Genomic DNA, 72,089 nt, shown 5'->3' on the forward strand with positions numbered 1-72,089 from the left:
GAGGTAAATAATGTTTTTTTTTTTAAATCTTAATTTTGATTTAAGTGTATTTTTCCTTTTTTTTTGTTTTTTAAACCCTATATGCATGTATTATATTTTCTCAGGAAGCTGAAGCTGAGGAGCTGGCAGGAGGAGACATGCAGGGTGGAGAGACGCAAGGGGGGGCGCGCAGAGTGTAAGTTTAGCACATACAGACATACATACATAATGTTACACCCAACACAAACATTCATCACAGCACACACAATAACTACGCATCCATCCAAACCCAAATTTTTTTTTTATTTTTTTTACAGTCTTCACAATCTGGTGCCCGCACTAGAGCGACTCCCAGGACATCCCAGCGTCGTCGAGGTCATGCCTCTGGTGGTCGGCAAACAGTAAGTAACCCTATTTGGATAATTGAGTAATGAACATCATGTGTTTGAATAGAATGTAGTTTCTTTTTTTTTTGTTATTTTTTTCTTCATAGGTTTCACAGCGTGCTCCCCGGAGACCAATCGAGGAGGGTCTCATAATAAACACTGACGACCTCATCCATGAAGTAGAAACACGGGAGCCGCTGTGGAACATGGGAAACCGTTTACACGCCGACCAACCAACCACCCAACGGCTCTGGGATGAGGTGTGTTCTGCAGTTATAGAGAACTGGGAGGAGCTCGATGCGAGGGCCAGGGATTTAGTGCGTAAGCATTCCAATTTCAGTAACTTATATTACAGCATGTGAAGTTTTGAATACTAAACACTTTGTTTTTTTCTTCACAGGTGACAGGGTTATCACACGGTGGCGGTCGCTCAGGGATCGCTTCAAGAGGGACTTCAACAAGGAGATGCAGGCCCCGAGAGGATCTGGAGGACGCCTGGGAAACCAGTACAAGAACTACAGAGCCCTGGGGTTCCTCCGATCGACTATGGTGTGCAGAAGGTAAATAGAAATGTTTACATGTTTAACCATTTTTTTTTCAGCAGTTAAATTAAATATCAATATCTATAATATTTTTTTTTCTTTTTTTTCAGCACCGTCTGCAGCACTCGGGAGCCTGCATCTGAGTTGTCTCCCTCTGGAGTGATCCCTTGTGAGACCGCCCCCAGTGACCACATCGAGGTATCCGACCCCTCTCTACCTTCCCTCTTGTCTCGTCCCTCTATCCCCTCCACCAGCACTGCAGCAGCAGGGCAGACTTCATCACATGAAGCTGCTGGTGACGACTTGTACCCTGTTCCCCACCCCTCAGACACTACCACAACATCTCGACCAACTTTTGGTTCTGGCCGGCAGCGTCTGAGGAGTCAGGAAAGGATGACCTTGTCTGACTGTTTGAGTCTGAACTCATCTGTCCAGCATGGTTTCCACACTTATGGACAACAGTTATCTTCTGGGTTGACCATGATCAATCAAAGTATCATGGAACTCAGAAGATACCATGGAAAAGATGAATTTAGAGTCAAACCAGACGCCGAGACATATTTTTTTTCAATCCGTTGTCCGGCAAATGGAAGGTTTAAGTACTCACCAGCAGATGCATGTGATGCAAGCCTGTCAAAATGCTCTAGTGGAAGTATTGTCAGAAGCATCCCAACCTCCCCCTGTCCATCCTCCCCCTGTCCATCCTCCCTCTGTCCATCCTCCCTCTGTCTATCCTTCCACCGTCCATCCTTCCCCCGTCCATCCTTCCACCACCATCCATCATACAACCATCCCTCCTCCTACCACTCCCTCTGTAGTTCCCCATTCCATTCTTCCCAGTACCTTCCTTCCCCATTGCATTATACCCCAATGCCCTCACCATACCCACCCCCACATACACCTTCAATGTACCCACAAACCTTGTCCGTCCATCCACTCCCGTCCCAACCTCATGTTTTCAACCCCCCTTCCACTTCTGATCCTCACCAACTCCCTTCCCAGTCCCCCCCCTCGATGTGGTCAACCCTGTTAACCCCTCCGATAATATCTCCACCCAACAGTATTTGCATTTGTAATGTTAATTTTGGTTTGTTAAAAAAAAAAAATTCTACCAAAATTTTTTTTTTAAAAAAAGGTGTAAAATATATACCAAAAAAAAAAAGTTTTACAAAATTTAACCAAAAAAAAGTTATATATATATATATATACCAAAAAAAAGGTTTAAAATAAATAACTTTGAAAAATTCCACTAATAGACAATGTTTTTTTTTCAATGAACTTTATTGTGTAGTTTCTTTTTTGTTCTTTATTTCTTGGTAAAGGTTCAAAGTACACCAGTGGTGTAAAAGGTAAACAAAACACAACACTTGGTAACACAACGCTTGGTAACATTTCACAGTGTAAAAGTAAAAAAAAAAAACAACACTTGGTAACATTTCAAAGTGTAAACGTTAAAAAAAAAACAACACTTGGTAACACAACACTTTAACACAACGCTTGGTAACCCAACAGTTGGTAACATTTCACCGTACACCAGTGGTGTAAAAGGTAAAAAAAAACCACAACACTTATTACCCACAATTGGTATATTAAAAAAAAATTATACCATGTCATCTTGCCAGTCAAGTTGTCCCTCTGGTGTCAGAAAATAATCTGCAAAAGTGTCCCTCATTCTTGCCACTGACCTAGTACTCCGAAAAGTTGGCTGCTGATAATCCCACAAGGTGGTTTCAGACAGATTTTCTTCTATGGAAACAGGTTCCTTTGAAAGTACAAAGTTGTGCAGGATGACACAGGCCTTCACCACCTCATCCAAAGTCTCAGTTTTCATTTTTCTGGCAATTAACAGCACTCTCCATTTGGCAGTTAAAATTCCAAACGCGCACTCCACCACTCTTCGCGCTCTGGTCAATCGATAGTTATATATTTTTTTGCTGTGTGTCAATCCACGACTACCATATGGCTTGAGTAGGTGTTTGGAAAGCTGAAAAGCGTTATCACCAACGCACACAAATGGCATTGGTGGGCCTGTTGTTCCAGGGAGTGGTCTTGGAGGTGGGAAGTCAAAATTGTCTCCATACAAACGACGGCCCATGGTGAACATCTTGAAGACCTGAGAGCAGGGCCGGACTGGGACTAAAATTCAGCCCTGGCATTTGAAGTTACACAGGCCCACTAGTCACATGGTGACTATATAATATCTTTGTACACTTGTAGGTTACAAGAAGTGAGAGGAGATTAACACGACTATATAACATGTAGTCACAGCTGTGTCCAGTATTTCAGCTCAGTCTAATTTATTGCTTTTAGGTACAGTACTCCTCCCAAATCTCTGTCCCCTTTTGTATGCATGATTACAGAATTCCTGGCAGAACTGCTCTCTATTGGGCAACCAGGCCCCCTGGTCATAGCCGCCCCTATCATACCTCCCAACTTTTGAAGAAGGGAAAGATGGACAAAGACTGCAAATTTTGGCCACGCCCAGCCACACCCATTTCACAACTAGTCACACCCATGTCCACACCTAATCGCACCCATTTAGCACTGCTGATCACACTGACTGGTACTGAGGGCACAGTGGCTGGCATTATGGGCACACTAACTTGCACTAAGGAAGAGAGAAAACAGAGAGAGAGAGAGAAAAAAGAAAACAGAGAGAGCGAGAAAGAAAGGGGAAAGAAAGAAAGAACAGTGAGAGACAGAGAAAGAACAGAGAGAGAAAGAAAGAGGGGAAAGAAAGAAAGAACAGAGAGAGACAGAGAAAGAACAGAGAGAGAAAGAAAGAAGAAAAGAAAGAACAGAGAGAAAGAGAGGAAAGAAAGAACAGAGAGAGAAAAAAGAAAGATTAGAGAGAGAAAGAAAGAACAGAGAAAGAAAATGAGGGAAAGACAGAACAGAGAATGAAAGAAAAAGAGAGAAAGAAATAAAGAAAGATTCTATAAAGATACTATAGCAGCCCGGCTCCCATTGTAGTGCCCACCTGAGCCTCCCGGTGCAGGACCTATCATGATCCGCTCACATGGCCGGCATCCCCGATTCCAAGGTGATCCTGCTGTCTGCGCTGTCGGAGGAGGACACGGTGATGGATCTGAAGCATTCCTGGTTCCGTCACAATCTCCTCAAGAAATTATCTCATTTCCGGTCAGCTTCCAGCACATCACTTCAGGTGGAACGTCATGTGTGTGTTTTAAAATGCTCCTCAGGCTCCGCCGTGTACTCCTGTGTCCGTGGGAAAAGCCCGCTTTGTATGCTTTGTACACACTTGGCTCCGCTCCGTACATCCCGTACACATATGGCTCCACTCTATACACACACGGCTCCGCTCCGTACACTTCGTACACACACGGCTCCGCTCCGTACACCTCGTACACACACGGCTCCGCTCCGTACACCTCGTACACACACGGCTCCGCTCCGTACACCTCATACACACACGGCTCCGCTCCGTACACCTCGTACACACACGGCTCCGCTCCGTACACCTCGTACACACACGGCTCCGCTCCGTACACCTCGTACACACACGGCTCCGCTCCGTACACCTCGTACACACACGGCTCCGCTCCGTACACTTCGTACACACACGGCTCCGCTCAGTACACCTCGTACACACACGGCACCCCTCCGTACACTTCGTACACACACGGCTCCTCTCCGTACACCTCGTACACACACGGCTCCGCTCCGTACACCTCGTACACACGGCTCCTCTCCGTACACCTCGTACACACACGGCTCCTCTCCGTACACCTCGTACACACACGGCTCCTCTCCGTACACCTCGTACACACACGGCTCCGCTCCGTACACCTCGTACACACACGGCTCCTCTCCGTACACCTCGTACACACACGGCTCCGCTCCGTACACCTCGTACACACACGGCTCCTCTCCGTACACCTCGTACACACGCGGCTCTGCTCCGTACACTTCGTACACACGCGGCTCCGCTCCGTACACCTCGTACACACACGGCTCCGCTCCGTACACCTCGTACACACACGGCTCCGCTCCGTACACCTCGTACAGACGGCTCCGCTCCGTACACCTCGTACACACACGGCTCCTCTCCGTACACTTCGTACACACACGGCTCCGCTCTGTACACCTCGTATACACATGGCTCTGCTACATCCACACTGTAAATCCTGACCCCACACATACTTACCTCAACCAGCACCATGACAACAGCACAGCAGTCTTGCAGACACCAAGAGGCAAGGCTGAGCGCACAGGACCTGTGATGAGGTCACAGGAGGGGCGGAGTCAGGGGTGACATGATCAGGGGTCTGGACAAAGGCTCCTGATCATGTGACCCCCTGACTCCTCCCCTCCTGTGACCTCATCACAGGTCCTGCGAACAGAGAGAGCAGGCAAGCGAGTACGATGCTGTGAGTGGCTGCGGGGAGGAGGGGGTCTCATGCTAAGGCGAGGATGGGGTGCGTGGGGGGGCGTGGCGGCTTATCTCCCTGCAGTGCGGGAGGAACTTGGAAACTATCACCGCCATGCCCGCAGAGGGCCGGCGGCAGGAGCAACAGTGGCCGCAGCAGCTGGCAAGCGGCCAGATGATCAGGCGCTGCGGCCCACGTGACAGCGGCCCAGCGGGAAAATGCCCGGTTGGTTATATTGCCAGTCCGGGCCTGCCTGAGAGTCCTTTGGACGACCGTATGCACCAATGTCCACGGAAATGAATTTGCAGTTTGCATCTGCAATGGCCATCAGCACAATGGAGAAGAATTTCTTATAGTTGTAAAACTGTGAACCAGATCCAATGGGTTTCACAATCCGTATATGCTTCCCATCCACGGCACCGATGCAATTTGGAAACTGGCAGATTTGTTGAAAGTTGTCGGCAATCTCCAGCCACCTCTCCTGTGTTGGCTGTGGGATGTATTCCTCATGTAGACAATCCCACAATGCCCGGAAGGTCTGTTGTACAATTCCAGAAATAGTTGAAATCCCGAGCCGGACCTGGTAATGGAGGGAGGTGAAGGATTCTCCAGTTGCCAGGAATCTGGTAAAAAAAGGGAAAAAAGTAAAATTAATACAAACTACAAGCCATAACATAACAATAAAAGTCTGCAGAATCTGAAACATTTTAAAAAGTAGATGACTTACCGAAGGGTCACCATCAAACGCTCCGCCGGTGATATAGAAAACTGCATTTGTGTGTCCCTTCTCCGGATTTGTTCTCCAACACGCTCCACCAATATCTCAAACAAGTCCTGCCTCATGCGCACGTAGTTGAAGAACTTGTCCGGATTAACCCTCAATTCCAGGTACAGTGTGGAAAAAACGCCACGGGTAGTGTTGAGCATTCCGATACCGCAAGTATCGGGTATCGGCCGATACTTGCTGTATCGGAATTCCGATACCGACTTCCGATATTTTTTCAATATCGGAAGTCGGCATCGGAATCGGAAGTTCAAAGTTGATTGACAGCCTGACGTCATCATGATGCGCGGTGTGTGCGCATCATGATGCGCCGTCATTTCGGGCCTTCCGGGGGTCTCTGCCGGCCTGCCGGGGGGCTGTGCCGGCCTGCCGGGGGGCTGTGTGGACTGCCCGGGGTCTGTACCGGCCTGCCGGTGGTCTGTGCACCCTGTGGGGGTCTGTACCGGCCTGCCGGGGGGCTGTGCCGGCCTGCCGGTGGTCTGTGCACCCTGTGGGGGTCTGTACCGGCCTGCCGGGGGGCTGTGCCGGCCTGCCGGTGGTCTGTGCACCCTGTGGGGGTCTGTGCCGGCCTGCCGGGGGGCTGTGCCGGCCTGCCGGGGGGCTGTGCTGATGTCCGGGGGTCTGTGCAAGCATCGTCCGATGGGACTACAAGTCCCATCTGGCGATGCCTGCTACCATGACAGTGATTGACACATTAGCCAATGATGGGACAGTAGTAGTCCCATCATCCGGCTAATGTGTTAAATGTTAAAAAAAAAAAAAAAAAATACTACATACATACTACATGCATGCTACATACATACTACATGCTACATACATACTACATACATACTACATACATACTACATACATACCACATACATACCACATACATACTACATACATACTACATACATAACACATATATACTACATACATACTACATACATACTACATATATACTACATGCATGCTACATACATACTACATGCTACATACATACTACATATATACTACATACATACTACATACATACTACATACATACTACATGCATGCTACATACATACTACATGCTACATACATACTACATATATACTACATGCATGCTACATACATACTACATGCTACATACATACTACATATATACTACATGCATGCTACATACATACTGCATGCTACATACATACTACATGCTACATACATACCACATATATACTACATACATACTACATGCATGCTACATGCTACATACATACCACATACATACTACATACATACTACATACATACTACATGCTACATACATACTACATATATACTACATGCATGCTACATACATACTACATGCTAGATACATACTACATATATACTACATGCATGCTACATACATACTGCATGCTACATGCATGCTACATACATGCTACATACATACCACATATATACTACATACATACTACATACAATACATTCATACAATACATACATAGACATACAGTACATATAACATAGAGTAACATACTTACCAATACTTGTCACATTGTTCCCCGAAGCCATTGTCTTTTACGGAATAAATATTAACATAACAAACCACAAAAATACTCACCCACGATCCGAAGCAGTCCACGAGTGTGTCCCACGACGATCTTGGGTAGAGAACTGCAGCATCAGCTGTTGCTGCCGTTCTCTACGGGCTGCAGGAATCCAATGACGGAAGGTAGGTATCCTTCCGCACTGTATTCCTCCGCCACTTAAAAAAAAAAAAAGTCCCTAGTCTCACTTTATGCCATTGCTGCGTGGGAATTTCCCACACAGCAATGGCATAAAGTGAGACTAGGGACTTTTTTTTTTTTAAGTGGCGGAGGAATACAGTGCGGAAGGATACCTACCTTCCGTCATTGGATTCCTGCAGCCCGTAGAGAACGGCAGCAACAGCTGATGCTGCAGTTCTCTACCCAAGATCGTCGTGGGACACACTCGTGGACTGCTTCGGATCGTGGGTGAGTATTTTTGTGGTTTGTTATGTTAATATTTATTCCGTAAAAGACAATGGCTTCGGGGAACAATGTGACAAGTATTGGTAAGTATGTTACTCTATGTTATATGTACTGTATGTCTATGTATGTATTGTATGAATGTATTGTATGTAGTATGTATGTAGTATATATGTGGTATGTATGTAGCATGTAGTATGTATGTAGTATGTATGTAGCATGCATGTAGCATGCAGTATGTATGTAGCATGCATGTAGTATATATGTAGTATGTATGTAGCATGTAGTATGTATGTAGCATGCATGTAGTATATATGTAGTATGTATGTAGTATGTAGTATGTATGTAGTATGTATGTGGTATGTATGTAGCATGTAGCATGCATGTAGTATGTATGTAGTATATATGTGGTATGTATGTAGCATGTAGTATGTATGTAGCATGCAGTATGTATGTAGCATGCATGTAGTATATATGTAGTATGTATGTAGCATATATGTAGTATGTATGTAGCATGTAGTATGTATGTAGCATGCAGTATGTATGTAGCATGCATGTAGTATATATGTAGTATGTATGTAGCATATATGTAGTATGTATGTAGTATGTATGTAGCATGCATGTAGTATATATGTAGTATGTATGTAGCATATATGTAGTATGTATGTAGCATGTAGTATATATGTAGTATGCATGTTGCATGCATGTAGTATATATGTAGTATGCATGTTGCATGCATGTAGTATATATGTAGTATGTATGTTGCATGTAGTATATATGTAGTATGTATGTTGCATGTAGTATATATGTAGTATGAATGTAGCATGTATGTAGTATGTAGTATGAATGTAGCATGTATGTAGTATGTAGTATGAATGTAGCATGTATGTAGTATGCATGTTGTATGTATGTAGCATGTAATTTTTTTTTTTTTTTTTACATTCAACACATTAGCCGGATGATGGGACTACTACTGTCCCATCATTGGCTAATGTGTCAATCACTGTCATGGTAGCAGGCATCGCCCGATGGGACTTGTAGTCCCATCGGACGATGCCTGCACAGACCCCCGAAGCCTGCACAGCCCCCCGGCAGGCCGGCACAGCCCCCCGGAGCCTGCACAGCCCCCCGGCAGGCCGGCACAGCCCCCCGGCAGGCCGGCACAGACCACCGGAGCCTGCACAGACCCCCTGGCAGGCCGGCACAGCCCCCCGAAAGGCCCGTACAGACCCCAGAGAGGCTGTACAAGGGAAAAACAGGATTTTTCTTATTCCGATACCGGAAGTCCCATAGACTTGAATGGGACTTCCGGTATCGGAATCGGCGATACCGATACTTTTTTTTAAGATCGGCCGATCCATTCCGATCCGATACTTTGAAGTATCGGACGGTATCGCTCAACTCTAGCCACGGGTAATTCTCTGTGCATTAATGGGATGAATCCACTGCCGTCGTCTCCTCATACGCAGGATTCGCAGTCTTCTTTTCTCCCTCTGGAGAGCAATAATTGCCAACCGATTGCAGTGAAGATCAAATTCCACACAGAAGCTGTCAATACTCGCAATAACTCCTTCCATCGCTGCCACTAGCTCTACAACCTTTCAAAGAAATTGAATTACTACACCCTAGATATATTTCTCCCTAGTTTCCAGTACCCAATCACATTTGGGAGCATTCTCCAAGAGCCAATCATATTTGAGAGCATCCCATTTTGGAGGTGTGGAAAAACGGATGCCAATGGATGGAACGGATCCGCATTTTGATGGATCCGTACAAAAATCCGTATAGCGGATCCGTAAAAAAACGGATCCGTACCATCAGCTGGCATCCGTTTTTACACATTTTTAGCGGATCCGCCATTTTCAAATTTTGGCGGATTTTGACTGATTGCAAAAAACTGAAGTGTGAAACAGGCCTTACTGTGCTGCTATCTCACCCACACGCACATACTGCGCTGCTATCTCACCCACACGCACATACTGCGCTGCTCCCTCCCCCGTTCTCACATAATGCATTGCTCTCTCTCTTCCATACTCACATACTGCGCTGCTCTCTCCCTCACTTTCCCATTCTGTGCTGCTCTCCACCGCTCACACATTCTGCGCTATCTCCTCCACTCTCACATACTGTGCTGCTATCTCCTCCGCTCTCACATACTGCCCTGCCCTATCATCCACTCTCACAAACTGCCCTGCTCTCTCCTCTACTCTCACATTCTGCGCTGCTCTCTCCCCCACTTTCCCATTCTGTGCTGCTCTCCCCCGCTCTCACATTCTGTGCTGCTCTCTCCCCCACTCTCACATACTGCGCTGTTATCTTCCCCGTTCTCACATAATGCGTTGCTCTCTCTCTTCCATACTCACATACTGCGCTGCTCTCTCCCCCACATGCACATACTGCGCTGCTCTCTCCCCCACTCTCACATACTGCGCTGCTCTCTCCCCCACTTTCCCATTCTGTGCTGCTCTCCCCCCGCTCTCACATACCGCGCTGTTCTCTCCTCCACTCTCACATTCTGTTCTGCTCTCTTCCCCGCTCACACATTCTGCGCTGTTATCTCCTCCACTCTCACATACTGTGCTGCTCTCTCCCCCGCTCTCACATACTGTGCTGCTCTCTCCCCCGCTCTCACATACTGCCCTGCTCTCCCCTCCACTCTCACATTCTGTGCTGCTCTCTCCCCCACTCTCACATACTGCCCTGCTCTCTCCTCCACTCTCACATTCATTGCTGCTCTCTCCCCCGCTCTCACATACTGCGCTGCTCTCTCCCCCACTCTCACATACTACCCTACTCTCCCCTCCACTCTCACATTCTGTGCTGCTCTCTCCCCCGCTCTCACATACTGCCCTGCCCTCTCATCCACTCTCACATTCTGCGCTGCTCTCTCCCCCACTCTCACATACTGCGCTGTTTTTTCCAGTGCTTATATAATATGGACCAGAGCAGTCATGACCAAGCTGATGTCCAGCTTTGCTCTAGCACTTTACAGTAAACAGTGTCCCATTCCCAGTCTTCTGTCAGGTGTATGGTGCATTACACTCTCTTGTAGGCCGCAGACCTCTGCTGTCTCTAGGCCTCCATCCTCACACAATTCAGGGGATATCAAGTTCATTGCAACAAGCAAAGCTTTACTAGTCAGTTCAAGTTCATCAAGTGGTAACATGTGAGATAAGGCACAGCACATCATATTCCTTACTTTCTTAGCACAACACATCTTAAGATGTGTATACATGTATACACGGCTCCGCTCCCACCTTTGTATGCATGGCTCCACTCCCACCCTTGCAGTATGCATGGCTGGGCTACCCTGTCCTCCCCCATTATACTTACCCTCGCTGAACTTCCCTGCATCTCTATCCTGGCGCATCAGCTTCTTTCTGTGTGGACCGGTCACATAGTACCGCTCATTAAGGTCATGAATATGGACGCTACACCTATAGGAGTGGAGTCGCGTCCATATTCATGACCTTAGTGAGCGGTACTATGTGACTGCTCAACACTGGATGAAGCTGCCGCACCCGACAGGGATGCAGGAACTGAGTGTGAATATCGAAGCAAGCTTGTTGCAGCTGTCACTACAGTGCTACAGCCGCCGGCTCCCCTTGTGTCAGTGGGTCGCCCTCCCAGGGCTGTGGGGTACTCGGTACTGGGCCGGTGTCAGGGGGAAAGGTGTCACAGCGACGGTGACCCGGTCCGTGGCCCTGGGCGCCCAAATCAATGGTGGTTTGTGATATATAGTTCATGTGATAGTTCGTGACGCCACCTGTGGTGTTTGGCAAGCAAGATGTTAAGCCAACGCTGCATGCAGATCCACTGGGACTGATGAAATGGTGCAGCAAAGATGGTGTAGCTCCCCACAGGTGAAGCTGTAACCCCAGGGCAGTGTAATGGCAATAGATGAGAATAGGCGCAGGCGGTGTGAGGAATGCTGGTACCCAGATGTAGCGGTGCTGATGGTGTTAGCGCACAAATGAATGGAAGACACCAGGGCTTGCAGTTCCAAAGCTTTACTCACAGTCCGTGGTACACACTGGTGCCTGCCTCCGTGCCGTGTCCTCCGGGGCAGAGACTGAATCAACCTCCCGGGCAAGTCAGGATTCTCCTCTCCAACTCTCCGCCAACATGTACCTTTCCTAAACGACTCCTCTATTGCGCCTTAAGGTGTAAAGAGCTCCAGTATCGTGGTACTCTGGAGTTCCTCCTGTCAGATGTTCCTAACAACTCTACTCGTATGGCAGACAGCTGTAGCCTCTCTCGGGGACTCCCTTCTCCGGAGTCCTGGCTCTCTATTCAGTTGCTGTTGTGCCCCAAGTCTTAGATGGGAGTAGTGCATTTACAGCCAACTACTCCACCGGTGTCTGCTGCAGAACAATAAGTGTCCATACAACCTCGGGGACCGGGCCCCAGCCTTGCGCTGAGAACCTATAGGCAGGGTTCCTCTTCCAACCCACAACTCCTCTCTGTTCTCCTCATTCGTTCCGCACTGCTCCTTCTCTCACTTATGGAAGCTTAGGTTGCAGTTCTACGTCTTTCTCCTTCTGTTCCTTTCCCGTGCCAGCTGGCTCAGATCACTGAGGCAGCTGCAGCACTCCTTCCTCCATCCCTTCTTCCAGGGATCCCCACTCCTCCCGAGTGTCTTCCTTCCTCACTGACCTTCTGTCAGACTGAACCTCTAATTCTAAACCTTCCCACTCTTTTATATGGATCTCAACTCCACCCACCTCCCAGCACATCCACTGTTCCATGCAGGGAACCACCAGAGGTGCTCTGCTACTCTCTAAGCACTGAGCCACAATGTGGTTGTGCAGAACTACCCTGTTGTGTGGGGTGCGAGTGTTGGATGTTATGAATGAGTCACCGTAGGAGGCAAAAACAGAAATACTAGCTAAGTCCAGAAAACCAGAGAAGTTGGCAGCTATCGGATTGCAGACCCCTGAACCTATCAACAACAACTAGCAGTAGCCGTGGGGGGTTCCTACGGTGCCCTAGACCCCTCGATCACAGCCGGAGAGCTAAATAGCTTAAAGACAGAAAGGGAAATCTAAACTGCCCCAGAGCAGACCCCAAAGCAATAGGCAGCCCCCAACAAAGATAGGCTGAGCAAATGATGGGGCCCAAGCTAACTAAGTAGGACAGGATAGAAAAGCTGCTGTCTGCAATCTGCACAAAAACCCTATCAAAACATGAGCCAACAGACTGACGGAAAAAAAAGCCCTGAAGACGCTAGGCTTCAAAAAGACTATATCAGTACTCAGGTATTTTCTGAAAACAGAGCAAAAGGCAAAAAGGAATTCAGCTCACCCCAGCAGGGAATGGCAGAAATCCAGAAAAACAAAGCAAAACAAAACCAAAACACAAATGCAAAAAGCAAAGCAGAAAAACTTAGCTTTTGAGGAGCAGGAATCAGACTGGTCTCCTAGAATCCCTCAGAGAAATCACCAGCCAGGCAGAAGGGCGTCGGCTGCCTTATATCCAGTCAGCAATTCCCATCACCCAGTCATCATGATCCAGCTCAGGTGCTTGGTAATCAGCCTCACTACCTTCCTTCACCAGAAGAGGGAGTTCATCAGACCTCAATGGTGAAGGGGAAAATGAACTCACAACAGTTGGAGTGTGGAAAGGAGTTCCCCCCTTACACGCATGGTGGGGCACTACACCTTAGGAGCAGGTGCAGTACCTCTATGGCGACTGAGCCTAAGGGGCGCCACATCAGCATTTTGAGCCGTGGCTCCGCGGACCAGCAACAGAACTGCAACGGCCCAAACCTGGGCCGCCGACCGGTGGTTTGCAGACCCCTGCTCTAGGCACAGTACATCTTCATTCCATATGATTTGATTTTCCTATTTACTTATACTGTGCATCATGGAGTGATTGTATACTGTTTCCCTACACCTACTATGGGTTTATATATATTTTGCACCTCGTTATGCCCAGTACTTGTTACAGTGCTATGTTCTGTAAATCTTATTTATTATACACTTTGGTATTATCAATTGCACCTTATTTCCCTGACAGACCCAATTGTGGATTCTTTGATATATTGTTATATTATTGTAAAAAGGGGCCAGGACGGTAGTCGTAGCCGAGGACACCGGGCTATGGCGTCCTGACCTCGTCCCACAGAAAGACCATCAGCTTCCACCGGCGTACCTGTTCGAGATGCTGGCCCACCATCAGGGATTCCACAGCAGTGTTGCACAGCTCCTGCACTTTTAGCTCCGGTGCTCTGGGTTGAAATAACAGACACAGATACCGGTTCTGATGCCAAACCAACGATTTTACTTTCTTCTTCAATGGTCCTGGACACATCAGTTACATTACAGTTCACAAAACCTTCCTCTTGCACTTTCGCCTCAGACTTGCAGGCTTCAGCCCTATTTAAGATCTGCCACATGGTGAATCCTCCGCGCCCTGCATGACTCATGGACCACTTTTTCCCTTCCGTTCCTGCTGCTGTCACAAACTGTAATTTCCCCGGGTGCTCCGATCTTATACAGCACCCATCTGACTATGCCCGTACTTTTCTGCTTCTCCACAACGTTACACAACTGCTATGGCATCCTGGGCCTAGAGCCCTTGTGGACTTGTTGGGCGTGCTCTCCCCTCTGAACTATTCCTATAACCTATGCTAACTTAACCCATAGCAGTTCCTCTTACAGTTAACCCTTATGTGAACTATCAATCAACTGTACCTAACAAGGCCCACTAGTATACCCCCATCTAGTGGCCCTTTGCAAAACTACACTTAACCAGTCTATGAATACTATATACTACAAGTGCCCTCCTCTAATGTTCCCAAAGGATGCACTAACTTACCCCAATCTATACAGAGAAAACAATACAGCATACAACACAATATAATACATCATGGTAACACATGATGCGGCAGTACCAATGAACAGGAGGTAATACACCGTAGTGCGTAGTGTAGCAGTACGAAACATCATAAGATCTGTACATTATTTACAATACGTATTAACATTAGAACTCCTTAAAGGGGAGGTGGCATTAAAGGGATATTCTTCTTCAATCCCTTACATTATCAATCCTTACACCTAACATTTTACTGCTTGGTCTATTGTGTTACCTACTTGTTTCATGCTAAAGCTAATCATTGTGTATGAGGTCACACCTGTGGTTGCAGGCACATTTTATATGTCGCTGGTGCCATTTTTTGCCCACTTTTTACTCTTTGTCTCAGTAAAAATTTATATTTTATATCTTTCATCTTTTGTCCTATCATTCTTTGCGATCTTTTAGTTTGTTTTTTTCTCTCTATGGATATATCACACAATGTACTGTAGAAGACGCACACCGCTATTCACATTACATAGAGAAACCGCATAACACTGCGCACACAACTCGATTGTTATCTTAGAAACGCGGCGGAACAGTCCATCACTATTACACTTACATATTGCGCTGTGATTGGTGTTTTAGTCATGTTGGGTTGGGGAGGCTGTTCCGAGGGTCCCGATTCATGTGGACCACCATATGTAGCAGGGCTTTATGATGATGGGAGCTTGGATTGCTACTATGTAAGTGAGCCCGGAATGACAGCGCCTCTTTCAGCCCGACAGGCACTGCTGCAGGTGCTACGATGAACCTAGAGAAGGGACTTACAGAGTTCCATGTGGAATATTTCTGTTGGGCTCGAATCCCACCTGGACCAGTCTGGGTATGTGTGAGACCTCCAGATTTCACTGCCATACAGGAGGATTAGGATGATGATGGCATTGAATAATTTTAGCGAGATCCTGGCAGCTTCAGATGGGAAGGTTTCTTTCGGATGGCCTATCTAGCTATACATCTCTCTAGGCCAACTAGAGGTCGTCCTACATTCTGAATCTCTAAGCTTTTTGCCTTGGGGGCCTACCTCCAGTCACGTTGATCTGGACCTGAACGTGGCCTCGATGCTCCATATGAGTTGTCTTCCACTACATAGAAAGTAGCCCGATCTTCATTGAGGTGTCACATCAGCACAACGAGAGCAATACTTTTCAGCATTTTCCTACTCTTCACTTTTTTTTTGTAAATCTTCCAATTTCCATTGGAAATAATGTAACAATAAAAAGAAACACTTTTCGTAAACTTCAATGCGTCTCTCCCCTCTGGAGCTTTTCCTCGGTTCCCATTGCAGGTATTTAACTTTCGGTAGCGGGGAATCGGCAGCTTCCCTTTCGGTAATTCAGCATGACGTCTTTTGTAGTGTCAAGGTTAACAATCCCTTAATGTAACAGCAAAGGAAAAGTGGATTTCCATCATAAGAGGCAGAGATCTGTGGAAAGGTCTCGTGGGTCGGGGGGTTATGAGCAGTGAGCGGGCTGGGTGCTCCGGCTCCTCTTTAAGAACAACTTAATCATAAGCGATCTGCGGCTTTGTGGGCATCTGTCAGGGGATACGATGAATCCTTCTGGATTTTCTTCAATGTAAAAGTTCAATATCTTCTTCCCTATGATATTAAGCTTTGCCCTAAAGGCTTGTAGCTAAATGAATACATCTGTAAAAGTTTTTATACTCACTGATATATCTTATTTCTCAAACCCGCTGCGAAAAGATGAACAAAATCAATTGTAAACTAATCAAACTCATGTAGAATTTTCCCAAAAATTATGGATTCGGGCAATTACAAAAATTAGGTAATTTTCAGGTAGGAGGTTAATATTCTGGATGTATCAATGATATTTAAAAGGTAAGAATTAAAGAGATTGATGATCTTTCTGTACGATAGGCCGTCAGATAGGTGAGGGTCCGAAACTCATCATCAAATGAATAAAGCCGTAGTGTACAGAGTCAGAACAGCACAGCTCCAGACACCATGTAGTGGCTGATATTGGGTACTGCGGCTCAGCTCCCACTGAAGTCAATGTGATCTGAACTGCAGTACCTGGGATCGGTCACTATATGGTGTATGGAGCTGTGAATTACTCCAACTGTGGCTCCAGATATCAGCTAGGAGGTGGGATGCCAGATGTCAGACCCCCACCAATTTGATCATCAATATCTCAATTCTAGACAATTGTTTGTATGGTATTTATACACGCAAGTGTCAGGACTTTTGTAAATTGTCTGAATCTTACCAACCCATAATTGTCACTGGATCTTTTAACCCTTTAATATCATGGCTCATTTGGACCCTGCATTCTGAATGTCAGAATTTTGGTAAAATTTTACATTTAGCACTTGAGTTGTATCAACTTTTAAGCAGGATTATTACGCCGTTTTAAAAAGTTTATCTAATAAAGACAGGGGGTTTTTTTGGGGGGAGGAGGTGTTTTCATTTTTATTAATATATTTTTTGCCAAATAAATAAACCATATTAATATTTTTCCCTCAAGTAAATGGCTGTGCAGATATCTCCAACTGGAGGTCACACAGGACCGCCATGGGGTCTTTGCGTAAACCATCAATCCTCAAAATTCCCAGGGTAGGTGATCAGCATCTCCTGCATAGCTGTGATGAGACAGCCTTGAGTTTTCTCAGATCCTTGACATTGTCACAGGAGGGTGGCCATTGATCACATCTCCTCTACAGGTAAAAAAGGTATGAAATACACCATGGAACCTGCAGCTTTTACGGCATGTCTTATCCCCATGTAGCTTTATGGAAACCATGAGGAAGGAGGACAGGGCCAATCTGGCTATAGGCATCCTATAAAGGAACCCCAATATCTTTGGCACGGCCCCTAGCTTTCCATACAGCTCCAGTTTTCTTCGGCTTGAAGAACTTTGAAGCCGTTTCCAGCTCACAAAATAGCTGGATTTCCACCCGACACTTTCTGATGAGAATAGCGGTAATTATCCAATGTTTATCTTCTGTGAAATCACGTCTGTTTGTTACGCAGCTGTTTGCCCGTCCTTACAAAGATAACTGATTTTTTCATCCTAGACGAACGCCTTTCAGATCCCCGCTATTTCAATGCTGGATTGGGCTCTGTTGCCATATTTATTATTATGTTAGTTTATGTCAGACACAAAAACTGCAGACGCGTCTTTTAAGTTTCACAATGGTTTTGTTGGTTTGTTTAATGCAATTTCATTTGTGCCTGCTAGCAAATTTGAGAACGCTTTTCACATTTGCTAATGCATAATTACAAAGCAAAATTAATACCTACCTAGTTATTCTTGATGGAACGCTTTATTTTGTGTACTGAGGAATATGAATAGAGACCCATGACCCACGCCGGCTGCAGACCGCATCGCTGCCTCATCTAATGCACCATTCAGAATAAAAAGCATGCTGCCTACGTGGGCAGAGAATGTGTTTATTACATATGGACAAATTATTGGTATTTTTTATGTGACTATACACGTAATAATATAATGAAATGTTTTCGTATAACATTTCCATTTTTCTGTAGCTTACTTTTAAGCATCAACTCATTATCACTAGAAAACGGAGAATGGATAGTAATCTTATTATTAGACAGTGGAGTCAGCAGAGTCATCTCATTATCATAAGAGGCCAGAGTACTCTCTTCATTATTAGAGGACAAGGTCAATAGAGGCATCTTATTACCATTGTTACCATTGGAGAGCGTGAAAAGAAAAGTCATGATGGGCTGTATGGTGGCTCAGTGGTTAGCACTGATACTTTGCAGTGCTGGGTCAGCAGAGTCATCTCATTATCATTATAGAGCAGGGTCAGCAGAGTCATCTCATTATTATTAGAGGGCAGGGCCAGCAGAGTCATCTCTTTATGATTAGGGGGCAGGGTCAGCAGCGTCATCTCATTATCATGAGAGGGCAGAGTCAGTAGTCACCTTATCATTAGAGGGCAGGATCAGTAGAGTCATCTCATCAATAGAGGGCATGAACTGTATAGTTATCTCATCATTAGAGGGCATGGTCAGTAGAGTCATCTCATTATCATTAGAGGGCAGGGTCAGCAGCATCATCTCATTATCATTAGAGGGCAGGGTCAGCAGCATCATCTCATTATCATTAGAGGGCAGGGTCAGTAGAGTCATCTCATTATCATTAGAGGGCAGGGTCAGCAGAGTCATCTCATTACCACTAGAGTCAGTAGAGTCATCTCATTATCATTAGAGGACAGGGTCAGCAGCATCATCTCATTATCATTAGAGAGCAGGGTCAGCAGCATCATCTCATTATCATTAGAGGGCATGGTCAGTAGAGTCATCTTGTCATTAGAGAGCAGGATCAGTAGAGTCCTCTCATCAATAGAGGGCATGATCTGTATGGTTATCTCATCATTTGAGGGCAGGGTCAGCAGAGTCATCTCATTACCACTAGAGTCAGTAGAGTCATCTCATTTTCATTAGAGGACAGGGTCAGCAGCATCATCTCATTATCATTAGAGGGCAGGGTCAGCAGCATCATCTCATTATCATTAGAGGGCAGGGTCAGTAGAGTCATCTTATCATTAGAGAGCAGGATCAGTAGAGTCCTCTCATCAATAGAGGGCATGATCTGTATTTTTATCTCATCATTAGAGGGCATGGTCAGTAGAGTCATCTCATTATCATTAGAGGGCAGCGTCAGCAGAGTCATCTTATTAGTAGGCAGTAGGATCAGTATCTGCTCTACTGGCATGCAGTTCATAGCTCATTATACAGTATATTCTTTATCATGAACATGTTGCTAATTAAAAGAGTGACACCTCAGTGAAACCTCATATAGCAGCACATAATAGTGTGCGCTGCTGGGTTGCACGTGCTCTTTTGCGATGCACCACCCACTTTGTGTGAGCAACAGAAGTAAGAAAAAAAAAGCAAATTATTGAACAAGTTTGCCATATATAGATGACTCCTAACCTTTTCTTGCTGTCAGTGAATGACAACACTCCGGTTTACAGTTAGCGGCAGTAAGGGTATGTGCACTTATTCAGCGTTTGGAAATACTGGAGTCAGGACTGAAAAAACGCTGCGTAACATACACGCTTTTCTTACCCTTTTGCGTGCGTTTTAATACAGTTTTTTCTCATTAATTTGAATGGGTGAAAAATTTGACACATTCAGATCTGCAAGGTTTCAGAAATCTCATTCCCTTTGCAGCAAAATGATACATTATTTCATGGAAGAACCGTGGCAATAATGCAGCACGGGAACATATCATAATCTTATGCAATAGTTTCAAGTGTAGATAATGCTCTGTGAGCTAAACAGCCCAGATTCCAGACTGATACTTTATAGAAAACTAGCGGAGAGATGATTCCAACATTCTAGACCGGCTACAATTGTGTTTTCATTCAACTACAACAAACTTAAACAATGTTAAAAAATGGTGAAAGGGTTGAAACACAAGGTATAATAAAAGGTTACGGAAGTTTTCATGTAGATACAGATTCAGCTCTCACATCCTCAGTAGATTCCACTCATTTGTATTTCCATGGAATTAAAAGCAAAATAGGAATAAATCCTTTTAATTTATTCATATCCTCCTTTGTTTTGACGGTTGAGGACATTTAATTTATTCTGCATCGTTCTAGAGGTTAATACCAGCAGCCTCCGGCTTATGATGCCTTTTATTGTGATTACCACGTGTACTGAACGATTGTCTGTGATGTGGATTATGGCGTCATTGTAGAGACATAGATCCATAAACAGGAGCAGACTGGGGTGGCGGCGAGCGATTACTTACAGACCTCCCCACTGCTTGGATTTAATTAAAGTAAAGTCTGTGTTTCACCTTACATGGCCCCTTCTCTGAAACCTCCTGCACCCATCGCCAAATATAGAAACTAGTCTTGAAAATCAGATACCATCACGGAAATCACAGCATGGTCCAAAATGTAGGAAGTCGGAATTTAGACTAAAGCCACATGGCATCATTTGTAAGTCACATGACTTCTACAGATTTTATATGGATTTCTGTATTTTTCTTTCAATATGTTGTATTTTATAAAAAGGTGATAGAACAACATCTGCTCCATCCAGACAACGTCTAAATCAGGGATGACCTTGTTCATTTCACTTTTCAGTAAACAATGGTAAACCGCATACTGCTCCATCACACAGCACAGCTCCGTAGAAGAAGAGTTCGTATGATGAATCGACCGTGTGCAGTCCGGACCTTTCACCAATAGAAAACATTTATTCTGAAAATGTAACAACCCCGAACTGAAGAGCAATGAAAATCCGACATCAGACAAGAACAGGACAGCGTTCCTCTCCCAAAACTCCAGCAAATGATCTCACTTCGTTGACATTTACAAAATGTTGTATAAATAAAAAAGGACACTACACAATGGTGGACATGGCCTGGAAACAATTGTGGACATAGACCGAGGCACAATGGTGGACACGGTCGGGGCACAATGGTGGGCACGGTCACGGTGTAATGGTGGACACAGCCCAGGCACAGTGGTGGACAGGTCCTGGGCACAATGGTGGACACGGTCCGGACATAATGGTGGACTTGGCCCAGGCACAATGGTGGACATGACTCGGGCACCATGGTGGACACAACCCAGGCACAACGGTGGACACGGCCCGGGCACAAAGGTGGACATGGCTCGGACACAGTGGTAATGAGATGTTTCGCTGCAATCAATTTCTAAATGAGTTATTTTTTTTTCAAATGAAATGGGGAAATGTCCAACATTCACCTTTTGATCTGTTCTGTATTCTGCTGTGAATGAAATATGGCGACAAGAGATTTCTAAATTGTTGTATTCTTGTTTTCTTTACATTTTACACAGTGACTTTTTTGGAATTGAGGTTGTGTATTTATAGATTGTTTTCTAGAAAAGTCACTTGTAGATTTTCACTTCATATTTTTTGACGTGGTAATGGAAGCTTACAGCGTCAGTTCCCTAGGAGTGTAGCTGAATTCAGAACTCCTTATGTGGAATGTGAACTAAGCACTCCCTAGTATTCTCCTGATATCACCCGTCTTTTGTTCTTGGCTTGAGCCCATTGAGACCTTGGGTGTCCTAGAGTTGATATCTTCATCGTGACCAATATAGAACCAGTAGGAAGTAGTATTAGAGCGCCGTCCGTCGTGACCGTGTTACAATCGCTTTTCACCCTAGATTTATCTGTCTATTTTATTCTTAATTTATTTAGCACTGAATCTGACGCTTTTCTTAGGATCATCTTTTGTGGCCTGTCATTGTTTATTGGAAGCTTAAGTACAATCTCCAGTTTTACATTTACACCCGGTGTCATCTCCTCGCCATTGCTGCACCTTTCCTCTGCTCGGCGGTTACCACCGAATCCCCCCTTCCTGCCCCCAGTCATCTCCTTGCCATTGTTGCACCTTTCCTCTGCTCGGCGGTTACCACCGAATCCCCCCTTCCTGCCCCCAGTCATCTCCTTGCCATTGTTGCACCTTTCCTCTGCTCGGCGGTTACCACCGAATCCCCCCTTCTTGCCCCCAGTTCAGCTTCTTGATTTAAACAATATGATTTTCGGCTTCCTCTGCCGATATTCTAACGGACAGAAGAAAATTGTTATAAATGAAATCTCTCCATATAAGGAAGAGTGAGTGACTTTTTTCCATTCAGATACATGCAGCTCGTACCGGAGAACGCCTGACAGATCTATTGTGTGCTGCGACTGCCTCTGACGTACTAAGACACGTTCCCTTCTCGTGTTCTCTCTCCACCGGCTCTCCCACTCTGTGGAAACGGCTGCTAATTGCAGGTGAGTCAGTGGTAACATGGACATGCCCCCTCAACTGCTCAAATGCCAATGAATTGACTCCGATGACTAAAAGCGAATGTCTGCCGGCGCTGCAGACTGACTCATTAATTATGATAATACTGAGTGATTGGACACTCCAACCATTTGCATCGGAAGCAAAACTTATCTCCAGGTGCCAGGGTCCTCCCAGGACAAGATGAGAAGGTAGAGGACACAGAGGGGGCATAGAGCGAGAGAAACGGAAGGGGCAGACGGCAAGGGACATGAAGGGGGCAGAAAGTGATAGAAACAGAGGGGACATAAAGTGAGAGAAACGGAAGGGGCAGACGGCAAGGGACAGGAAGGGGGCAGAAAGTGAGAGACACAGAGGGGGCATAGAGCGAGAGAAACGGAAGGGGCAGACGGCAAGGGACATGAAGGGGGCAGAAAGTGATAGAAACAGAGGGGACATAAAGCGAGAGAAACGGAAGGGGCAGACGGCAAGGGACAGGAAGGGGGCAGAAAGTGAGAGACACAGAGGGGGCATAAAGCGAGAGAAAAGGAAGGGGCAGACTGCAAGGGACATGAAGGGGGCCGAAAGTGAGAGACACAGAGGGGGCATAAAGCGAGAGAAATGGAGGGAGCAGACGGCAAGGGACATGAAGGGGGCAGAAAGTGAGAGACACAGAGGGGGCATAAAGCGAGAGAAATGGAAGGGGCAGACGGCAAGGGACATGAAGGGGGCAGAAAGTGAGAGACACAGAGGGGGCATAAAGCGAGAGAAATGGAGGGAGCAGACAGCAAGGGACATGAAGGGGCAGAAAGTGAGAGACACAGAGGGGGCATAAAGCGAGAGAAACGGAAGGGGCAGACAGCAAGGGACATGAAGGGGGCAGAAAGTGAGAGACACAGAGGGGGCATAAAGCGAGAGAAACAGAGGGAGCAGACTGCAAGGGACATGAAGGGGGCAGAAAGTGAGAGGCACAGAGGGGGCATAAAGCAAGAGAAACGGAGGGAGCAGACTGCAAGGGACATGAAGGGGGCAGAAAGTGAGAGACACAGAGGGGGCATAAAGTGAGAGAAATGGAAGGGGCAGACTGCAAGGGACCTGAAGGGGGCAGAAAGTGAGAGACACAGAGGGGGCATAAAGTGAGAGAAATGGAAAGGGCAGACTGCAAGGGACATGAAGGGGGCAGAAAGTGAGAGACACAGAGGGGGCATAAAGCGAGAGAAATGGAAGGGGTAGACTGCAAGGGACATGAAGGGGGCAGAAAGTGAGAGACACAGAGGGGGCATAAAGCGAGAGAAATGGAAGGGGCAGACTGCAAGGGACATAAAGGGGGCAGAAAGTGAGAGACACATAGGGGGCATAAAGCGAGGGAAATGGAAGGGACAGACGGCAAGGGACATGAAGGGGGCAGAAAGTGAGAGACACAGAGGGGGCATAAAGCGAGAGAAATGGAAGGGGCAGACTGCAAGGGACATGAAGGGGGCAGAAAGTGAGAGACGCAGAGGGGGCATAAAGCGAGAGAAATGGAGGGAGCAGACGGCAAGGGACATGAAGGGGGCAGAAAGTGAGAGGCACAGAGGGGGCATAAAGCGAGAGAAATGGAGGGAGCAGACGGCAAGGAACATGAAGGGGGCAGAAAGTGAGAGACACAGAGGGGGCATAAAGCGAGAGAAATGGAGGGAGCAGACTGCAAGGGACATGAAGGGGGCAGAAAGTGAGAGGCACAGAGGGGGCATAAAGCGAGAGAAATGGAGGGAGCAGACTGCAAGGGACATGAAGGGGGCAGAAAGTGAGAGAAACAGAGGGGGAATAAAGCGAGAGAAATGGAGGGAGCAGACGGCAAGGGACATGAAGGGGGCAGAAAGTGAGAGACACAGAGGGGGCATAAAGCGAGAGAAATGGAGGGAGCAGACTGCAAGGGACATGAAGGGGGCAGAAAGTGAGAGACACAGAGGGGGCATAAAGCGAGAGAAACGGAGGGAGCAGGCTGCAAGGGACATGAAGGGGGCAGAAAGTGAGAGACACAGAGGGGGCATAAAGCGAGAGAAATGGAGGGAGCAGACGGCAAGGGACATGAAGGGGGCAGAAAGTGAAAGGCACAGAGGGGGCATAAAGCGAGAGAAATGGAGGGAGCAGACGGCAAGGAACATGAAGGAGGCAGAAAGTGAGAGACACAGAGGGGGCATAAAGCGAGAGAAATGGAGGGAGCAGACTGCAAGGGACATGAAGGGGGCAGAAAGTGAGAGGCACAGAGGGGGCATAAAGCGAGAGAAACGGAAGGCGCAGACTGCAAGGGATATAAAGGGGGCATAAAGTGAGAGGCAGATGGGGCTTAAATCGAGAGAAATGGAGGGAGCAGACGGCAAGGAACATGAAGGGGGCAGAAAGTGAGAGACACAGAGGGGGCATAAAGCGAGAGAAATGGAGGGAGCAGACTGCAAGGGACATGAAGGGGGCAGAAAGTGAGAAGCACAGAGGGGGCATAAAGCGAGAGAAATGGAGGGAGCAGACTGCAAGGGACATGAAGGGGGCAGAAAGTGAGAGACACAGAGGGGGAATAAAGCGAGAGAAATGGAGGGAGCAGACGGCAAGGGACATGAAGGGGGCAGAAAGTGAGAGACACAGAGGGGGCATAAAGCGAGAGAAATGGAGGGAGCAGACTGCAAGGGACATGAAGGGGGCAGAAAGTGAGAGGCACAGAGGGGGCATAAAGCGAGAGAAATGGAGGGAGCAGACGGCAAGGGACATGAAGGGGGCAGAAAGTGAGAGACACAAAGGGGGCATAAAGCGAGAGAAATGGAGGGAGCAGACGGCAAGGGACATGAAGGGGGCAGAAAGTGAGAGGCACAGAGGGGGCATAAAGCGAGAGAAATGGAGGGAGCAGACTGCAAGGAACATGAAGGAGGCAGAAAGTGAGAGACACAGAGGGGGCATAAAGCGAGAGAAATGGAGGGAGCAGACGGCAAGGAACATGAAGGGGGCAGAAAGTGAGAGGCACAGAGGGGGCATAAAGCGAGAGAAACGGAAGGGGCAGACGGCAAGGGATATAAAGGGGGCATAAAGTGAGAGGCAGATGGGGCTTAAATCGAGAGAAATGGAGGGAGCAGACGGCAAGGGACATGAAGGAGGCAGAAAGTGAGAAACACAGAGGGGGCATAAAGCGAGAGAAATGGAGGGGGCAGACTGCAAGGGACATGAAGGAGGCAGAAAGTGAGAGACACAGAGGGGGCATAAAGCGAGAGAAATGGAGGGAGCAGACGGCAAGGGACATGAAGGGGGCAGAAAGTGAGAGGCACAGAGGGGGCATAAAGCGAGAGAAATGGAGGGAGCAGACGGCAAGGAACATGAAGGAGGCAGAAAGTGAGAGACACAGAGGGGGCATAAAGCGAGAGAAATGGAGGGAGCAGACTGCAAGGGACATGAAGGGGGCAGAAAGTGAGAGGCACAGAGGGGGCATAAAGCGAGAGAAACGGAAGGGGCAGACGGCAAGGGATATAAAGGGGGCATAAAGTGTGAGACAGATGGGGCTTAAAGCGAGAGAAACGGAGGGAGCAGACTGCAAGGGACATGAAGGAGGCAGAAAGTGAGAGACACAGAGGGGGCATAAAGCGAGAGAAATGGATGGGGCAGATTGCAAGGGACATAAATGAGGCAGAAAGTGAGAGACACAGAGAGGGCATAAAGCAAAGAAATGGAGGGAGCAGACTGCAAGGGACATGAAGGGGTCAGAAAGTGAGAGACACAGAGGAGATGGAAGGTGATGGATGCAGAGGGTGAAGAAGGCGAGGTACATAGAGGGGGAAAAAGCCAAAGGACACAGAAGGGGCAGAAGATGAGAGACATGGAGGGGGCAGAAGGTGAGAGACATGAAGGGGGCAGAAGCTGAAGGAAACAGAGGGGGCAGAAGATGAGACATGGAGGGGGCACAGAAAGGGCAAAATGCGAGAGACATAAAGGAGACAGAAGGTGAGAGACAAAAATGTGGAAGAAGATGAGGGACACATAGGGGGCACAAAGCAAGAGACATAAAGGGAGCAGAAGCTGAGGGATACAAAAGGGGCAGAGGGTGAGGGACACAGAGGAGGCTGAAGGTGAAGGACGCCGAGGGGGCAAAGGGTGAAGGATGCGGAGGGAGCAGAAAGCGAGGGAAGCGGAGGGGACAGAAAGCAAAAGACATAAAGGGGACAGAAGGCGAGTTGTGGAGGGGGCAAAAGGTGAGGGCCATTAAAAGGAGTAGAAGGAGAGGCACATGAGGAGGGCATAAAGCAAGAAACATAAAGGGTGTAGAAAGCAAGGGGCAGCTCCTGCTTATTTCTTATTACTGCTGCTCCACTGAACATACCATTTTTTGTTGTTAAAATCCTTCCAAACATATGGACCTTTTAGTTAGAGCTCATTTTTATGATTTTTACCAAGGAGTCGTGGCCCACATATTCTCAGGGACACGACTTTATGTTGCCCTGATTAAAGAGCATAAACATAAGCACTAAAAAAGGCCCATATTTCTGGAGCCATATTCAGGGGAGCAATCTTAATAGAAGCCTTCCTCCTCCTTCTCCTCTTCATCTGCCTCTTATTCCTCCTCTTCTTCCCCCTCTTGCTTCTTCTCTTCTTCTTCTTCCTCCTCTTTACCCTTCTCCTCTTCATCCTCCTCTTCTTTCTCCTCCTCTCTCCCCCTCTTCTTCCTCCTCCCATTTCTCCTCTTCTTCCTGCTCCTCTTCCTCCTCTTGCTCTTCCTCTTCCTTCTATTACTCCTCCTTTTCCTCCTCCTCTTTCTCATCCTCCTTCTCTTTCTCCTTCTTTTCTTCTTACTCCTCATCCTCCTCCTGTTCCCATTAATCTCAGACTACATTCACACATTCACATATATATTATTTCATTTGAGTAAAACAATGATGAGTTCTCATGATGAGTTCTCGAAGACTGGAGCAGGTAGAGTCTAAACATTTATTATCTATTGATTCTTAATAATGGATCAGCGAGGAATGGATGAACATAGATGGACACTAAAGTAAATGAGATTCTTCTGTTTTTAACCTTGTCACGTGGATTCTTCTAATAGAATTTAATGGCCGAACCTGACCCAGAAGATGGATGAGGATAGGACGCGCTGAGTCTTACAGAGAGGACTCACATAGACCGTGTTCATTAGTGCTGGATTCTACCTGCCCTTTATACTGTACTTGTAGATTAGTTGCCCCTGTGAGGCATCTCTGATAGAAAAGGGTTGGATCCCAGCAAAAGAAAGGTCACTTTGTCATGGCTGGTGGACCCACATGAATTGGCCATTTGTGTGCTAAGTGCCTTCATTTTATATTTATCTATATATTTTATTTAGATAGATTGAGGACATGATATTCTGTATGAGGAACAGACATAAACTCAGACCTCCCAGCACTCTGCCTTCCTGTAACACTCTGTTCTGGGACTCTTCTCACATAAAGTGAGCAGAATTTTTTTCCAACCATTTCCCCCAGTACAGATGCAAGAACTGTTCGCCCTAGCATGAATCTTTTCTCTATGTAAAGATGAGAAATCTTCAAGCAGAGACCTCTTGCCACGACTTTTATATCTTAGGTACAAAAGATTAGGCATATAGAAATTCAACATGGGCCATTTCTTTTTTTATCTTTTTTGCTTTACATCTGTCAAAAGAGCTACAGATTGGGTGTGACCAATGACCAATTGAAAGGGGCTACTCCAATTACCCAGAAAAGACATGTGCAACTCTGAGAGGTCTCCTAGGATTGCATCCAATTCATTTCAAGCTCTTTAACGCTAACACAGTCTTAGTAACATCCAAGTGACCTCAACATATCTGGCTATGGGTTAACGGACGGTTAATGTTCTTTACTGCTAGCCTGTCACACATTATCTGTATGGTATCTTCAGTATTTGTGTCTTTCTCTCCATATTTATGGCTATGTTGTGATCTGTGACGTCTTCTCACTATCCAGATTCACTCTAAAGTGGCTGCTGCATTCCCTGCCTCTGCTTTTATACAGACTCTGATAGTCACCCCTGATTGGCCATGCTATCGAATGTGATGTCATAGCTGCAAGGCATTATGGGGAAGCCCATGTGACTGTGTAGGAAGATGAACCGGGCCGGTGGTACCTCGCTTGCGCAGGTTCCCGAACTGTCAGTGCTGTCACTATTGTTGCCAGGGAGAAAGCTTTCTGACCCGGACAGACCTTTGCACTCAACAGTGGGGGGCATGTCAGGGATAAAAGGGACAGTGCGCAGGAAAGCGAAAGACTTGATGGGGAGACAGAGTGCACAGCAGAAGAAAGTTGGTTCACTCTTCTTGGAGCGACACAATATCTCAGGCCCGCTTGGAGTTCCCTGGCCTATGCGCACACTGACTGTGAGCAAGTAGCTGTGTGCCCGCTCACCCTTGCCACTGAGAAGCCATCTCGCACCGTTCCGCTGCGGCCTAAGACTGACCTGGTAATTTGTAGTTTCTCCCCCGCCTCCACAGCTGAACTGAGTCACACTCCGGTGGTTCCACAGACTGTGCCACATCACGTTGAATGCAGGACCTTGCCTAGGAGAACCAGAATACGCCGCTTTCATCAAGAGCCAGATCCTCAACTTTCTTTAGGACCACGCCAGAGACTTCACGCGTCACTTGTGTGGGCACCACCATGGGATTTCAAGCCTTCACAGCCGGGAAACCAGCCGACTGATAAGTTTACCCGTTTCATGAACAATTGTTCTTACCTTGATATATTATTCAATTTTACTCCCTAGTAACACATTCTCTCCCTGCATGGAGTATCCCCTGTAATAAACCCATTAACTCTTGCTCTGCCTCCTGCTCGTCACTGCATCCCACGTACAGGCTATCTCACAACTGCACCTGAGGTCTTGTGAGCCTCTTCGGGTTGATGCATTTTTTGAAATGTGTAAAATGTCAGCGGACATATTTTGGCACAAATTGTAATGAATTGATTTTATCATCTCCAACCTTCATCACACTGGATGCAATCAGTGTCCTTAGTAACACGTTAGGTGCAGTAGATCTGTGAATAGCGCTGCCTGTCAGTTACGCCGCATGGTGCTGTACACGGCAGGAGAAGCTTTTCATCCACTGTTGCATTAATGGGATTTCACTTTGTACTTTGCATTTTCCGTCATTATTTGGAAGGCCGGGGAATGATTCATGTAATTACAATTGTCTACGTGCCTCCATGAGCTCTTTGCAGACACTGCAAATTTTGGAAACAGAGGGCGGTGGATTAAACGGACCGGCATTTTCACCTTTTCTCATATACACTATCCAGGCTGGCGGGGTGGCATCAGTGTTACTGTGGAAACACGGCATTTATGGTGTCTTTCATCAAGCGTAGACATGGTGTTACACCTCTGAGGAATGAGATTTACAGAAGAATCACACAAAAGTCAGTTTCACTCTTTGGCTCTAATAAACAACTTCTAAGCCTTATTTATGGAGTTCTCATTAAAGAAAAGTCTTGATTGAAAGTACATTTTACTTCTTCACTTAAAGGCACAAACAACTGATGTTGGCAGTCAGAGTGTCATGTTAGGATTTATGGTTGCAGAACCCACTTGTAGGCACAGAACCTTAAAATGGACCTATCGCCTACTACAAAATATAAATGTTTCTCAAATATAAATATAATTAGAAAAATTTAATTATTTCCTCATTGACTCTATGATAAAACTGCTGGCCCTTTAAAGGTACGGTCACACTTAGCGATGTACCAGCGATCCCGACCAGTGATATGACGCGGTCAGTATCGCTGGCACATCGCTAAGTGGTCGCTAGTGAGCTGCCACGCAGGCAGATCTCACCAGCGACATCGCAGGGGTCGGGGGTCGCTACTTACGACGAGGCGATCCTGACGTCCTCCTGCCCGCGTCCACGTGTCGCTCGTCGTCACAGCAGGAAGCCCAGCAGGAAGCTGACGACGAGAAACGGCTCAGGACGTTCTCGCGCGATCAGCGATAACCAGCGGGGGAGGCGGTCGGTGGTAAGTATCAGACATAGCGATATCGCTGCTGCGTCACAAAAACCAGTGATGTTATAGTGATACTGCTAGCGATATCGCTTAGTGTGACAGGCCCTTAAGAGAAGGAGTCTGAAGTTGGTTCAAGTCTGGGGTCTCACTCCATGAGAGGGTCTCTGATTCTGAGCTGAGAGATTCTATCATGCGGGGGGGGAAAAATCAGACTAATCCCTGTATTTTATATAGCATATGGAGGAGGAGGGTAGAAGCAACAGTGAACGCAAATCCTACAGCCATCTCTGTGTGGTTTAATTGCTGTTGTTACTGTGCAGTGTGTAGTGGGATACTCAACTTCATAGAATCGTAGAGTTGGAAGGGACCTCCTGGGCCATCTGGTCCAACCCCCTGCTCAAAGCAGGATTGACTAAATCATCCCAGACAGATGTCTGTCCAGCCTCTGTTTGAAGACTTCCATTGAAGGAGAACTCACCACCTCTCATGGCAGCTTGTTCCACTGATCACCCTAACTGTGAAAAAGTTTTTTCTAATATCTAATCTGTGTCTCCTCCTATTAGTTTCATCCCATTGCTTCTAGTCTTTCCTTGTGCAAATGAGAATAAAGATGATCCTTCTACAATGTGACAGCATTTGAGATATTTGTAGACAGCTATTAAGTCTCCTCTCAGTCTTCTTTTTTGCAAGCTAAACATTCCCAAATCCTGCAACCTTTCCTCTTAAGACAGAGTTTGCAGACCGGTCATCATTCTGGTCGCTCTTCTCTGAACTTGCTCCAGTTTGTTGATGTCTTTTTTAAAATGTGGCGCCCAAAACTGGACACAGTATTCCAGATGAGGTCTGACCAAAGAGAAGTAGAGGGCAATAATGACTTCACGTGATCTAGACTGTATGCTTCTGTTAATACATCCTAGAATTGCATTTGCCTTTTTTGTTGCTGCATCACACTGTTGACTCATGTTCAGTTTATGATCTATTAGTATACCCAAGTCTTTTTCAAATGTGCTGTTGCTTAGCCCTATTCCTCCCATTCTGTATATGCTTTTTTCATTTTTATTGCCCAGATGTAGTACTTTGCATTTTTCCCTGTTAAAAACAATTCTGTTAGTTGCTGCCCACTGCTCCAGTTTATTTATATGTTTTTGAATCCTCTCTCTTCTCTAGTATTAGCTATCCCTCCAAGCTTTGTGTAATCAGTAAATTTAATCAGTGAACCCTCAATTCCTTCATCTAAATCATTGATAAAGATGTTGAACAATACAGAGCCCAGGACAGAGCCCTGTGGTACCCCACTTGAGACATTCTTCCAACTGGATGAGCAGCCATTTACGACCACTCTTTGGATCCGATCACTAAGCCAGTTATAAATCCACCTAACAGTTGCCTTGTCCATTCCATACTTAGCCATTTTTTCAATAATGATGGTGTGAGATACTTTGTCAAATGCTTATGGAGATTATGGAGAGTGGTTCAAAAATTCCTTCTGCTATCTCCTTCAGTACTGGGGTGGGGTGAAATTCATCTTGACCTGGAGACTTGAATTCATTTATGTTAGCTAAGTGTTTCCACACTATCTTTCTGTTTATAGATATCCTGGATTCTTCTATTCCTTTAATAGGACAGTGAAGATTAGTTGATGTTAGGCTACTTTTAGACTTGCGTTTTTTTGCTGTGCATTTTTTTGCGCACACAAACACATGAAAAAACGCATCATGCGTTTGTGTGCGTTTTTTGCGGGTTTTGGTGCATTTTTTGTTAAAAAAGCATGCATTTTTTGCGCATACGTGTGCATTACAATGCGCACGTATGCGCACCCATAGACTATAATGGGTGTTTTGCTGTAGAAAAACGCATTGCGTGCGCATGCGTTTTTTGGGGGCAAGTCAGACACACAAAAAATGCAACAGGATGCATTTTGTGCGCCCGAGCACACACTACAAAAAACGCATGCGCATACAAACACGTACAAACGCATTTGTATGCGCACCTATGCGCACCCATGTAAAAGATAGGGGGAAAAACCGCATGTGGTTTTTTTGCGCTAAAAAACAGCACAAAAAAGCGCAAGTGTAAAACCAGCCTTACATTTCCTTTCTGAGAGAAAAGAGATGCAAAATAGGAATTTAAAAGTTCGGCTTTCTCAACATCCTTTCTTACCATTTCCACATTTTCATCCTGTAAAAATCCTATAGCATCTTTGACTTTTCTTTTACTTTTGACATATTCCCCAAATCCCTTTTTATTGCTTTTGATGTCTCTTGCAAGCCTTAACATAACCCTTTACATGCTACTGAGTCCTCTTATTAGCCGATGAACCACTTCCAAGCAGCTATGTACTTCTATTAACATATTTACTCTTTCAAGGCAGCTGTGTCCTCCAATTAGCTGTATCCTATTAGCCAATTAACCACTTGCAAGAAGCAATATCCTCCTATTAGCAGATTAACGCTTTACAAGCAGGTGTATCCTCCAATGAGCTGTGTCATATTAGCCAATGAGCCACTTATACGCAGCTATGTTCTTCTATTAGGAGAGTAAATCTTTACAAGTGGCTGTGTCCTCCTTATTAGGTGATGAACCACTTACAAGCAGCTATGTTCCTGTATTAGGCAATAACCCTTTACAAGTAGCTGTGTACTCGTCTTAAGTGATGAACGACTTACACGCAGCTATGTTCTTTTATTAGAAGAGTAACCCTTTATAAGCGTCTGTGTCCTCCTATTAGGTGATGAACCACTTACAAGCAGCTATATATATATATCGTCTTATTAGCAGATTAACTCCTTACAAACAGCTGTACACTCCTATTAGGTGGTTAACCACTTACAAGTAGCTGTGCTCTTCTATTAACCCGTTACAATGGCCTGTGTACTTCTGTAAAGTGATGAACTACTTACAAGCAACTGTGCAAATATGAGCAGATTAACCTTTCACAAGCAGCGGTGTCCTCTTACTAGAAAATTAATCATTTACAAGGATGTTGTGCCCTTCTAATAGCAGATTAGCCCTTTATACACAGCTGTGTCCTCTTCATTTAGCTGGACTGCAGAACACACAGGACATCTTATTAAATAAATAGTTATAGTCAGTATCCGGAAAAATTCAGACTAATGGTTGATAGAAGGAAAATGTTCTCCTGATTTTGCTGCTAATTTGAATACATTTGTGAAATGCGTATATATATGATGTTACACCCACACCCACTCATAAATTTGGAAATGGGAAGATTCTTTAAGCAGAAAATGGACAATTGTTATGAATGAGCACCGGAGGAGGAAAAAACAAAAATGCAAGCTAAGTCCAGAAAACCGGAGAGGTTGGTAGCTAACGGATTGCAGACCCCTGATCCTATTCACACAACTAACAGTAGCCGTGGAGTGTTCCTACAGTGATCCTAGACACTTCGTCACAGCCAGAGAACTACATAAGGCTAAAGAAAGAAAGGGGAAATCTAAACTGCCCCAGAGCAGACCCCAAAGCAATAGACAGCCCCCAACATGTATTTTCGGTGAAAACAGATGAAAACACAAACACAGACAGAAAGACAGGCAGAGCAAATGATGGAGCCCAACTAACTAGATAGGAAAGGACAGAAAAGATGCTAGCTGCAATCCACAAAAACCCTACCAAAAATGTCCCAACACGTCTGATAAGAAAAACGGCCCTGAAGTCACTAGACTTCAAAATCCCTATATCAGCACTCTGATATATTCTGAAGACAGAGCAAAAGAGATTTAACCGATCAGGGACAAAATGGAAATTCAGCAAAGCCCCAGCCGGGGCAGGCTGAACACAAAACTAAGCAGATCAGACAAAATCTCACGGAACAATAACAGAGCAAAACTTAGCTTTCAGAAGACAGGAACTGAACTGGAGGCCAGAGCTCAGAGCAGAGAAATCACCAGCAACCTTACAAGGGCGTCGGCAGCCTTATATCCACTCAGAGATTCCGGATGTCCAATCGCAATCCACCTGTTCAGATGACAGGTTTCTCCCATCCAAATCTGCCTCACCACCTCCTTTCACCAGCAGAGGGAGTTCATCGGACATCAATGGTGAACGAGAAAATGAGCTCACAACATACAATAGCCCCCTGTCATAAGGGCATTAAGTTGGGGAAAACCACAAATAAATACATAAATAAATGTGCTTCAAAGATAGCAAAAAATCTTATTAGCTGCACAGTAGAGGGTAGCTAAACCAGAATGGATGGCAATACTATATAAAAGTAATAGAGGTCAAAATTAGCTGTGAACGCTTCCTTAGTTAGCTACAAATTGCAGTAAGGTAAAAAATACAGACATTAAAAGTAAAATGTCAGTAGATGACACCGCTAAATAACAGCAGACTTCCAAGTATTATGTAAAAAAACAACCGGGCTGAATGCAATGTGCAATGCAAGTGGTGAATGCTATAAAAAATGTACAGAAGCAGCCTGTCTGGTGAACATGGTCAAATTGGAACTATACTTTGGAGAAAATTTGCATCTGATCAATTTGCTCATCACTACCTAACATCCCACCATGATCATAGGACCCCCCGCCTTGAATATTGAGCTATTAAACAAATCCTTGTCTACGGCCAGGAGATCCATCGGTTGGCCCTTGGTAGGTTTCCGCTTGCTGGCCCTCATGATCCAAAAATGAGTAATACCAATTTTTTAAAATCAAAAATATTATATTTTTCATAAAAGTCTTGGTTTGGAAGAGGTAAACTATACAAGAACCTTCTATAAGTACTCATTTCTAGAGTTTTCTGGTCAATGATGAAAGACAACAGATGCATGGTGGTGCCAGGTAGATGACATATGGCGGTGGTTATTGGTGTTTACTGGTGACCTCCATCTCACCGCGCACAATGTGGGACTATATTGAGGCGCTTTCCAGGATTCAAAGTATTTCAAGGGCACATTTTGCATTTTAATAACTAAGACGACTCCCCGGAGGTATCACGACCCAAAATAGAGATAGACCTCTACACTTGTCACTCTCATTTGGACTTCATGGCTGTCCAAGGAGAAGGCATCATTAAGCTTTTATGAGCCAGATGTAGCCCATCCGTGTAGATTAGGCTCACAATTTGGCTAAGTAAGATGACATCTGGGCTGAATAAGAATCTACATAGCGGGCGAGCAAATCCCAAGTTATGTCAGGAGAGATTATTTTCTTATGATTCCCGCTCACTGAACCAGCACAGTCAAAATGGACAAAGTTTGGAGATGAAATTTATAGGGAGATCGGGTTCGGGTTTTTTGCTTTTTTTCACATGCTATATATTTATCCTGAAGGTTGGACGCATGTAACCCGGGAGCGTGAAAGGTCACAAAACTCAATGCTTGTGCATACAGAGAGGAAGTGAATGTGACAAAGGCACACACATTGGTTTTCTCCATTCTTAAATCATTTTTACATCATTTTATAAAATAAATTAAAAATAATCACAGCAAAAAAAATCTAAAGTAAGAATGTACCCGATCGCTGCCACATAATGCTGAAACCTTGATTTACAGACTGCCTACTGGTGCAGCCAATTGACCCCACCACCGGGAGCCTACAGGACCCCCAGGTCCTACATGATATACTTGTTGCTAGATTAGGTCAGTCCAGGGATATCATTGACTGTGCCTCGCAGGACACCTGGTTTCAGTCTTTGTCTCCCACTTTTCTGTTTTTTTACCTCCACACGTTGCCCTTGGGTTTGCCTTCTGGTCTTACTTTGCGTCGTCCCCTGTGTCTGCTTGTTTCTGACCGCCAATGCTGTACTGACCATTAAAAAGGTTTTCCAGTTTCAGAAAACTTCTGTCCCCTATGTTTAAAAAAAATCCAAACAACCTGTGCATTACTCCTCCTCCTCAGGTCCAGCGCTGACTAACCAAGCAGAGATGACATCACATCGACAGCCAATAACTGGGCTCAGCATCTCTGCTTAGGGAAGAACGCACAAGCCGCTGAGGTCACTGATTGGCTGCAGCACTGTTGACGTGACATCAAAGCTGCAGCCAATAACAGAGAACCGGAGCAGCAATGGAGGCTCAGCTCTGGACCAAGGGAGGGTGAATAAAGACCAGTTTGTTTTTATTTAAAGGAAATGGTTTTCCAAAGCCAGAAAGCCCTCCCCCTTCACATCCTCCTCCTCCTACTCCTCCTCTTCTTCTTCTTCCTCCTTTGCATCCTCTTCCTCCTCCACCTCTTCCTCCTTCTCTTCCTCCTCCTCTCATCAATGAATTTATCCTCTTAATACATTGCAATCATCATACTATACAGCACTGTGTACTTACATTTGCTCATTTTGCCTTTCTACCCAGATAATTCTCCTCTTTTCTCTCCTCTGTATACATATATTAGGTCTCTTTTTCCTGCATTTGTCATCCCCATCTTCATCTCCTGACCCAGCTGTTACATCCTCCCCCTGCTAGGTACTTTTGCAGTGAAGAATCAAGACTTGCGCAAAGAAAATTGACCTCCTGATTCTACATAGAGCTTAGAAGGATTCCTCTCGTCAGTTATTAATCACGTGATCTCATAGACCTAATGTAAAAGAGAACAAATAGCCGGGTAGAAAGAGAAAATGAGCAATTGTAAATGCACAGTGCTGTATAATTTGATGACTGGATAAAGTGCTTCTTTAATTATTCAATGATTCACACCCGCATTTATTATTGTAGTTTTAGTTTCTTCACATCTCCCGAAGAAGCTGTGCGAAACATGCGTTGGGGCAGAGGGACATACAGGGTTCACCACCGTTCTACCACTGGTATGTACATTCATACATCTTTTTAAATCCATTGACAGTATAGCATTGGCACAGGCCAGCATTTAAGTTGTGAGAAGTGGATGCACAGTCCTTTTTTATATGTATGCCTCTTCTTTAGGCTCATAATTTACTCATGATAGGGCATTGTGGTCCTCTGTGATTGTTTCACATTGTGAAATTTGTTGTATTGCTGTTAGCATTGGTTTGTGGTGAGTCTATGGCGAGTGTGTCCCCATTCATTCAGCACCTTGTTTATATATGTTTTTAATTATTTGCAAATAAAGAATATTTTTGTTGTATATACCATTCAGTGGTGCCTTGTGTTTACTACATGGTCATCATTTATAGTGGATATTGTCACCTAGATGATAAAAAAGTTACCGAATGTATGAAGCTGTCTAAAAACCAGTGACCATATAGGGGTATAACGAAAGGGCAGTGATTCACAGCTGTTCACTTTTCTTATGTCTTCCGACTGGCCCAGACCATCATGACAACTTCTTCTAGCCAGGCTTTGTCTCTGCAGAGCTTACAACACAGACACCATTAACTGTAGTCTCCATGTCTCTTTCCAGCCTACAAATTCCTCATCCTGCTGACACCCCCATTGACTAACGAGTGACCTCTACCTTTTCTTTTATGCTCTTTCACCTTCATTGCGGAGTAATTTGATCTTGGAAAAGTACATTTGTTGAGGATCACTGAAAAACATTGTCTCTCCAGGGCTACTAAGGATAAATGAGCTTGTCTATGGGTTTCAAAGTTTGGAAAGTTTGGGAAACTCTGATAAACTACAACACATTCGGCGCCTGCACCAGGATTCGTCCATACACTGATGAGGTCCAGTCTGGTGACTCCAGAAAACCAGGTTGTGATGGTGTGATAAGTTATTTGGGTATCATTTTGTGTATATTTATATTTTACGGATTTCCATAGTGTTCTCTTGTTGCCGTGTATGATCATTCCGTGTATTCCCATATTATCTAGAGTCTCAATTACCTTCCAAAAGTCTGATAACTGAATTAGCTCACTTACTGTCTGCAGCCTGACTGTATCTATGCCTCTTGATGAACCCCCTGTAGTGCCTTAATCCCCAAGGCACCTTTGTTAGGTCTGGGGGGGCCTGAAATATGACCCAACCTGTCTGACTACCCCTGGACATAAGGAGGGGGCTGGGGAGGACAGGAGCTGTACAAGTCAGACCCTGTGTGGTGATGATCGTGTGAAGAAGGCACATCAGAGAGAAGGGGAAGCATATGGACCCATTTTATCCTCTGTCTGTTGGATTATTGGACTCTCATCTCCTTGGTCATTCATACTGTTACTGAACTGCATCCGTGTTCTGGACTATTTTATCCTGTGTGGTGGATTCTTTATGGACCTTTTAGATTTGCCTATAATATGTCACGGTCCTGTCAGCGCCGGCGTGCAGCCACCGCTGAGCAGGGACTCACCCACACTGCAGGGGGGCCCGGGGTCAGATACGGCCGGGAAGCTCAGGCAAACAGGACCTGGAGACGCTGAAGTTAGCAAGCGGTGAAGGACATACGGTCATGTGACTGCAAGGGGCGGGGCTTAGCGTCCTGTTGCCAGAGACTGGCAGGACACAATTACAGGAATGCTCAGGTCAGACAAATGGGGGTCATACACAGAGATAGCACTACAGTACCAGGGATGAGACAAAATGGATAGTCGGGGCCAGGCAGCAGTCAAAGCCAAACAGACCTAGAAGGTACCAAACAGAATCCAGCAAGCAGTATCCAGAGAACAGACCGAGTCGAAACCAAAGTATCAGGCAAACAAGAACACAGCACAAACACACTCAGGGGTCAACACACTCTGCCAAGGGCAAAAGTATGATGGGGATTGGAGCTTCCTGAGGCTATAAGAAGCTCTCCCCGAACCAAGGAGAGGCCACCCTAATACGCCCCAGTTGTGCAGGTAAGAGGCTGTACTGAGATCATAACATTTAACCCCAGAAGTGCAGGTCCACCAGCTCTGGTTCCTGTTGTGAGTTCATTCCCTGGTTCACCAGTTGTGAGTTCTACTTCCAGACTCCCTCTGGTGGTAACAGGAGGTAGTGAGGCTGATTTGATCGGTGGAGATCTGCCACCTGAGAATGAGGATGACGATTGGACCTCAGGAGACTCAGATTGGATTTAAGACAGCTGATGCCCTATTCAGTTGCTGTTGATTCCTTCTGGCTTGTCAGCTCTTGGTTTTCAGCTCTGTTCCAGTCATCTAAAGCTAAGTTTTTCTGCTAATGTTCACACTTGATTTTGTTGGTCTATTCAGTTTTTTGGTGTGGTCAGCCAGCCCCGGCTGGGGGCTGTGCTGAATTTCCACTCTTATTTATCAGTATTTTGCCAATTTGCATTTTGTCCCTTACTAATTTGGTCTCTTTTTGCTCTGTCTCAGAATATTTCAGAGTGCTGATATAGTGGGAGAAGTCTAGTGACTTCAGGGTTAATTTTGCTATCAGAAGTGTTGGACATTATTTTTGTAATGCTTTTTGCAGGTTGCAGACAGTGTCTTTCCTTTCCTCTCCTCTCTAGTTAGTTTGGGCCCCATCGTTGGCTCAGCCTATTTTCCTGCCCGTGTTTGTGTTTTCATCTTGTTTCACCGTCAATACATGTATGGGGCTATCTATTCCTTTGGGGTCTGCTCTGGGGCAGTTAGTTTTCCCCTTTTCATGCTTCAGGCTTATTTAGTCCTCCGGCTGTGACGAAGCGTCTAGGAACATTGTAGGCATGCTCCACGGCTGCTGCTAGTTGTGTGGTAGGATCAGGGATCTGCAATCTGCATAGTTACCAACCTCTCTGGTTTTCTGTGACTTAGCTTGTTTTGCTTTTTTCTCCTCGGTGACCCATTCATAACAGAATCACCAGCCATGCCACATATTCTAGGGTACTCAAAAGCAGGAAAAAGTTGTTAAAAAAAAGCAATTGTCTGATCATGTGGAGCAGCTGGCTGCTGAAGTGCAGGGAATTTCCACCTACCTCATTCAGTCACATGCTGCTGAACCTAAGATCCCTACTCCTGATGTGTTTTCTGGGGATTGGTCTAAATTTCTGAATTTTATGAATAATTGTAAATTATTTCTAGCCTTGAAGCCTAACTCATCGGTGAGCTCTGTGCAGCAGGTTAAAATTGTCATCTCCTTGCTGCGCGGCGTTCCTCAGGATTGGGCTTTTTCTCTGACACCTGAAAATAATTTGCATGATACTATTGTTCTGGGTTTTCCTTGGTTGCAAACTCATAATCCAGTTTTGGATTGGAAATCTGGGTCTGTGGTGATTTGGGGTTGTCAGTGTGTTCTTAGGGACACTCCTGTTTTCTCCAACTCTCCTCAGTTTCATGATATTCCTGATTATCTAGCCGATTTTTCTGATGTATTTAGTGAGAGCAAGTCTGCGTCTTTGCCTCCTCATAGGAGTTATGCAATTGAGTTAATGCCTGGGTGTAAATTTCCCAAGGGTCGGCTTTTCAACTTATCAGTACCCGAACACGATGCTATGCGATCCTATATTAAGGAGTCATTGGAGAAGGGTCATATTAGACCATCCTCGTCACCTTTAGGTGCTGGGTTCTTTTTTGTGGCCAAGAAAGATGGTTCATTAAGACCGTGTATTGATTATCGTTCCCTTAACAAGATAACGGTTAAATATCAGTACCCGTTACCTCTGATGTCTGATTTATTCTCCAGAGTTAAGAGTGCATGCTGGTTTACTAAGCTTGACCTCAGGGGGGCGTATAATCTTATTCGCATTAAGCATGGGGATGAATGGAAGACGGCGTTTAATACTCCGGAGGGACATTTTGAGTACCTGGTGATGCCTTTTGGGCTCACTAATGCCCCTTCTGTCTTCCAGTCCTTTATGAATGATATTTTCCGAGACTTTGTGGATAAGTTTTTGATCATCTATCTGGATGATATTTTAATCTTTTCTAGTGATTGGGATTCTCATGTGGAACACGTCCGGACTGTGTTCCCGTTTTTTCAGGGAGAATTCCCTGTTTAAGGGATCGAAATGCCTCTTTGGTGTACAGAGGATTTCATTTTTGGGATTTATCTTATCTTCATCGACTACTGAAATGGACCCGGCCAAGGTACAGGCCATTTATGATTGGGTTCAGCCTACTTCTTTGAAGGCACTCCAGAAGTTTTTGGGTTTTGCTAATTTCTATCGTAAATTTATAGGTAATTTTTCTGGTATTGTCAAACCACTGACTGATCTGACCAAGAAGAGCGCTGATGTGCTGAATTGGTCTCCTGAGGCTATCTCAGCATTTCAGGAGCTTAAGCAGAGATTTACTTCAGCTCCAGTTTTACAGCAACCTGATGTCTCACTTCCATTTCAGGTGGAGGTAGATGCTTCTGAGATTGGTGCAGGAGCTGTTTAGTCCCAAAAAGACACTGGGACTTCTAAGATGAATCGCTGTGCCTTCTTTTCTCGAAAGTTCTCCCCATCTGAACACAACTATGACGTGGGGAATCGGGAATTGTTGGCCATGAAGTGGGCATTTGAGGAATGGAGACATTGGTTGGAGGGAGCTAGACATCAAGTTGTGGTCCTCACCGATCACAAGAATTTGATTTATCTGGAGTTGGCCAAACGCTTGACTCCTAGACAGGCTAGATGGGCCTTGTTTTTCACGCGTTTTAATTTTGTGGTCTCTTTTCTTCCGGGCACTAAGAATGTTAAGGCAGACGCCCTTTCTAGGAGTTTCTTTGCCGATTCTCTTAGTGTGACCGAGCCTACTACCATCCTAGGTGAGGGGGTAGTTCTTTCTGCCATTTCGCACGATTTGAGACGCGCCCTGGAGGAATTTCAGGAGGATAAACCTGAGCATTGCCCTTTGGGAAAATTGTATGTTCCTGACCAGTGGAGAAAGAGAGTGATGTCTGAAATTCATTGCTCCGCATTGGCTGGTTATCCAGGTATTTTTGGCACCAGAGATTTGGTGAGTAGGTCCTTTTGGTGGCCTGCCTTATCTCGTGACGACAGGAATTTTGTACAGTCCTGTGGAACTTGTTATCGGTCTAAACCCTGTTCTCGTTCTAGTGGGTGGCTGATGCCCTTGCCGGTGCCCAAGAGGCCATGGACCCATGTCTCAATGGATTTTATTTCTGATCTTCCTGTCTCTCAGAGAATGACTGTTATCTGGGTGATTTGTGATAGATTTTCGAAGATGGTCCATCTTGTACCACGCCCAAAGTTGCCATCTTCCACTGAGTTGATGCCCTTGTTTTTACAACAGGTGGTTCGGTTACATGGGATTCCTGAGAACATTGTGTCTGACAGAGGAGTCCAGTTTGTTTCCAGATTCTGGAAAGCCTTTTGTTCCAATCTGGGAATTCAGTTATCCTTCTCCTCCGCGTTTCATCCCCAGACCAAAGGACAGACTGAGAGAACAAACTAGACCTTGGAGTCTTATTTGAGATGTTTTATATCTGCTGATCTGGATGATTGGGTCTCATTTTTGCCCTTGGCCGAATTCGCACTGAACAATACAGCTAGTTCTGCCACTTTGATGTCACCCTTTTTCTGTAATTTTGGGTTTCATCCTCGATTCTCTTCAGCGCAATTGGAATTTTCGTCCTGCCCAGGTGTGGACACTGTGGTTAAGAGAATGCAGCAGATATGGGACCAAGTCGTGGATAAGTTGTCACTCTCTTAGTAAAAGGCCCAGCGATTTTCCAACCGGCATAGGACCATTGGTCCCCAGTTTAAAGTGGGTGATATGGTTTGGTTGTCGTCTAAGAATATTCCTATGAGGGTTGAATCTCCTAAATTTAAGCAAAGATTTATTGGTCCTTATAAGATTTTGGAAATTCTTAATCCTGTTTCATTTCTATTGGCTCTTTCAGTTACGTTCAAGATCCATAACGTATTTCACAAATCTCTGTTGAAGAGGTTTGTTGAGCCAGTGGATCCTATGGCAGCACCTCCTGACCCCGTGTTGGTTGAAGGCAATGTGGAATATGAGGTAGAGAAAATATTGGATTCTCGTTTGGTTAGACTGAGACTCCAGTATTTGGTCAAATGGAAGTGTTATGGTCAGGAGGATAATTCTTGGGTCTCTGCCTCCGATATTGGTTCGTGCTTTTCACTGGGCCCATCCTGATCGGCCTGGTGGCGTGGATGAGGGTTCGGTGACCCCTCCTCAAGGGGGGGGTACTGTTATCAGTTCATTCTCTGGTTCACCAGTTGTGAGTTCTCCTTCCAGACTCCCTCTGGTGGTAACAGGAGGTAGTGAGGCTGATTTGATCGGTGGAGATCTGCCACCTGAGAATGAGGATGACGATTGGACCTCAGGAGTCTCAGATTGGATTTAAGACAGCCGACGCCCTATTCAGTTGCTGGTGATTCCTTCTGGCTTGTCAGCTCTTGCTTTTCAGCTCTGTTCCAGTCATCTAAAGCTAAGTTTTTCTGCTAATGTTCACACTTGATTTTGTTGGTCTATTCAGTTTTTTGGTGTGGTCAGCCAACCCCGGCTGGGGGCTGTGCTGAATTTCCACTCTTATTTATCAGTATTTTGCCAATTTGCTTTTTGTCCCTTACTAATTTGGTCTCTTTTTGCTCTGCCTCAGAATATTTCAGAGTGCTGATATAGTGGGAGAAGTCTAGTGACTTCAGGGTTAATTTTGCTATCAGAAGTGTCGGACATTATTTTTGTAGGGTTTTTTGCAGGTTGCAGACAGTGTCTTTCCTTTCCTCTCTAGTTAGTTTGGGCCCCATCGTTTGCTCAGCCTATTTTCCTGCCTATGTTTGTGCCTTCATCTTGTTTCACCGTCAATACATGTGTGGGGGCTATCTATTCCTTTGGGGTCTGCTCTGGGGCAGTTAGTTTTCCCCTTTTCATGCTTCAGGCTTATTTAGTCCTCCGGCTCTGATGAAGCATCTAGGAACATCGTAGGTACGCTCCACGGCTGCTGCTAGTTGTGTGGTAGGATCAGGGATCTGCAATCTGCATAGTTACCAACCTCTCTGGTTTACTGTGACTTAGCTTGTTTTGCTTTTTTCTCCTCGGTGACCCATTCATAACAGGTTCAAGTCATTAACACCAAGCTTGCGGGTCGAACTTGCACTGGGATCATGACTAGTGTTGAGCATTCCGATACTGTAAATATCAGATATCGGCCGATATTCGCTGTATCGGAATTCCGATACCGAGTACCGATATTTTTTCAATATCGGATACCGGAATCGGAAGTTCCCATAATGCAACGAGCCACTGTTGTGGCAGTGATTGGCTGCTGAAATGACTTCTGGTATTGGAATCGGCGATACCCAATACTTTTTGGGTATCGGTCCGATCCAATCCGATCCGATATTTCTCTATATCGGATGGTATCGCTCAACACTAATCATGACATAATAAAGGTCTTGGGATTGTTTACGCTTCCCTCGCTCTGCTGATTGTGTGGAAGGACCCCGTGACACAGGTGATACTTTCTTACCGCTCCTGTATGAACGATTACTTCCATTTAATGATAGAATAATGAGGAATTAAAGCACAAGTTACATGAGAAACTTGTAGAGTTGACCATGAAATAATAATCTCAGGGGTCTCCTAGAGCTGTAATATTGACGATCTATCTGCATTATCCGCGGGTCCAACTCCCATCATTCTCATCAGAAGTAAATGGAATACGGTTGATGGGCCGATGCCGGTCCCCGCGGCTGTGGCGCAGTCCAATGTTTACATGTATTTGTCATGTAAAAATGATGCATAAAGACGTCGTTACTCAGGAAAACTCAATAACTGATCAAGGTTCAAAGATCTAATTTCATTATGTTTCAGGAAAAACCTATCAGGATAAAATTAGAGGCAATGAAAATCAATAGCGGCTGTTACAGTAATTCACTGCCAGAAACCATTCCTTCACCTGATGTATTCTGTAATGGTGTATGGATTTCTGGGGGATGATGAGGGGCCGAACCAGCCGCTATTAGCTTACTCAAGAATCTTATTCTCCGGCTTCATTTCTATACTCACTCATAGACATATTTTGTGCTTAATGAAAAGTCGCTGTCTGAAAATTCAGGAGAGGATCTATATTATAAAGATGTACAATAACCCCGATACCAGCCTTATATTACCAGTATATACAGGAGATGCCCAGGTTATACCGGTGGTATATATATATATATAATTATATAGAGGAGATGCCCAGGTTATACCAGTGGTATATATATAATTATATACAGGAGATACCCAGGTTATACCAGCTGTACATATATAATTATATACAGGAGATACCCAGGTTATACCAGCTGTACAAATATAATTATATACAGGAGACGCCCAGGTTATACCAGCTGTACAAATATAATTATATACAGGAGACGCCCAGGTTATACCAGCTGTACAAATATAATTATATACAGGAGACGCCCAGGTTATACCAGCGTGCTCCATTTCACTATATATAGAATGTATGGTTATATCTGTAGATTTCTGTGTTCCCAGCACAGCAGTCAGTATTTGTTAGTGACAGGTGGGCAGGATCCTCGTATATTTGTCGGTCCGTGTGACAAGGGGAACATCTATGGATTTTCCATCAGTGTGGACACTGATCATGCAGGTGACATGTGGGCTGGATCAGGTGATGAGCTGGAGTCAGTAACTGTGCCCGTCACAGCAGTATACATGTATATAGCTGGAGATTCGGCGTGACTTATGCACCGGTAACATCCAGAGCTGCACTCCGCTGACCTGCAAGGAGCAGACACATCCTTGATCCTGGTTTTGTCGATCTTTGCACTCTTATTTTTTTGTCTTATTTATGGTCTATGTCCACTAATAAATTCAGAATTTTTATAGCCTGAATAACTCCGTTTTTCTTTCTTCCTTTTTCAATGTCCTTGATCCCAAAGATGAACTTAGTCTCATAATCAATGAAAGAAGTGGGACCTGTTATTGGGATTCCAGAGTCTCGATCACAGGTTCCCTGGGGGGGGGGTGTCTGTGTTCGGACCTCCAGTTTTCCCTATTCTATGGATATTGGCACATTTTGGGGGAAATAACCATTTAAAGACATTTTCTTGATGTGAATAACCAAAGTTATATCGAAAGTTCTACAACTTTCTGAGACTCCACTACAGTAAGGGTGTGACGGGAACGGTCATACGCTTCTCCCTCACTAAGGGAATGGTTATGTACTGTGTATTAAAATGTGTTTTATTGTGCATAGAACTTTATAGGCACCAATTCTAAGAAAAATCATATCTGCACTCTGAAATGTTAAGAGCAGTGAATTTATTTAAGTAAAGTGGTTAAGTGAAGCTATTTACTACTCTTCACATTCCAGAGCGCAGCTATATTTTCTTCTTAGAAGTGTTAGCACCTGTACACACTGGTTTGGATGTACTGGTCAGTTTTTCCGTTTCTAGGCACCATGGTTAATGTATTGTATTGTAATTGGGATAATATTTGAAATTTCTTCAGTAATTGAGATAGAAGTGGTTGTCCACTCACAGGAATTATTTTTTTCTTTACTTTGATGCTTGTAATTGTCTAAAAACCATATTTAGAATATCTACAATATTATCTATCTATTTATTATCTATTATATCTATTTATGTATCTATCTATTATCTATCTATCTATCTATCTATTATCTGTCTCTTTATCTATCTATTATCAATTTTTCTATCTATGCAAGATCTCAACTCTTGGGATAGGAATGAATCTGAGAAATGTCAGGAATCAGCCCAGAACTACCCATAAGGACCTGGTCAATGACTTATAGAGTGCTGGGACCACAGTCTCCAAACATTACCATGAGCAACACACTACGCCGTCATGGATTAAAATCCTGCAGGGCATGCAAGGTCCCCCTGCTCAAACCAGCACATGTCCAGGCCTGTTTGAAATTCACTAGTAAGTAGTAACCATCTGGATGATCCAGAGGAGGCATGGGAGAAGGTCATGTGATCAGATGAGACCAAAATGGGACTTCTTGGTATCAACTCCGCTCGCCATGTTTGGAGGAAGAAGAAGGATGAGTACAGCTCCAATAGCACCATCCCAACCATGAAGCATGGTGGGGGAAACATCATACTTTGGGGGAGCTTTTCTGGAAAGAGGACAGGATGACTGCACTGTATTGAAGGGAGGATGGATGGGGTCATGTATCACAAGATTTGGGCCATCAATCTCCTTCCCTCAGTAAGAGCATTGAAAATGGATCATGGCTGGGTCCTCCAGTATGACAATGACCCGAAACACACAGCCAGGGTAACAGATGAGTGGCTCCATAAGAAGCACTACAAGGTCCTGGAGTGGCCTAGCCAGTCTTCAGGCCTGAACCCAATAGAAAATCTTTGGAGGAGCTGAAACTCAATGTTGCCCAGCGACAGCCCTGAAACCTGAATGATGTGGAGAAGATCTGTATGGAGGAGGGGGCCAATATCCCTGACACAGTGTGTGCAAACCTGGTCAAGAACCACAGGAAACGTCTGACCTCTGTAATTGCAGACAACTGTTTCTGTACCAAATATTAAGTTCTGTTTTTCTATTGTATCAAATACTTATTTCATGTAATAAAATGCAAATTAATTACGTAAAAATCATACAATGTGAAAATGAAAAATTAATATGGAATAAAATATAATGTAACATTCCCATCCTAAAAGAGCAGGTAGTGGATGGATCTTGCTCGTCTCCTCAGGACGTTCGGAGGAGCAGTAAAGCAGCGGATCCATATTTCCATATCTGGCTGCATCCTCTATCATCTATGGATAGAAGCATCTGTCACAGGAGATGATGAGAGCGGCCGTTAAAATGGTCTAATAATTCCGAGCAGATGTTGGGTTGTCAATTATTCGATTCCTTACATGTTTGGACCCTTTAGTAAATTAAATGTTGCAGTTTATTAAAGCGGCATCGTTTAATGAGGTTTGAGTTATGAAGAGTGAAGCTTCCTCAGTTCTGCATCTGCCCTCATCTCCATACAGATGTCAGGGCTGTAAACTCGTGTAGTAGAAGGTTGTAGAATTGTGCGCAAGGGGCAAAAATAAAGGGGAAGTTCTGAAAGTGGCAATGTAGTCATTATCCGAGGGTGCAGCGGCTCCAGCTTAGCTGCATTATCTACTGGAGTCGGGGCTGGTCTGAAAACCAGTGCAAGGTTTGTAAAGGAAGAATCAGTCTATGAACCATGTTGGGCTAAAAGATAGAAAGATATTACAAATTGAGAGTCCTCAGTGTTTGATACATTTAATGGCTAACTGAAGAGATGGTAACACATTGCAAGCTTTCGAGACTACTCAGGTCTCTTCATCAGGCAAAGACTAATACAACATCTGAAGAGTCACATATTTATGCACAAAGCAGCACAGAAATAACGCAATAGATAAGACAAGTGACGCAAAGTAGAATTATCATTATGGGGGAGTGATAGACAGTTATGGCCATAAATATTAGAGCAGTTCATAGATAAGCAGTGAAGGTTTTATTGTCCTCTGATTGGGGTTTGGTAATGTGTTGCCCCCACAAGGTCTTAGGAGCCTTAGGATGCCTTGTGGAGGCATCACATTACCAGGCCCCCATCAGAGGACAATAAAACCTTCACTGCTGGTCTATGAACTGCTCTGATATTTATGGTAACAATTAGTCGCTCTGTATACTTCTCCGGTCTCCTCATCGGGCGGCAGGTATCACTCAAAATCTGAAAAGTCCCATATTTATACACAGGAGGACAGAAAAGTGCAGTAATAAGACAAGTGACATGAAGCAGAATTATTAGGCAAGTTGTGCCAGGGAATATTGGTGCAGTTCATAGATGACACTCAGATCTACCTCTCTGGCTCAGAGGTCACCTCTCTGCTGTCCAGAATCCCAGAGTGTCTATCAGCCATATCCTCCTTCTTCTCCTCTCGCTTCCTCAAGCTTAATGTGGACAAATCTGAACTCATCATCTTTCCTCCATCTCACAGATCTTCCTTACCCGACCTAGCTATAACAATTAATGACATCACACTTTCCCCAGTACCGGAAGTCTGCTGCCTCGGAGTAACCTTTGACTCTGCCCTGTCCTTCAAACCGCACATCCAAGCTCTTTCTATCTCCTGTCGCCTCCAGCTCAAAAATATTTCCAGAATCCATCCTTTCCTCATCCCTCAATCAACTAAAATGCTTGTGCATGCCCTCATCATCTCCCGCCTCGATTACTGCAACATCATTTTCTGTGGTCTCCCTGCACCCTCGCACCTCTCCAGTCCATCCTTAACGCTGCCGCCCGACTAATTCATCTCTCTCCTCGCAACTCCTCTGCTTCTCCCCTCTGCAAATCTCTTCACTGGCTCCCATTCCCTCAGCGTATCCAGTTCAAATTACTAATACTGACCTACAAGGCCATCTATAACCTGTCTCCCCCATATGTCTCTGAACTAATCTCCCGATACCTTCCCTCACGTAATCTCCGGTTCTCCCAAGACCTCCTTCTCTCCTCCACACTTATTCGCTCCTCACCCAACCGCCTCCAAGACTTCTCCCGAATAGCCCCCATCCTCTGGAATTCTTTGCCCCAACAAGTCCGACTATCAACCATATTTGGATCCTTCAGACGGAACCTAAAAACCCACCTCTTCAAGAAAGCCTACAGCCTGCAATGATCCCCGCTACCGCCTTCTCTCTCACCACTACCGGTGATATCACCTCAAACAACACCGGAACTACTGCAACCCACTAACCTACTGTCTCCTTCCCCACCATCCTGTAGCATGTAAGCCCGAAAGGGCAGGGTCCTCTCTCCCCTCTGTATCAGTCTGTCATTGTTAGTTTGTTTACTGTAAGTGATATCTGTAATTTGTATGTAACCCCTTCTCATGTACAGCACCATGGAATCAATGGTGCTATATAAATAATAATAATAATAATAATAATAATAATAATAATAGATAAGAAGTGGGAAAGGTCTATGGATGTAATTTTCCCCATGAGGTTTGGTCCTGGGTTGTGATGCCCCCATTAGTTCTGGTCCATGGTTGTGATGCCCCCACGTGGTCTGGTCTGGGGTTGTGATTCTCCCACGAGGTCTGATCCATGGTTGTGATGCTTCCACAAGATTTGGTTCAGGGCTGTAATGCTCCCATGTGATGCCCCCCACGTGGCCTGGTCTGAGGTTGTGATTCCCCCACAAGCTCTCATCCATGGTCCTGATGCCTCCATGAAGTTTGGTTTGGGGTTGTGCTGCTCCCATGAGGTCTGGTCCATGAATATGATGCAACTCACAAGGTCTGTTCAATGGATGTAATGCCCCCACAAGGTTTGGTCCATGATTGTGGTGTCTCCATGAGGTCTTATCCATGATTATGATGTCCCTTTGAGGTCTGGTCCATATTAGTTATGCCAGCATGAGGTCTGGTCTATAGTTGTGAAGTCAGCACGTGGGCTGGTCCAGGGTTATGATACCCCCTCGATGTCTGTTCCGGGGTTGTGATACCTCCACTAGGTCTGATCTATGGTTGTGAAGCCAGCACGAAATCTGGTCCATAGTTATGAAGCCCCCATGAGGTCTGGTACAGGTAATTGGTAATTGCATATTGTGGGGCCATGTCACTTCTCCATCAGCATACCTGCCTCCTGTAAATATATGTTGTTACCACAGAATCAACATTAATTCCTGGGTTTTTCATGAAGATTTTGCAGACATTACTCCATTCTGGAGTGGGATATTAAAATACAAAGCTTTCACAACCATGGTGCCTAGGATGGTTCCTTCTGGTACAGAAGTTTTTTCGATAGGTGAGCTGTCCTCCGAATGTAGCTGGGTGGATTCTTTACCAGGGGTTTAAGAACACCCTCTATTCATCTAGAAACTTGCTCAGTGAGGTGCCCTTACATGAAATGATTGGTCTTCCTGGATTTCCAGATTTTTGGATTTTGGAAAGAACTCCCTGTTTTTATGGAATCAAGTATTCAGCTCTAATGGATTTGGGCAGAAAAGAAACCAACTTTTATAGTGCCTTTTAGTAGTCCTGTGCTGGGCCAGACGTCAGTTTTGTGTAGTAACATGTGTCAGTTGTCTGCTTCCTTCATGTGGTCTGATGTATTCATCATGATTATGGCATCTCTCTTGTCTGCAGGTTTAATGATGGTTTTCATAGACGGTGTGTGGGGTTGTGATGCCCCCATGAGTTGACGTCCATGGATGTGATGCCCCCCATGTGATCTAGTCTGGGGTTGTGATTCCCCCACAAGCTCTGATCCATGGTCCTCATGCCTCCACGAGGTTTGGTTCGGGGTTGTGCTGCTCCCATGGGGTCTGGTCCATGAATGTGATGCCCCCACAAAATCTGGTCAATGGATGTATTGCCTCCAGAAAGTCTGGTCCATGATTGTGGTGTCTCTATGAGGACTAGTCCATGATTGTGATGCCCCCTTGAGGTCTCATTCGAGGCTGTCATGCCCCCAACGAGATTTGGTGCATTTTTGTCATGCAGCATGATTTCTGATCTATTTTTGTCATGCCAGCATGAGGTCTGGTCTATAGTTGTGAAGCCAGCATGGTCAGTGTCCACTCCAGGGCACTGATGGTTGTCTCCTGTTTGAGTCTAGGATGGTGGTTGGAGGTGTCCAGTCTGACATCTACTTAGCTGCCATCAGTTTGGGTGGGCTATGAATCTTCTGTGTCATGAAACCATTCCTTATTCTCCTGAAGTGATGTTCCATGTCACCCCTGAGGTCGATGTTCTCTAGGGCCATGTTCCATGTCACCCCTGAGGTCGATGTTATCTAGGGCCTTAGTAGAACATACTGAAGAGTCCTCTAGAAAGCACATCTAGTTCTCAGATAATGATGACGCAGTTGGATGTTTTCATGTGTAGAATTGTTGTCGATATTGTCAGGTTCTGGCTTTCTTTTCGTAACTCTTTGCATTGAGTTCTAATCTATGAAGGTTCTTTTTCTGGTCATCGACCAGAAAATGTAGTTTGTAACATTTATCTTATTACTGCTCTATTCTGTGTCCTGACGTGTGTAAATATGTGACTCCCCAGATTTTGTGTTACACTGCGCCCGTTGAAGAGACTAGAGAAGCCTCCAGAGCTTCTATTTGTTATCATCTCTACACTTAGCCAATAATAGTCATCAACCACTGAGGACTCTCAATTTTAAAGATTTGTAGAGGTAAGTCACTCCCTGAGGAAGCACGTGTGAAACACGCATTGGAGTGAGGTGCGGCAGGAGCACAGTAACATGAAGGATTAGGATCTTACAAGTACTGCTTGGAAATCTATCAAGGGCTTTTCCAATGTGATATTTTCACACCTTAGGCTAGTTTCACATTTGCGTTTTTTTGCGCAGCGCATCGGGCGCATAAAAAACGCAAAGAAAAACGCAAAACAAACGCGCGTTTTTTAACGTCATGCGCACGCTGATGTGTAAAAAAAACGCAGCGTTGTTTGCGTTTTACATGCGTTTTTTGCATGCGTTGGCGTTTTTTATGCGCATGCGTTTTTAAGTGTGACGTTTTTTCCATTGTCTAGAGAACATTCTAGACTTGTTTCACTCAAAAACGCATGCGTAAAAAAACGCAACCGTGCGCAAGACCATGCGCACGCATGCGTTACCATAGACTTCAATGTGTTGTTTTTGCGCATTCCGTGCGCAAGCGTGCGCATGCGTTTTTTTGCCGAGACAGGGCGCACCAAAAAATCCAACATGTTGCGTCTGGCGCACCTGGCGCAAAAGACAAAAAAACGCATGCGCACGAAAACGCAAGTGTGCGCAAAAACATGCGCACGTCATGTTAAACATAGGTGCGCAGTGCGCATGCGCACGGGTGCGCACGATGCGCTGCGCACAAAAGCGCAAATGTGAAACCAGCCTTACACATTATTAGAAGGAGCAGATTCTCTTTGGATATAGCTGCTGCTTTGATTTACTTTAATACCGTATTTATCTGATCCCTTTCCTTGTTTTTCTCATTCAGTATTGGAAGTAACTTGCTCTATTTAGTTTTCCATTGGTTCATTGGATTTTTATACCTATTCCGTGTCTTATTCCTTAATGGAAAGAATCATCTTCTATTTAGGTTCCTTTGTGATCCGTGTTAGATCTATTTCTAATTCCTTATTAGGCTATGTGCCCACGTAGCGTTTTATTCCGGACACTAAAAACCGGACTCCTTCCCAGAAATCGCGCGTTTTTTTCCGCGCGATTTCACCGCGATTTTACCGCGATTTTCGCGTGCGATATTCAAGCACTTTCCAAGCGATTTGAAGCATCGCTTGCAAAGTGATTGACAGGTTGGTCACACATGTCAAACATAGTGTTTGACAAGTGTGACCAGGTTTTTACTATTGAGGCCGCCTATGTGGCATCAATAGTAAAAGATAGAATGTTAAAAATGATAAAAAAATAAAAAAATCGGGGTACATTTACCTTTCCATGTCCCGCGCTGCCATCCTGGGCCTCTGCGTTCCCAGCGATGCCTTGCGAGACCTGTGATGACGTAGTGTCACGTTGCTATAGCGATCTCGCGAGACCGCTAGAGTCAGGTGAGACTACGTCATCACTGGACCGTGCTGCAAGGCATTACTGGGAACGCTGAGGCCGGGAATGCAGCGCGTGACGCCGGGAGGTAAATATACCCCGATTTTTTAGTTTTTATTCTTTTTTTTACAGGGGTATGGTACCCAGGGCCTGGAGGACAGTCTCCTCTCCTCCACACCGTGGGTACCAACCGCACATGAGACGCTTAACTTCCTGCATGGTGGGCATAGCCACATGCGGGAGGTAAGCGATTCTCATGCATTCCTATGGGGGCGGAATCGCAGCAATTCTTTGCGATTCCGCACAAAAGAATGAGCATGCTGCGATTTTTTCCGCGATGCGATTCCGCCGCGGAAAAAAGCGCAGCATTAGCACAGCATGTGCGGAATGCCATAGGAATGCATGGGGGGCGTTCTGTACACGATTTTTAAACGTTTTCGCAGCGTTTTCGCACCAAAAATCGCGGCAAAAACGCTTAAAAATCGCTACGTGGGCACACAGCCTTACAGTTGTTTATAGACAATCTGGCTAACAGTGTATGTGCCTGTAAAGCCTTCTTATATGTCACCAGGCACCATGCTTTACAGGCACCATATAAGGTCAGAGAAGTTCGGCACCTGCGCACTGCAGTACTCTGTTCTGCTCTCAACACCGCCCCCCCGGTGAGTATAATCTAACTATTTTTTCTTATCTTTCAGGTTACATAGAATCATAGAATCATAGAGTTGGAAGGGACCTCCTGGGCCATCTGGTCCAACCCCCTGCTCAAAGCAGGATTCGCTAAATCATCCCAGTCAGATGTCTGTCCAGCCTCTGTTTGAAGACTTCCATTGAAGGAGAACTCACCACTTCTCGTGGCAGCTTGTTCCACTCATTGATCACTCTAACTGTCAAAAAGTTTTTTCTAATATCTAATCTGTGTCTCCTCCCATTCAGTTTCATCCCATTGCTTCTAGTCTTTCCTTGTGCAAATGAGAATAAAGTTGATCCTTCTACAATGTGACAGCCCTTTAGATATTTGTAGACAGTTATTAAGTCTCCTCTCAGCCTTCTCTTTTGCAAACTAAACATTCCCAAATCCTGCAACCTTTCCTCATAAGACAGGGTTTGCAGACCGGTCACCATTCTGGTTGCTCTTTTCTGAACTTGCTCCAGTTTGTTGATGTCTTTTTTAAAATGTGGTGCCCAAAACTGGACACAATATTCCAGATGAGGTCTGACCAAAGAGGAGTAGAGGGAAATAATGACTTCACGTGATCTAGACTGTATGCTTCTGTTAATACATCCTAGAATTGCATTTGCCTTTTTTGCTGCTGCATCACACTGTTGACTCATATTCAGTCTGTGATCTATTAGTATACCCAAGTCTTTTTCACATGTGCTGTTGCTTAGCCCTATTCCTCCCATTCTGTATATGCTTTTTTCATTTTTATTGCCCAGATGTAGTACTTTGCATTTTTCCCTGTTAAAAACCATTCTGTTAGTTGCTGCCCACTTCTCCAGTTTATTTATATCTTTTTGAATCCTCTCTCTCTCTCTTCTCTAGTATTAGCTATCGCTCCTAGCTTTGTGTCATCAGCAAATTTAATCAGTTTACCCTCAATTCCTTCATCTAAATCATTGATAAAGATGTTGAACAATACAGGGCCCAGGACAGAGCCCTGTGGTACCCCACTTGAGACATTATTCCAACTGGATGTGCAGCCATTTATGACCACTCTTTGGGTCCGATCACTAAGCCAGTTATGAATCCACCTAACAGTTGCCTTGTCCATTCCATACTTAGTCATTTTTTCAATAAGGATTGTGTGAGATACTTTGTCAAATGCTTTGCTGAAGTCAAGATATACTATATCTACAGCATTTCCTTGATCCACCCAATCAGTGATTCCATCATAGAAGGAAATTAAGTTAGTCTGACATGTCTTATTAGTTACAAACCCATGCTGACTCTGTTTAATCACTTCATTCTTATCCAGGTACTGACATACATGTTGTTTAATAATTTGTTCAAAGATCTTTCCTGGTATAGAAGTCAGACTCACCGGCCTATAGTTGCCTGGGTCCACCTTCTTCCCCTTTTTGAAGATAGGAACAACATTTGCTCTTCTCCAGTCTTCTGTGACTTCTCCTGTTCTCCAAGAATTTTCAAAGATTATGGAGAGGGGTTCAAAAATTTCTTCTGCTATCTCCTTCAGTACTCTGGGGTGTAATTCATCTGGACCTGGAGACTTGAATTCATTTAGTTAGCTAAGTGCTTCCTCACTATCTTTCTGTTTATAGATATCCTGGATTCTTCTATTCCCTTAATAGGACAGTGAAGAACAGTTGATGCTACATTTCCTTTCTGAGAGAAAACAGAAGCAAAATAGGAATTTAAAAGTTCGGCCTTCTCAACATCCTGTCTTACCATTTCATCATTTTCATCCTGTAAAAATCCTATAGCATCTTTGACTTTTCTTTTACTTTTGACATATCCCCAAAATCCTTTATTATTGCTTTTGACATATCTTGCAAGCCTCAATTCATTGTCAGCTTTAAATAATCTGATTTGTGCCCTGCAGGTTCTGCAGACAGCATTATATTCTTCTTTAGAAATGCCTCCTTCTTTCCATTTTATAAACATTTTTTTCTTCCTTTTTAGCATGTGCTTAAGTTCTGTGTTCATCCATCCTGGTTTCCTAAATGCTTCCTATTCTTCCCTCTTTTCGGAATTGTTAACAATTGTGCTTTGAGAATTTCATTTTTCAAGATTTCCCATCCATCCTGGACTTTTTTGTCTTTAAGGATATCCAGCCATTGGATCCCTCCAATTCTCTTTCTGAATCCCTTAAAATCTGCCTTTCTGAAATCTAACCTTGACGTCTGAGTCTTCACAGGTCTTCCGCCTCTAGTTATCCAAAATTCTAAAATAGCATGGTCGCTACCTCCTAGGGTCCCAGCCACTTTTACCTCCTCAACCATTTCCTCCCTGTTTATAAGGATTAGATCCAAGGTAGCAGTTCCCCTTGTTTTCTCCCCTACCTTTTGGAAGATAAAGTTGTCAGCAAGAGAGGATAAGAATTTCCTTGACCTGATAGTTTTGCCTGAGAGAGATTCCCAACAAATGTCTGGATAGTTGAAATCTCCCTTGACAACTATGTCATATTTTTTGGAGAACTTGGCCATTTGATGTATAAAGAGTTCATCCATATCTTCAGCTTGCACTGGCGGCCTATAGTAAATGCCTACAATGGTGTCCTTTCCATTGTTCTGTCCTTGTATTCTTACCCAAACAGTTTCCACAGAACTCCCAGTCTCTGAAGCTTCAATCTTTGTGCAGATATACGCGTTTCTAACATACAATGCGACACCTCCTCCTCGTTTATCAAGTCTGTTTCTTGCAAATAAGTTGTATCCTTTTAGTCTTGTATTCCAATCATGTGTATTGTCCCACCAAGTTTCAGTGATTCCAATGACATCATATTTCTTTTCTTGCGTTAGTAGTTCCAATTCTCCTTGTTTGTTGCCCATGCTTTGTGCATTAGTATAGAAACATTTTAGTTTGTGATTGGTTTCTCTTTCTCCAATATTTTTATTAATTAGATTCTTTTGTCTTTGTTCTTCCTTTCCACTTCTAATAGCAGAGTTCTCAATAGCATTTGTCAGGTGTATGGCTTTTTCTGGTCTTTTGCTTCCCTTCCCACGTTGTTCTAGTTTAAAGCTCTCCTTACAAGTGTAGCAAGGCGACTTCCAAATACATGTTTTCCAGTCTTCATAAGGTGCACCCCATCTCTAGCAAGTAGTCCATCGTATAAGTAGTTCACTCCGTGATCCAGAAATCCAAATCGTTGCTGACGGCACCATCGACGTAGCCAGTTGTTCACCTGCAGAATCTTATTCCACCTCCTTGTTCCATGGCCATCCACTGGGAGGATGGAAGAGAAGACCACCTGCGCTCCCAGTTCTTTCACTTTCTTGCCTAAGTCTTCAAAGTCTCTGCAGATGGTTTCCAGGTCGTTTCTTGCGGTGTCATTTGTCCCCACATGTAGTAGCAGGAATGGGTAGTCATCTGTAGGTCTGAAGAGTCCTGATATCCTGTCAGACACATCTTTAATTTTTGCACCTGGAAGACAGCACATTTCTCTTGAGCTTATATCCGGTCTGCAGATAGCGGCCTCTGTTCCTCTCAACAGGGAATCCCCCATGACCACCACTCTCCGTTTCTTCTTCACAACATTTTTCTTTCTCCATCCAGGAGGACTCTGAAGGCGTACAAGGTTGCTGTTTGTGGGCAAAGTCTTATCCTGATGTATTTCTTCATCGTTTTCCTGCAGAATGCTGGAGATAAGCCCCTGATGGCTGTGGCTGCAGCTGATAGGCCAAAAATGGGGTGACAGATCCCCTTTAAATTCCACGCCAATATCGCTGATTGCAGCAAATCCGTGCGGCAGGAGATGACCCGCGTCAACCATCGGGAGACCAGCGGCTAGCGCCGCAGATCTGCCGAAGGGAGCAGTGGCATGCGTTATTCGAATTCCGTGCCAGTTACCGTCCGGACTGCCCCTGTCGCTGATTGGTTGCGGCCGGCCAGGCGCGACCAATCAGCGACGTGGGATTTCCGTTACAGACAGACAGAATTACACGATTATATAGTAGATTTCAGTTTGTCAGTTTATGTACTTTCTTATAAAAAATATCACATTTTATCCATCTATAAGGGTTATTCAAATGATTACAGATCTATAAATATTCTATCAGTTTTATTTCCGTAATCAGTTTGTTGCTCCATTGTACACTCTAACTTTTTGGCTTAATCTTTCCACTATAGGTTATACAAGTCTTTAAATGTGTAGCTGTCTATGGCAGAGTAGTCTGTAATTTTCTGTTTTTAGCCGCACATAACCATAACCACCCCTTACCGCTGCACGCAGTCTAGCACCAATTGTAACGTCCCACACTATGAGTGGACGGGGAGTACTCACTTGGCTGGTCGTTTGAGGTAGGTACCGGGACAGTTAGGGTTAAAAAAGTCCATTCGGTTTATTAAGTACAGCATAAACGGCTCCTCAGGAATTTAGTAACATGCAGCCGCCAGTACAATGTCCATGAAACAATCAACTTTACAGCGTCTCCAGAGTCCCTCACTGACCCCGGTCAGCATACCACGGATTCCTGTCCGTTACCTGTTGGTGATGGCCACACAGGTTCCCAAATACCTCTTACTCTCAGAGGTATCCCCTAAACACTCCTTCCTGACCCTGGTCAGTATCACTCACAGCTGTCAGACCATCAACTCCAGAGGTATCTTACAGACCTTCCTCTGGCTCAGACTAGCCAGCACTGCCACATGTGCCAAACACACAGGCTCCATTAGGTAGCCTGTAACCACACCCACAGGTGAGGTAACATCACATGCACTGGTCACGTGATCACGACATCACTGCAGGTCCTCAAACTCCTGCAGGGAAAAAGGGGTACATTGAGCACCCTCACTCAGAGGTGAGGCATATGGGTAGCAAGACCCCCCCATCTCTCATGGCTACCCACAACCTGGACCCAGGTGCACTAAACGACATCTTTAGTGCTCACGTGCACTAACGACAAAATACTCCGGGTTGCATTGCAGGGAGCATCCATCCCTGTGACATATACCTCCCATTAACCACGCGACCACCAGTCACACCACAATATATTAAGTTAGGTCCATATATATTTGGACAGAGACAACTTTTTTCTAATTTTGGTTCTAGACATTACCACAATGAATTTTAAACAAAACAATTCAGATGCAGTTGAAGTTCAGACTTTCAGCTTTCATTTGAGGGTATCCACATTAAAATTGGATGAAGGGTTTAGGAGTTTCAGCTCCTTAACATGTGCCACCCTGTTTTTAAAGGGACCAAAAGTAATTGGACAATTGACTCCAAGGCTGTTTCATGGACAGGTGTGGGCAATCCCTTCGTTATGTTATTCTCAATTAAGCAGATACAAGGCCTGGAGTTGATTTGAGGTGTGGTGCTTGCATTTGGAAGGTTTTGCTGTGAAGGAAACATGCGATCAAAGGAGCTCTCCATGCAGGTGAAACAAGCCATCCTTAAGCTGCAAAAACAGAACTTATCAATGCAAAAAGACCTGGGTGCCCACGGAAGACAACAGTGGTGGATGATCGCAGAATAGTCTCCATGGTGAAGAGAAACCCCTTCACAACAGCCAACTGTTGTGAGTTCATTCTCCCCTTCACCTTTGATGTCTGATGAGCTCCCTCTGCTGGTGAAGAGAGGTAGTGAAATTGATTGGGATGGGAAGACCCTGTCATCTGAACAGGCAGAGTGTGATTGGACATCTGGAATTTATGAGTGGATATAAGGCAGCCGATGCCATGCAGGGCTGCTGGTGATCCTTTCTGCTCTGAGCTCTTGCATCCAGCTTAGTTCCTGTCTACTAAAAGCTAAGTTTTTGCCCTGCTATTATTTCATGAGATTTTGTCTGGTTTCCTTAGTGTTTGTGTTCAGCCAGTCCTGGTTGGGACTGACTGAATTCCATTTTTGTCTCTGATCAGTTGATCTCTTTGCTCTGTTTTCAGAATATACCTGAGTGCTGATATAGTGATTTTGAAGTCTAGCGACTTCAGTGCCTTTTTCCCTATCAGACGGTTGGGACATTTTTGGTAGGGTTTTTGCGGATTGCAGCCAGCATCTTTTCTGTCCTGTCCTATCTAGTTAGTTGGGCCCCATCGTTTGCTCAGCATGTCTTTCTGTCTGTGTTTGTGTTTTCATCTGTTTTTCACCAACAATACATGTTGGGGGCTGTCTATTGCTTTGGGGTCTGCTCTGGAGCAGTTTAGATTTCCCCTTTCCTTCTTTAGGCTTATGTAGTTCTCCGGCTGTGACGAGGGGTCTAGGGCACCGTAGGAACCCCCCACGGCTACTGTTAGTTGTGGTGTATAGGATCAGGGGTCTGCAATCCGATAGCTACCAACCTCTTCGGTTTTCTGGACTTAGCTTGTATTTTTGTTTTCTCCTCCTCCGGTGACTCATTCATAACAGCCAACCAAGTGAACAACACTCTCCAGGAGGTAGGCGTATCAATATCCAAATCTACCATAAAGAGAAGACTGCATGAAAGTAAATACAGAGGGTTCACTGCACGGTGCAAGCCACTCATAAGCATCAAGAATAAAAAGGCTAGACTGGACTTTGCTAAAAAACATTTTAAAAAGCCAGCACAGTTCTGGAAGAACATTTTTGGACAGATGAAACCAAGATCAACCTCTACCAGAATGATGGAAAGAGAAAAGTATGGCGAAGGCGTGGTACAGCTCATGATCCAAAGCATACCACATCTTCTGTAAAACACGGTGGAGGCAGTGTGATGGCTAGGGCATGCATGGCTGCCAGTGGCACTGGGTCAGTAGTGTTTATGGATGATGTGACACGGGACAGAAGCAGCCGAATGAATTCTGAGGTATTCAGAGCCATACTGTGTGCTCAGATCCAGCCAAATGCAGCCAAACTGATTGGTCGTCGTTTCATACTACAGATGGACAATGACCCAAAACATAAAGCCAAAGCAACCCAGGAGTTTATCAAAGCAAAGAAGTGGAATATTCTTGAATGGCCAAGTCAGTCACCTGATCTCAAATGAGCATGCATTTCACTTGTTAAAGACTAAACTTCAGACAGAAAGGCCCACAAACAAACAGCAACTGAAAACCACCGCAGTGAATTCCTGGCAGAGCATCAAAAAGGAGGAAACACAGCGTCTGGTGATGTCCATGAGTTCAAGACTTCAGGCAGTCATTGCCAGTGTGTCGACCCTAAGGGTTTAGTCGCCACAGAGGTACTGCACCTCCTCCTGAGGTGTGGTGCCCCACCATCCAGGTAAGGTGGGAACTCCTGACCACACTCCAACACTCGCATCCCACACAACACACTAGTTCAGCAAAGCCACATTGCGGCTCCCTGCTTGGAGTGTAGCAGAGCACCTTTGGTGGCTCCCTGCTTGGAACACTAAACGTGCTGGGAGGTGGGTGGAGTTTAGAATACATAAAAGAGTGGGAAGGTTTAGAATTTCAGGGAGTTCGAGGTCAGTCAGTCAGAGAGTCACTCAGAGAGGAGTGAGGGAAGGGGATCCCTGGAAGAGGGATGGAGGAAGGAGGTGCTGCAGCAGACTTCAGTGATCTGGGTCTGCTGGCATGGGAAAGGAAGAAGGAGAAAGGCATTGAACTGAAACCTGATCTTCCATAAGAAGGAAAGAATAGTACAGAATGTAGGAGTAAAAGGGAACAGAGGACGTGGGTTAGAGGAAGAACCCTGCCTAGAAGTTCTAAGCGCAAGGCCGGGGCCCGGTCCCCGAGGTTGTATGCATACTAATGGTTCTGCAGCAGACACCGGTGGAGTAGTGGGCTGTAAATGCACTACTCCCATCTAAGACTTGGGGGCACAACAGCAACGTAAATAGTGAGCTGGGACTCAGGAGTAAGGAGTCCCCAAAGCAGGCTACAGCTGTCTGCCATACAAGTAGAGTTCTTGGGAACATCTTAAAGGAGGAACTCCAGTGTAACTCAGTACTAGGAGATCCTCACGCTTAGAGGCGCTATAGAGGAGACGTTCAGAAAGGCACATGTTGGCGGAGTGTTGGAAGGGAGCATTCCATCTGGCCTGGAGGTTGATTGAGTCCCTGACCCGGAGGACACAGCACAGAGGCAGGCACCTGTGTGTACTACAGACTGTGAGTAAAGCTTTGGAACTACAAGCCTTGGTGTCCTCCATTTATTCCTGCCCCAACACACATGGTACCACTACATCTGGGTACCAGCTTCTACACTGCCTGCGCCTCTCAGCTACCCCTACATCTACACTGCCCTGGGACTACCGCTCCACCTGTGGGGAGCTTCACCATCTTGGCTGCAACACACCACCAGTCCCAGAGGATCTGCATGCAGCGTCGGCCTATTATCTCACTTGCCGAACACCACAGGTGGCATCACGAACTATTCATTATCTCTATTCATCCCCTTTTTGCCATGGAGCCCCAGGGCCACGGACCGGGTCTCAGCTTCCGTGACAACTCCCATTGAGATCAACAGGCCCGATACCGAGTACCCCGGTAGCCCTGGTTGGGCGCTCCACCAACAAAGGGTTTTCAACCAAGTACTAGAAATGAACATGTTATTTACAATTATTTAATCTCTCCAATTACTTTTGGTCCCTTTAAAAACAGGGTGGCACATGTTAAGGAGCTGAAACTCCTAAACCCTTTATCCAATTTTAATGTGGATACCCTCAAATGAAAGCTGAAAGTCTGAACTTCAACTGCATCTGAATTGTTTTGTTTAAAATTCATTGTGGTAATGTCTAGAACCAAAATTAGAAAAATGTTGTCTCTGTCCAAATATATATGGACCTAACTGTATATATACACAGTGAGTACAGAAAGTATTCAGACCCCTTTAAATGTTTCACTCTTTAATTGCAGCCATTTGGTAAATTCAAAAAAGTTCATTTTTTTCTCATTAATGTACACTCTGCACCCCATCTTGACTGAAAAGAAACAGAAATGTAGAAATTTTTGCTAATTTATTAAAAAAGAAAAACTGAAATATCACATGATCGTAAGTATTCAGCCCCTTTGCTCAGTATTGAATAGAAGCACCTGTTGAGCTAGCACAGCCATGAGTCTTCTTGGGAATGATGCAACAAGTTTTTCACATTTGGATTTGGGGATCCTCTGCCATTCTTCCTTGCAGATCCTCTCCAGTTTCATCAGGTTGGATGGTGAACGTTGGTGGACAGCCATTTTCAGGTCTCGCCAGAGATGCTCAATTGGGTTTAGGTCAGGGCTCTGGCTGGGCCAGTCAAGAATTGTCACATAATAGCATGAGGCTGCCACCACCATGTTTCACTGTTGGTATTGAATTGGGCAGGTGATGACCAGTGCCTGGTTTTCTCCACACATACCGCTTAGAATTATCACCAAAAAGTTCTATCTTCGTCTCATCAGACCAGAGAATCTTATTTCTCATAATCTGGGAGTCCTTCATGTGTTTTTTTTAGTAAACTCTATGCGGGCATTCATATGTCTTGCACTGAGGAGAGGCTTCCGTAGGGCCACTCTGCCATAAAGACCTGACTGGTGGAGGGCAGCAATGATCGTTGACTTTGTAGAAGTTTCTCCCATTTCCCTACTGCATTTGTGGAGCTCAGCCACAGTGATCTTGGAGTTCTTTTCTTCTCTCACCAAGGCTCTTCTCCCACGATTGCTCTGTTTGGCTGGACGGCCAGGTCTAGGAAGACTTCTGGTGGTCCCAAACTTCTTCCATGTAAGGATTATGGAGGCCACTGTGCTCTTAGGAACCTTGAGTACTGCAGAAATTCTTTTATAACCTTGTCTCTGAGCTCCTTGGCCAGTTCCTTTGACCTCATGATTCTCATTTGGTCTGACATGCACTGTGAGCTGTGAGGTCTTATATAGACAGGTGTGCGCCTTTACAAATCAAGTCCTATCAGTATAATTACACACAGCTGGACTCCAAAGAAGGAGTAGAACATCTCAAGGAGGATCACAAGGAAATGGACAGCATGGGACTTACATATGAGTGTCTGAGCAAAGGGGCTGAATACTTATGACCATGGGATATTTCGGTATTTCTTTTTCAATAAATTTGCAAAAATTTCTACATTTCTGTTTTTTTCAGTGAAGATGGGGTGCAGAGTGTACATTAATGAGAAAAAAATGAACTTTTTTGAATTTATCAAATGGCTGCAATGAAACAAAGAGTGAAAAATTTAAAGGGGTCTGAAGACTTTCCATACCCACTGTCTATATATACTGTAACAATGTTACTTAGTTGCAAGCGATCTGAGTTATCATAGGAACCATTTGTATTTAAAGTCGAGCTAGTTTATTTCAGTCCTTACAAGTCACAACACGGCAGACTCAAACACTGCCTTTGTCCAGCACAAAGTACAACATAAATCATAAAGTCCATACAGTTGTGGCCAAAAGTATTGACACCCCTGCAATTCTGTCAGATAATACTCAGTTTCTTCCTGAAAATGATTGCAAACACAAATTCTTTGTTATTATCTTCATTTAATTTGTCTCATGTTCATTCCCCACTTACAAAGCTCAGGGAATATAATATACACCTGTTTATATGGGGTATGTGTTCATTCCCCTATTATCTACAGTTGTGGCCAAAAGTATTGACACCCCTACAATTCTGTCACATAATACTCAGTTTCTTCCTGAAAATGATTGCAAACACAAATTCTTTGGTATTATCTTGATTTAATTTGTCTTAAATGAAAAAACACAAAAAGAATTGTCCTAAAGCCAAATTGGATATAATTCCACACCAAACATAACAAAGAGGGTGGACAAAAGTATTGGCACTGTTTGAAAAATCATGTGATGCTTCTCTAATTTGTGTAATTAACAGCACCTGTAACTTACCTGTGGCACCTAACAGGTGTTGGCAATAACTAAATCACACTTGCAGCCAGTTGACATGGTTTAAAGTTGACTCAACCTCTGTCCTGTGTCCTTGTGTGTACCACATTGAGCATGGAGGAAAGAAAGAAGACCAAAGAACTGTCTGAGGACTTGAGAAACCAAATTGTGAGGAAGCATGAGCAATCTCAAGGCTACAAGTCCATCTCCAAAGACCTGAATGTTCCTGTGTCTACCGTGCGCGGTGTCATCAAGAAGTGTAAAGCCCATGGCACTGTGGCTAACCTCCCTAGATGTGGACGGAAAAGAAAAATTGACAAGAGATTTCAACGCAAGATTGTGCGGATGTTGGATAAAGAACCTTGACTAACATCCAAACAAGTTCAAGCTGCCCTGCAGTCCGAGGGTACAACAGTGTCAACCCGTACTATCCGTCGGTGTCTGAATGAAAAGGGACTGTATGGTAGGAGACTCAGGAAGACCCCACTTCATACCCCGAGACATAAAAAAGCCAGTCTGGAGTTTGCCAAAACTTACCTGAAAAAGCCTAAAACGTTTTGGAAGAATGTTCTCTGGTCAGATGAGACAAAAGTAGAGCTTTTTGGACAAAGGCATCAACATAGAGTTTACAGGAGAAAAAAAGAGGCATTCAAAGAAACAAACACGGTCCCTACAGTCAAACATAGCGGAGGTTCCCTGATGTTTTGGGGTTGCTTTGTTGCCTCTGGCACTGGACTGCTTGACCGTGTGCATGGCATTATGAAGTCTGAAGACTACCAACAAATTTTTCAGCATAATGTAGGGCCCAGTGTGAGAAAGCTGGGTCTCCCTCAGAGGTCATGGGTCTTCCAGCAGGACAATGACCCAAAACACACTTCAAAAAGCACTAGAAAATGGTTTGAGACAAAGCACTGGAGACTTCTAAGGTGGCCAGCAATGAGTCCAGACCTGAATCCCATAGAACACCTGTGGAGAGATCTATAAATGGCAGTTTGGAGAAGGCACCCTTCAAATATCAGGGACCTGGAGCAGTTTGCCAAAGAAGAATGGTCTAAAATTCCAGCAGAGCATTGTAAGAAACTCATTGATGGTTACCGGAAGCGGTTGGTCGCAGTTATTTTGGCAAAAGGTTGTGCCACCAAGTATTAGGCTGAGGGTGCCAATACTTTTGTCTGGCCCATTTTTGGAGTTTTGTGTGAAATGATCAATGTTTTGCTTTTTGCTTCATTCTCTTTTGTGTTTTTTTCATTTAAGACAAATTAAATGAAGATAATACCAAAGAATTTGTGTTTGCAATCATTTTCAGGAAGAAACTGAGTATTATCTGACAGAATTGCAGGGGTGTCAATACTTTTGGATACAACTGTACTTAAAGTTAGGCCGGGGTCACACTAGAGAGGAATACGGACGAGTGAGAGGCGCTAAAAGCACGCATTACACACGGACAAATGATTCTCTATGGGGTCCCTCGCACCAGCCGTATCTTTCTCGTCCATATTCTACGGTCCGTGCCAATCGCAGCATGCTGTGATTGTCAGCGTACTACGGCCATAATACGCCAATGCAAGTCTACGGGTGCGCAAAAAATACGGATTACACACGGACCACACATGTGACTTGCGAGAAATACGCACCCGGTGTCTTTTAGCAAATGCGACAATTCAGTGCGCGATACAGTAAACTCACACTGACAGGTTTAATAAAGAAACAAAAGAATAGATATAGGCACATAGAATACATATATATATATATATATATATATATATGCATTCTATTTGTCTATATCTATTCTTTGGTTTCTGTTAGAAACCCTGTCATAGGGCTCCATTATATGTCCATTTTGCAAGCCTGCGAGAAAATCTCACCATACGGATTACATACGGATGCTGACATGCGCAAAATACGCGACCACACCTTGTTTACGGATGACATACGGAGCACTATTTAGGGGTCATTCATCCGTATTACGCCTGTAAACTACGGACCGTATTTTGCGGCGGTTAGTGTGACCCCGGCCTTAATGATGTCCCTGTGCCAAGCAGTGCGGAGGATCAGAATACACTGAGAAGACCAGAGCAGCGGGGTTTGGGGAGAAGATTTATATGGGGCCCATTATACTGTATGAAGTTATATATGGTGCGCATTATACTGTATGAAGTAATATATGGGGCCCATTATACTGTATGAAGTAATATATGGGGCCCATTATACTGTATGGAGCATTATATGGGGCCCATTATCCTGTAAGAAGTAATATATGGAACCATTATACTGTATGGAGCATTATATGGGGCCCATTATACTGTACGAAGTAATATATGGGGCCCATAATGCTGTATGGAGCATTATATGGGGCCCATTGTACTGTATGAAGTAATATATGGGGCTCATTGTACTGTATGGAGCATTATATGGGGCCCATTATACTGTACGAAGTAATATATGGGGCCCATTATACTGTATGGAGCATTATATGGGGCCATTATACTGTACGAAGTAATATATGGGGCCCATTATGCTGTATGGAGCATTATATGGGGCACATTTTACTGTACGAAGTAATATATGGGGCACATAATACTGTAGAGAGCATTATGTGGGGATAGGGAATGACTTTCTGTTTGTTGTGGATCTGACCGCTGGGACCCCCATGATCCTGGAAAACATAGCTTTGAAGAGCACCATGTAAATGGAGCTGTGGTCAGTCATACACACTGTGGTGCAATTCACATGTGGCTCTTCAAATAACTCCTTAAAGAGAGTGATGAGGGGACAACAAAGTATAGCAAAAATTCACTGATCGGGGTGAGGAGTGTTATACTTTGTGGGCCGGTGGGATTTGTGTGGCATGGCTGCATTTTTGTCCCAATCCAGCCCTGTGCCAGGCCTACCATTGCCATTATTGCCCCTTGTTCTGGATGCTTCTGTGTTGTTATTCTATGTGCGTAAGATGGCGCTGACATCCTTGTGTTTGGACACCTTTTTTTTTTCTATTTATCGAAATCAAAATGTCCACTACTGTACTCAGTTTTACAGGATAGATATGAGAATTCGCTTTGTGTGTGCAGGCAGCAGAGAGGCTAGGTTCACCCCTGGCTGAGCCGTGTATCTAATCCTCTCCTGTGTGATACTGACTGCTGAGCCGTGTATCTAATCCTCTCCTGTGTGATACTGACTGCTGAGCCGTGTATCTAATCCTATCCTGTGTGATACTGACTGCTGAGCCGTGTATCTAATCATATCCTGTGTGATACTGACTGCTGAGCTTTGTATCTAATCCTATCCTGTGTGATACTGACTGCTGAGCCGTGTATCTAATCCTATCCTGTGTGATACTGACTGCTGAGCTTTGTATCTAATCCTATCCTGTGTGATACTGACTGCTGAGCCGTGTATCTAATCCTCTCCTGTGTGATACTGACTGCTGAGCCGTGTATCTAATCCTCTCCTGTGTGATACTGACTGCTGAGCCGTGTATCTAATCCTATCCTGTGTGATACTGACTGCTGAGCCATGTATCTAATCATATCCTGTGTGATACTGACTGCTGAGCCGTGTATCTAATCCTCTCCTGTGTGATACTGACTGCTGAGCCGTGTATCTAATCCTCTCCTGTGTGATACTGACTGCTGAGCCGTGTATCTAATCCTATCCTGTGTGATACTGACTGCTGAGCCGTGTATCTAATCATATCCTGTGTGATACTGACTGCTGAGCTTTGTATCTAATCCTATCCTGTGTGATACTGACTGCTGAGCCGTGTATCTAATCCTATCCTGTGTGATACTGACTGCTGAGCTTTGTATCTAATCCTATCCTGTGTGATACTGACTGCTGAGCCGTGTATCTAATCCTATCCTGTGTGATACTGACATCTGAGCCGTGTATCTAATCCCATCCTGTGTGATATTGACTGCTGAGCCGTGTATCTAATCCTATCCTGTGTGATACTGACTGCTGAGCCGTGTATCTAATCCTATCCTTTGTGATACTGACTGCTGAGCCGTGTATCTAATCCTATCCTTTGTGATACTGACTGCTGAACCGTGTATCTAATCCTATCCTGTGTGATACTGACTGCTGAGCCGTGTATCTAATCCTCTCCTGTGTGATACTGACTGCTGAGCTGTGTATTTAATCCTATCCAGTGTGATACTGACTGCTGAGCCGTGTATCTAACCCTATCCTGTGTGATACTGATTGCTGAGCCGTGTATCTAATCCTATCCTGTGTGAAACTGACTGCTGAGCTGCGTATCTAACCCTATACTGTGTGATACTGAATGCTGAGCTGTGTATCTAATCCTATCCTGTGTGATACTGACTGCTGAGCCGTGTATCTAATCCTATCCTGTGTGATACTGACTGCTGAGCCGTGTATCTAATCCTCTCCTGTGTGATACTGACTGCTGAGCTGTGTATTTAATCCTATCCAGTGTGATACTGACTGCTGAGCCATGTATATAACCCTATCCTGTGTGATACTGATTGCTGAGCCGTGTATCTAATCCTATCCTGTGTGAAACTGACTGCTGAGCTGCGTATCTAACCCTATCCTGTGTGATACTGACTGCTGAGCTGTGTATCTAATCCTATCCTGTGTGATACTGACTGCTGAGCCGTGTATCTAATCCTATCCTGTGTGATACTGACTGCTGAGCCGTGTATCTAATCCTATCCTATGTGAAACTGACTGCTGAGCTGTGTATCTAACCCTATCCTGTGTGATACTGACTGCTGAGCTGTGTATCTAATCCTATCCTGTGTGATACTGACTGCTGAGCCGTGTATCTAATCCTATCCTGTGTGATACTGTCTGCTGAGCTGTGTATCTAATCCTCTCCTGTGTGATACTGACTGCTGAGACATGTATCTAACCTTATCCTGTGTGATACTGACTGCTGAGCCATGTATCTAATCCTATCCTGTGTGATACTGACTGCTGAGCCGTGTATCTAATCCTCTCCTGTGTGATACTGACTGCTGAGACATGTATCTAACCTTATCCTGTGTGATACTGACTGCTGAGCCATGTATCTAATCCTATCCTGTGTGATACTGACTGCTGAGCCGTGTATCTAATCCTCTCCTGTGTGATACTGACTGCTGAGCTGTGTATCTAATCCTATCATGTGTGATACTGACTTCTGAGCCGTGTATCTAACCCTATCCTGTGTGATACTGATTGCTGAGTCGTGTATCTAATCCTATCCTGTGTGATACTGACTGCTGAGATGTGTATCTAATCCTATCCTGTGTGATGCTGACTGCTGAGCTGTGTATCTAATCCTATCCTGTGTGATAGACTGCTGAGCCATGTATCTAATCCTATCCTGTGTGATACTGATTGCTGAGCTGTGCATCTAATCCTATCCTGTGTGATTCTGACTGCTGAGCCGTGTATCTAATCCTTTCCTGTGTGATACTGAATGCTGAGCTGTGTATCTAATCCTATCCTGTGTGGTACTGACTGCTGAGCTGTATATCTAACCCTATCCTGAGTGATACTGACTCCTGAGCTGTGTATCTAATCCTCTCCTGTGTGATACTGACTGCTGAGCCGTGTATCTAATCCTCTCCTGTGTGATACTGACTGCTGAGCTGTGTATCTAATCCTCTCCCGTGTGATACTGACTGCTGAGCCGTGTATCTAATCCTATCCTGTGTGATACTGACTGTTGAGCTGTGTATCAAATCCTATCCTGTGTGATACTGGGCTCCCCCTGCAGTCTGTGTCAGAGGGTGGTCTGAGTCGGCACGGTAATAAATTTTGTTATTTCCAGCTTTACAGAAGGATGATAACACCATAGAAATGATAAGAATAATAGGCCAAATTGTTTGGTTAATTGGAATGCACGAGGTTAATATTATGCCTCACAACATAGCCTATGACGCTCTTGGGGTCCAGACGTGACGTGTGACTGCAAAATTCTGTGGCTGTAGCTGCGACGGTGCGGATGCCAATCCCGGACACACACACCCATTGAGCTTTATATATTAGATATATTTATTGTAGAGAGAAGCATATTGCTACCTCTGTCTCTGGTCTTCCTCCGCCACTGGTCTTCCTCCGCCTCTGGTCTTCCTCCACCTCTGGTCTTCCTCCATCACTGGTCTTCCTCCCGCCTCTGGTCTTCCTCCCACCTATGGTCTTCCTCCCGCCTATGGTCTTCCTCCCGCCTATGGTCTTCCTTCGCCTATGGTCTTCCTCCCGCCTCTGGTCTTCCTCTGCCTCTGGTCTTCCTCTGCCTCTGGTCTTCCTCTGCCTCTGGTCTTCCTCTGCCTCTGGTCTTCCTCCGCCTCTGGTCTTCCTCAGCCTCTGGTCTTCCTCAGCCTCTGGTCTTCCTCCGCCTCTGGTCTTCCTCCGCCTCTGGTCTTCCTCCGCCACTGGTCTTCCTCCGCCTCTGGTCTTCCTCCGCCTCTGGTCTTCCTCCGTCACTGGTCTTCCTCCGTCCCTGGTCTTCCTCCGCCTCTGGTCTTCCTCCGCCTCTGGTCTTCCTCCGCCTCTGGTCTTCCTCCGTCCCTGGTCTTCCTCCGTCACTGGTCTTCCTCCCGCCTCTTCTGTCTTCTCTCCTCTATCTCCTATTTCCTTTCTTCTGAACGGCTCATTCATTCACGAGTCCTCTAGCCATCACATAGGGCAAGTCATGGCTGTGATGGCTCCTGAAGTGCCCACAGTCTAAAAGATGGTTGAACAGGAAAATGTACCTACAGTAAAAGGTCCATGTTCGGGGTTCGGTACCGGACACTAGGT

At 45.0% G+C, this 72,089-nt stretch overlaps 2 long non-coding RNA genes across 2 annotated transcripts; both read left to right on the forward strand.

Annotated features, from left to right (window-relative positions):
* Nucleotides 1-5,255: 5,255 nt before the first annotated feature.
* On the forward strand, nucleotides 5,256-21,675 carry LOC141058826 (uncharacterized). The gene is made up of 2 exons (XR_012222324.1): nucleotides 5,256-5,298; nucleotides 20,999-21,675. It is a non-coding gene; the product is annotated as an uncharacterized lncRNA (long non-coding RNA).
* Nucleotides 21,676-22,564: 889 nt separating this feature from the next.
* Nucleotides 22,565-54,710, forward strand: LOC141058827 (uncharacterized). Its single transcript, XR_012222325.1, has 3 exons — nucleotides 22,565-22,664; nucleotides 37,306-37,394; nucleotides 54,599-54,710. It is a non-coding gene; the product is annotated as an uncharacterized lncRNA (long non-coding RNA).
* Nucleotides 54,711-72,089: the final 17,379 nt, after the last annotated feature.

This window comes from Dendrobates tinctorius, unplaced genomic scaffold (assembly GCF_039654945.1).
Source record: "Dendrobates tinctorius isolate UK_male_01 unplaced genomic scaffold, ASM3965494v1 ptg000215l, whole genome shotgun sequence".
NCBI lineage: Eukaryota > Metazoa > Chordata > Amphibia > Anura > Dendrobatidae > Dendrobates > Dendrobates tinctorius.